General features: G+C 44.7%; 4 protein-coding genes across 6 annotated transcripts; 1 reads left to right on the plus strand and 3 right to left on the minus strand.

Moving 5' to 3' along the window:
- Nucleotides 1-5,560: 5,560 nt before the first annotated feature.
- Nucleotides 5,561-7,251, plus strand: LOC125128906 (small proline-rich protein 2D). Of its 2 annotated transcripts, none has more exons than XM_047783052.1 (2): nucleotides 5,561-5,640; nucleotides 6,609-7,251. In XM_047783052.1, exon 2 carries the CDS (start codon nucleotides 6,628-6,630, stop codon nucleotides 6,871-6,873), a length of 246 nt encoding a protein of 81 aa, XP_047639008.1. In that variant the 5' UTR covers nucleotides 5,561-5,640; nucleotides 6,609-6,627; the 3' UTR covers nucleotides 6,874-7,251. The 2 variants fall into 2 exon arrangements, with proteins under 2 accessions (XP_047639008.1, XP_047639009.1); XM_047783053.1 differs by lacking the exon at nucleotides 5,561-5,640 and adding an exon at nucleotides 5,665-5,715.
- A 7,767-nt stretch (nucleotides 7,252-15,018) lies between these two features.
- On the minus strand, nucleotides 15,019-17,079 carry SPRR1B (small proline rich protein 1B). The gene is made up of 2 exons (XM_047784593.1): nucleotides 17,006-17,079; nucleotides 15,019-15,614 (listed from the first exon to the last, which is right to left on the minus strand). The coding sequence occupies exon 2, from the start codon at nucleotides 15,593-15,595 to the stop codon at nucleotides 15,326-15,328; it is 270 nt and encodes an 89-aa protein (XP_047640549.1). The 5' UTR covers nucleotides 15,596-15,614; nucleotides 17,006-17,079; the 3' UTR covers nucleotides 15,019-15,325.
- Nucleotides 17,080-25,701: 8,622 nt separating this feature from the next.
- On the minus strand, nucleotides 25,702-39,057 carry LOC125129643 (cornifin-A-like). Of its 2 annotated transcripts, XM_047784595.1 has the most exons (3): nucleotides 39,013-39,057; nucleotides 37,957-37,975; nucleotides 25,702-26,279 (listed from the first exon to the last, which is right to left on the minus strand). In XM_047784595.1, the coding sequence occupies exon 3, from the start codon at nucleotides 26,277-26,279 to the stop codon at nucleotides 26,025-26,027; it is 255 nt and encodes an 84-aa protein (XP_047640551.1). In that variant the 5' UTR covers nucleotides 37,957-37,975; nucleotides 39,013-39,057; the 3' UTR covers nucleotides 25,702-26,024. The 2 variants fall into 2 exon arrangements, with proteins under 2 accessions (XP_047640551.1, XP_047640550.1); XM_047784594.1 differs by lacking the exons at nucleotides 37,957-37,975; nucleotides 39,013-39,057 and adding an exon at nucleotides 27,315-27,392 and having other exon boundaries at nucleotides 25,702-26,287.
- On the minus strand, nucleotides 37,359-37,963 carry LOC125129641 (cornifin). The gene has a single exon (XM_047784592.1). The coding sequence runs from the start codon at nucleotides 37,954-37,956 to the stop codon at nucleotides 37,663-37,665; it is 294 nt and encodes a 97-aa protein (XP_047640548.1). The 5' UTR covers nucleotides 37,957-37,963; the 3' UTR covers nucleotides 37,359-37,662.
- Nucleotides 39,058-71,108: the final 32,051 nt, after the last annotated feature.

The following is a 71,108-nucleotide window of genomic DNA, read 5'->3' on the forward strand; positions in this document are numbered from 1 at the left end:
TGGCTCAGATCTGGCGTTTCCATGGCTATGTTTTAAGCTTCAGACACAACTCTGATTTGACCCCTGACCCAGGAACCTCCATATGCCACAGGTGCAGCTATAAAAAGAAAAAAAAATTGACTGGATAGGGAAAGATTTATTTCTGGATTCCCTAGTTTATTCCATTGATCTATATGTCTGTCTTTATGCCAGTACTATACTGTTTTGATTTTTGTAGATTTGTACTAAGTTTTGAGTCAGGAAGCATGAGACCTCCTTATGTGCTCTTCTTTTTCAAGATTGATTTGGCTATTTGGGATTCCTTGAAGTTTTATATGAATTTCAGGATGAGATTTTCTATTTCTGCAAGATACACATTTGGGATTTTAATAAGGATTGCATTGAAAATGTAGATCTTTTGGGTATTACTGTTATCTTAAAAATACTGTCTTCTGGAGTTCCCTTCATGGCTCAGGGGTTAACGAAACCGACCAGGATCCATAAGGATGCCCATTTGATCCCTGGCCTCACTCATTGGGTTAAGGATCTGGCATTGTCATGAGCTGTGGTATAGGCAGCAGATGTGGCTCATATCCTGCATTGTTGTGGCTGTGGTGTAGGCCAGCAGCTGTAGCTCCGATTCAACCCCCAGCATGGGAGCTTGCATATGCTGTGGGTGCAGCCCGAAAAAGCAAAAAAAAAAAAAAAGTATCTTCTTTTTTGGCCATGCCCACAGCATGTGGAAGTTCCTGGGCCAGGGATTGAACCAGAGCCACAGAAGTGACAACATAGAATCCTTAACTAATAGGCAGCAGGGAACACCTGTAATTTGAATCTTTTTGATTGTAGTAAAATAACTTAAAATTCTCTTTAACGGCCTTAAAAATTCAACCACATGAATGTATAGTAACTTAACCAATTCATCAAGATTATGGAAGGATAATGGAGAGTGAGCCTTATACTCAGAAATAAAAACAAAAGTCAGAAATTCAAAGGTTCTCGCGGTTACCATTTCACTAAAAGTGTCAGGGATGTCTTACCATGGTTCTGATTTACTTATTGTTCTTTCCTATTTTATTGTAGAATCTTAATTTTCACGGAATATTTCATTCAATGGTGTACACATATAGTAGTAAAACATGAGATAAAATATTGAAGTGGAAATTGGACAGAATTTTTAAAAATGTTTTCCTGTCATTTGTCTTATAGGAATGATTCACAGTAAAACCCTCAGAAAGTTAGAGAATGGAGACAGTAGGGTTAAACCTGGCATTATTGAGTCTTAAGACCATAAATCCAAGCTCTTTAGATATGTAGATAGAGGATAGATAGAAAGATAACATATGTGAGTGGTGTGTGTGTTTGTGTGTGTGTGTATAAAGTATTTTGTGTTCCATGTCTCATGTCTTAGATGCTCAAATATGGAAGAACTTTAATTATTAGATGCCATTTTTTTTTTTTTTTGGTCTGTGGCATATGGAGGTTCCCAGACTAGAGGTCCAGTCGGAGCTGCAGCTGGCACCTAAGCCACAGCCACAGCAATGTGGGATCTGAGCCACGTCTTCGACATACACAACAGCTCATGGCAATGCAGGATCCTTAACCTACTGAGCAAGGCCAGGGATGGAACCTGTGTCCCCATGGATGCTAGTTGGGTTTGTTAATCACTGAGCCATGACAGGAACTCCTAGATGCCATTTTTTCATCTTGTGGTAGCTCTTCCTGTAGATGATCTTGAGGAACTCTGAGTGTTCAAGTTCACTACTGCAACCTATAAAATGACTGCTGCCTCACAGGTTGGGGCACAAGGACTGCTGGGGCTTTGGCACCTTCACTGTCACAATGAGTACCCTTTCTGGAATGGTGTCCTCAGAGGGAAATTCTTCAAAGCTGGAGTGTCTGACACTGTTAATCCTATTTGAGCAGCTAAGTCTTAAATTCTTTGGATGACAGAAAACAGACATTTCTCTAAGGATTTAATTTTAGATGTGATGTGGAGCTCTGGGTAGTAATAACCTGTTGAGTAAAGTCCCTTCTCTTTGCTCTCCGGTATAGTCTATATAAACCTTTTGGTGACAGCACTGCTGGTAGACACCTATCCTGAAGGTGCAGTAGTGATGGCTCTGTTCCTGGATGGTCACAGTCAGCAGTAATCTGGACAAAGCTCTTCCTTCCTGACAGGAGCAATGACAGTTCTGGGAACCTAACCTGTTTAACTGATGAGATGTGATGCTAGGTTAATTCCGTGATCCTTGATTTCTGGAGCATAGCTGGTGACTGTTTCAGAGGTTTCAAGTGTTCCCTCTTTCTATTCCTTCCCTTCTCTTCATCCTCCTTTCCCATTTACAAAGCCACATTCTCAAAAAGCTTCCTGGTTATTTGGCCAACACAAGGAAGGAGGCTCGAGCAACATCACTGTAAACACTTAATTTGCAATTTAATTTTAAGTTAATTTGTCTGCACTTCTGACTGCAGGAAGAATTTCTTTTTTTTCTTTTTGTCTTTTTAGGGGCACACCCATGGCATATGGAAGTTCCCAGGCTAGGGGTCCAATCCGAGCTGTAGCCTCTTTCGGCCTATGCCAGAGCCAAAGCAACACCAGATCCGATCCATGACTGTGACCTAAACCACAGCTCAGGGCAACCCTGAATCCCTATTACACTGAGCGAGCCAGGCATCGAACCTGCAACCTCATGGTTGCTAGTCAGATTCGTTTCCACTGAGTTATGATGGGAATTCCAGAATATTTAAAAATGTGAAAAGACAAATCACTAAATGCATTGATGTTGTGTCAGTATACCAAATTGGACAGTCAAGAGTTATACATTGGGGGGTCACCTGGCTGTGCAGTAGAAAATTGAGAGAACTGTATAAAACAGCTATGATGGAAAAAAAAATCATTTTAAAAAAAGAGTTACATATTGGAGAGTGAGAGGATAATGTGGAGGGCTGAAGGAGAAGACAGAGAATAAGCATAAACATAAATTTAAACAAATAAAATTACAAAGAAATTAAAATTATGTTTAAAATTTACATTTAAGAATTAAACTTAAAAGTTAAAAAATAAAATTACCATCTTTTAAAGAAGTAAAACACATTTGGAAAGAGAATGGGAGAAAGCAAATTTATAAGCTCAGCCCTAGATCTCAGAGCTTAGTATCTGATCCTCTCCCTCCTCCCCGTACCTACACTCTGTCACTTCTTTGTGATGGTGTGAGTCTTCAACGGTGCCTTACATTTCTTTTAGGCCTCAGGCCATTTAAACCCATTTGCTCATAGGAAAACAGGATTTATTTCCTGATAAAGGAGTGTGAAGCACATGACGGCAGTCTAGGGGAGTGTTGGGGTCAGGGGGAGATGGAACATGCTGGTTCCAATAACAAACATGTTCCTACGTTGCACAGGGACATAAAGCCAGGCGTGTAGCTTGATTCCCAAACCACACAGGACCCCTCACCCCTCATCAGCCACGGCCCGTGAATAAGATTTCAGTGCCCAAGGGCACAGTACAGAAAAGAGGATCGTTCCGGGCCAGCACTGAATGGGCAGCTGTAGAATTCTTGAGAGCTAAATCTCTGAAAAGGCAGAAATGAAATCCTTTGCCAGGATTGGAGAACATACTATGGCATTGTTTCTCAAACTTGGGTTATTCCCCTAAGACCCATTACATTTGTCCCAATCACGTACCGCATGTACCATGTAGTATTCATGCTTTTTACTTTACATTCATTGTATGCTACCTTTCTGAATTTTTAATTTAATTGGCCATAGGCAATCCATTATGTACATGAAATGGCAGAGGAACGATTCCAGTTATATATATATATATATATCTTTAGAGAGAGACACACACAGACAGAGACTGAGACAGAGAAAGAGATACCTTGAAGGCTGGCAGGGCCCACACCGGTGGAGCCCAAACCCTGCTGGAAGCCATTAGGCAGGGCAGTTATCTCTTGCTTGGAGAGGGTCCGCCTTTTGCTCTTCTATTCAAGCTTTCTGGAGATTGCATGAGGCCTACCGACCTTGTAGAGGACACCCTCAGAGCACTGACCCCAGTGTGAATCTCATCGCAAAACACCCTCAGAGAAGCATCCAGGAGAATGTTTGACCAACTATCTGGGTACCCTGTGGCCTGTCACGCTGACCCACAAGTTCGCCATCAACGCTTCCTTCCAGCACTCTGACAAATTGTGTGGCAGACGTGGAGCAGGAAGCGGTGTATGTGACTTCCATTCCACTGGGATCAATATGGAAAGATCTTACTAACAATAAAATTATTGTTCATGATTAAGAAGTTGTATGTACCTGGCAATTAACTTCAATGACGCAATTACTAGTAAAGTGAGTTCAACTTTGTCTCGAATTTACCTTTAGATTCTGTGTGGAACAAATGGGTTTCAATAATCAATACATATTAAATACATAGGAAATTAGTTTTTGAATGGCACTGCTTATTACATTGGGTTTTCCAATCATTTCAAAGGGGTAAGAAGCCAGAAAATTGGAACAAGCTCCTGAGAGTGCTTCCAAAGTTGAAGAAAGAGAAAGAGGTCCGTGGAGAGACATTCGGTCCCGTTGGGGCGTCATGAGCAAAAAGCTTGCTGCCTGTGGTAGGCCTAGGGTCTGAGCTGCCAGAACATCTGAATTACACTAGGTGATGCTATGGTCCTGGTAAATGCCTCGTGTCCCCATCCCCAGGGGAAACCGATTTATAAAGGCCAGAGGAACCTGCTGGATGTCCTTTACTTGAAGGAGCAAAGCAGTGAGTGGAGGACCCTAGAGGTCACCACTGCGCTGAACGGGTGTGAGAGTCACGAAGGGAAGGCTGGCGAGATGATTTGCAAGCTTCCCTCAGTCCGTTTTAGAAGAAGAATGGGAGTTCCCGTCTTGGCGCAGTGGAAATGAATCCGACTAGGAGCTATGAGGTTGCAGGTTCAATCCCTGGCCTTACTCAGTGGGTTAAGGATCTGGCGTTGCCAGGAGCTGTGGTGTAGGTCACAGATGCCACTCGGATCTGGCGTTGCTGTGGCTGTGGCGTAGGCCGGCAGCAACAGCTCCGATGAGACCCCTAGCCTGGGAACCTCCATGCGCCATGACTGAGGCTCTAAAAAGACAAAAGACAAAAATAAATAAATAAATAAATGAAGGAACAGAAGAAGAATGGCTACTTAGGTTAGCAAGGCTCTCGATGGATCAAGGGGAAAGGCATTAGGAACAGGACTTGAGGTATAGAGAAAGGTGTGAGCAGGCTCTTTTCAACCCAATGTGTGGAAGAGGGCAAGCAGCTTTATGATTCAGGAAAGGGGAAAGACAGAAACGGGTCATCTTCCCCAATCAGAAAAGGGAGACCTTGATCACCCACCTCGCTTCTCCCTCAGCCATAAAGCACGGAAACTGAGAGCTAAGGCCGGGACTCTGTGAGTCATGAGAGCTTACGCCAGTGAGCCGATCCTGAGGCAGCACAGTTCCTGTTGTCAGAGTCCCTGTCAAGCCAGGTGTGGATGGATTTGCATTTTGGTTGGGAAATGATTGGACCAGACCAGTTTTAGGCAGCTCCACTTCCCCCTGGGCGGGGCAGCAAGCCCCAATAAAGAGGCCCTCGGCTGCACGGTGGTCATCCTCCTGGTGCTCGCATCCCGATCCACTTCGGAGAACCCGGTGAGTCTGAGTCTTGATTTCGACTGTGTTCTTGGGCTCCCGCAGGTGGAATTTATTCTGGAGACACCACAAGCGGTGGGTGCAAGGTTACGATCATGGGTTTAATACGACTCAGCTTTTGGAAACTTGGAATCTGGGCAAAGGGAATGCCGTGTTTACGAGGTTTCTCACGCATAGTTTGGCAGCCTCATTTAAAAAGAACCTAACTGAAAAAGCTTTGCCATGAAGTGGAGGTAAAGCACAAAGTGCTTTTCCTTGTTCTTTGTTCTTTTTAGGGCTGCACCCGAGGCACATGGAGGTTCCCAGGCTAGGGGCTGAATCGGAGCTCCAGCTGCCGGACTACACCAGAGCCACAGCAGTGCCGGATCCTCAACCCACTCAGCAAAGCCAGGGATCGAACTCACATCCTCATGGATCCTAGTCGGGTTCGTTACCGCCGAGCCACGAAGGGAACTTCCTTTTTGTGTTTGTGTTTTTTGCTTTTGGCTTTCCCCGTTTCGATGTCTTTTTGGTGTCCCTCTGCTGGGACTGCAGAGGCTTCTGTCTTAGAATGTGTGAGGTCCTTGTCTTCTCCCTGATGGCCCTTTGTTCGGGACACAAGTCATTCCGTTGGGACCTCAGGAGAGAGAATGATGATAGGAATTGCCTGTGAGCTGGTCCAGGATTTCAGAACTCATGACGGCTTTTCTTGAAGATGTTTTCCTACCCCCCAAAACGTCGTTTGGGTCTTTCAAACGAAGACACTCCCTTTGAAAAAGCTGCATGAGAAAAGAGACGGTTTTCTCTGGGCTGAGAGCACAATTTGCTCACGAGGGAGCCAGAAGCCAGAAATTTGTTCAAAGGGGTGGCAGAGATGAAAGCACACGCTTGGAGACTGGAGACGTACTGTCTCGTGGCGTGACATCAGCTCTGGCTGTTCTCTCTGTGTAGGAGTTCCTTCTTGTGAGCCCTGTCGTCCTTTCTTTCAGGTTCTCAAACTCCAGAGACATGTCTTATCAACAGCAGCAGTGCAAGCAGCCCTGCCAGCCACCTCCAGTGTGCCCTCCTCCAAAGTGCCCGGAGCCCTGCCCACCTCCAAAGTGCCCGGAGCCCTGCCCACCTCCAAAGTGTCCTGAGCCGTGCCCACCTCCAAAGTGTCCTGAGCCGTGCCCACCTCAGCAGTGCCAGCAGAAATGCCCTCCCGTGCCACCTCCCCAACCCTGCCAGCAGAAGTGCCCACCCAAGAGCAAATAAGAGCGTCTCCATTCATCCGGACCAGGAAGGGATAAGCACAATGGGCTCACCTGCTGCCACACTCCACCTTCGCCTTCTCTCCAAGGCCCGTCACGGAGGCAGAAGAAGCTTCTCCCTCCTTCAGCCTGTCCCATGCTGGGAGCCGCTCCTGATGGCCAAAGCTTTCTTCCCTGAGGCTGCTCTGCCTCTTCCCTCCAGAGGCTGCTAAGGAAGCACCTCAGGGCTTCAGACGGAAGAGCAGAAGCTCCCCTCCTGGGCACCAGCAGGGGATTCTCAGGCCATCTTCAGTGTATGTCACCTGGGCAGGGGTTTCTACCACTGGGCAATTGTTACTTACCCTCCCCTTCCTGAATAAACCACAGTTCTTTTGTGTGATGAGCAATGTGTTTGCTTTCTTTTAAAGCCTGCTGGTTGCAAAGGCGTATCATCATCTGGGTTTGTTTCCGTTCTTCTTGGATCCCGAGGTTCCATCTCTCACTGTCAGTGTTATCTGAATTCTGAGTCCCGTCCACGATTATTTCTATAGAATTTTGAATCCGTGTTATTTCCCTTAATTTCGTTTGATTGGCGGAATCATTTATTTAACTCCTCAGGACTTCAATGCCTTTATTCAAAAGTGGAGCCCATTGTCTTTTCACCGCAAACATGTCTGAGGCGTAAAGATTAAGTGAGTGTGTTCAACTCGGTTGACACCGTGCCGGACGCAGAGGCAGGTAGCACTTGGGAAGTCAGCAGATGCTCACGGTCTCCATCCCCATCACTGTCACCAGCATCATGATCATCAGCACCAGCAGCATCACCACCACCACCACCACCACCACCGCCACCACCCTGTTGGCTCCAGCTGGCAAGTGGCTCAGACATGACGCCCACAGCAAACACGAAGATTCTTACCCTCTATTACCCTTTCGTACTCTCTTGTTCTTTTTCTTTTCTCATCAGCTTATTTTTAATGCGCTACTGCAGACAAAGAGCTTTTGAGACCTCGTCGATCATTCCGTATAAACTTATAACCGTGCTTAAGACAAGACTAGGAGAGAAGAAAGGGACAGAGAGAGGATTCTTACCAAAGTGCCGCCTCCTCTCCATGGGGACCACTCGCTCCACATATCCCACCCGCCAATCACAATTCAGAGTCCTGCTGTAGTTTGCTCACCTCTGGGATTACTTTCTTGCTTGTTTTGAAGAACGAATTGGGGATTCCAATGTTTCTTTAGATTTGCAACGTTACTATCCCTACCCAGTTTGTGTTCGAAGTGCTTAGCCTTCCGGTCAAGTAAGCTCCGAAGAGAGGGGCAATTCTTTCATTCTATCTTTTCTTGTCATCCCAAGGATATCAAAACAGAATAGTTACTTCAGGTCACACACACACACACACACACACACACACACACAGAGTATTGAAATAGTGTTGTTGTTGCTGTTGTTTGTCTACACTCATGGCACATGGAAGTTTCTGGGCCAGGGATCCAATCTGAGCTGCAGCTGCAACCTAGGCCACAGCTGTGGTACTGACGGAGCCTTAACCCACGGTGCCACAGCAGGAACTCCTATAGCATTATGTTAAAAAGCATCAACGTCTTCATGTTAAATCATACGCTACCCCAACATACTTAAGATGAAGAAGATTTCTCTTGCTATATCCTTCCCTCACAAAGCTAGAAGTAAAGGAATCCAGGATGGTAGAACCACAGAGGACAAGAGATTTCCAGATGACTGCTCAGCCCTCATTAGAATGTGACATGAGTAAAACCAAACACTGATACTTGGGAGTTGTGTTCCCTATAGCGCATGTCATTGGACCTGATACAGCAATCAGTTTCTTGAGGCAGGGTGCTATTGTAACAAATCTTCAATATGTAGCTTTGGCGCAGGAGGCTGGAGGTGGCTGGCAAGGAAATTGATATTGGAAACAATAAACGATGACCCACAGAATTCAATGGCAAAGCCATTGCTAGAATGGCAGCTTGGCAGGCAGAGCAAAGGTTGGTTAGTTGTTGGGTTGGCAAGGTGTTTCAATAACACACGTGCAGGAAAGAATTGTTGGCTTTCAGAGCAGAGATGAAAGAATAACCAAACCCCAAGTCTCCCACAATTAAAAAAACCTTGTCAAATTGGAAAACTCACCACTGTTAGCCCAGACGAGTTCAAAATGAGGTTAGAGGTGGTTTTGCACTCAAAGTTCGCTTTCAGTTGACTGTAACAAGAGAGAAAAGAGACAGAACTCGTCGTCTTTCCATCTCTGTGCCTGAGTGCCTCACGGTAGCTCTATTGTGTTTAGAGGGAAAAGCAGCAAAATAAATCAGGCCATAAAACTGCTTCTAGGAAAGGACTGAGTGTGGTTCCCAGGACATAGAAATGGTTAGAGGAGTGCCTAATAAGTTTTGGAGGGAATTGATGCCTAAGTCAGTGATGTGCCCAAACTAAAAGACTTCTGCATTTTCAAGAAGAGAAGCCACTTTCCCGCCCTCCTTCCCCCACTTTTCATGCTACCCCTTTCAGACGTGGTCAGTGCAGGTGACTGAGAAGGAATACATGCTGTGAGGTGGACACAGGACCATAGAGGATAATGGATAAGGGAAACTCTCTCAGAGAACAGTATCAGAGCCTAAGAGAGCTAAGGATAAGGAAAAAAATACAAGAGTTTCAATCTTTTTTTTGTCTTTTTTTCTAGGGCAGCACCTGTGGCATCTGGAGGTTCCCAGGCTAGGGGTCTAATTGGAGCTATAGCCGCTGTCCTACACCACAGCCACAGCAACGCAGGATCCTTAACTCAGTGAGTGAGGCCAGGGATCGAACCCACCACCTCATGGTTCCTAGTCGGATTCGTTAAGCACTGAGCCCCACGGGGAACTCCAACAACTTCAAACTGTGTTACTCTTTTGTGTGATGGTTATTCTCTTTTGTCTTTTTCCCTTCAGATTTATTGAGGTATAATTGATTAATCAAATTGCATGTATTTAATGTGTACACTACAATGACTCGATATGTGTATACTTTGTGCAATGATTACCACAGTTGGAGTACTTACAACTTTATTCACCTCAAAAGCAAACATTTGTGTGTGTGTTTGTGTGTTTGGTGAGAATTCTTAAGTTCTACTCTCTTGGCAATCTTCAAGTACACAAGACACAGTTATTAACTAGACTCATCATGCTTACATTAAACCTCCAGAGCTTATTCGTATTATATCTTTTTTTTTTGTCTTTTTGCCCTTTTCAGGGGCGCTCCTGCAGTATATGGAGGTTCCCAGGCTAGGGGTCTATTTGGAGCTGTAGCCACCGGCCTACGCCAGAGCCACAGCAACTCGGGATCCGAGCTGCATCTGCAAACTCCACCAGAGCTCATGGCAACGCCAGATCGTTAACCCACTGAGCAAGGCCAGGGATTGAACCTGCAACCTCATGGTTCCTAGTCAGACTCGTTAACCACTGCACCACGACAGGAACTCCTCGTATTATATCTTAAGTCTTGTACCCTTTTATCAACTTCTCCCTTTTCCCCAGTCCCTCCTTCTTGGTAACTTTCATTGTACTCTCTGTTTCTGAGCTCTGTGAGTTTGACAACACATTCCTAAATAACCAGTGGCTCGGAGAAGGAATAACAAGTAAAATTAGAAAATACTTTTGCACAGGAGTTCCTGCTGTGGCTTAGCAGGTTAAGAACTTGACTAGTGTCCATACGGATGCAGGTTCCATCCCTAGCCTTGCTCAGTGGGTTATGGATCTGGTGTTGCTGCAAGCTGTGGTGTAGGTTGCAGATGCAGCTTGGATCTGGCATTTCTGTGGCTGTGGTGGGGGCCAGCAGCTGTAGCTCGTATTTGATTCCTAGCTTGAAAACTTCCATACACCAAGGGTGTGGCCCTAAAATATATATATATATTTTACAGGAATGAAATGAAATTGTAACTTACAAAAACTTATGGCTACAGGTACTGCAGTGCATGGAGAGAAATTTATGACTAGAAACATCTATGTAAAAAAGATGAAAGATCTAAAATCAAATACCATATAGGACTCTAAAAGAAAGAAGAACAAAGTGAAAATGGAAATAATATATACTTGAGCAGAAATAAATGAATTAGAAATTAGAAAAACAAAAGAAGGAATAAAATGAAAGAAGACATACAGATGACCAACAAAGAGGCACATGAAAAGATGCTCAATATCACTAATTATTAGAGAAATGCAGACAAAACTACAATAAGGTATCACCTCACACCAGTGAGAATGGCCATCATTAAATAGCCTACAAACAATAAATGCCGGAGCTGGTATGGAGTAAAAGGAACCCTTCTACACTGTTGGTAGGAATGTAAATTGGTGCAGCCACTACAGAGAACAGTACAAGAGTTCCTTAAAAAACTAAAAATAGATTTATCATATGATCCAGCAATCCTACTCCTGGGCATATATCCAGAAAAAAACCTATAATTCAAAGAGGCACATGCACTATTTACAGTAGCCAAGGTGTGGAAATGACTTATATGTTCATTGACAGATGAATGGATAAAGAAGATGCGGTATATTTATACAATGGAATATTGGCCACAAAAAAAGAATGAAATAATGCCTTTTGCAGCAACATGGATAGACCTAGAGATTATCATACTAAGTGAAATATGTCAGACAGAGAAAGACAAATACCATATGGTATCACTTATATGTAGAATCTAGAAAAAGGATATAAATGAACTTACTTACAGAAGAGAAATGGATTACAGATTTAAAAACAAATTTATGGTTACCGAAGGGGACAGGTAGCTGGGAGGGATGGACTGAGGGATTGGCATAGGTACACTCTAGTCTATGGAATGACTGGCCAAAGGGGACCTGCTGTATAGCATGGGGAACTCTACCGACTATTCTATGATAATCTATATGGGGAGGAGTGGATGGTTATGTAATGTATATGGAGAGGGAAAAAAAAAAAAAACCCTTAACATAGAAGTCCCCTGATTGCCTAGTGGTTAAGGACTTGGCATTGTCACTGTTGTGGCTTGGGTTACCGCTGTGGCCCAGGTTTGATCCTCAGCCTGGGAACTTAAGCATGCCATGGGCATGGCCAAAGAAAACAAAACAAAACCTTAACATAGAATTTCTATCACTTCTGGAGGTTGGGTAGGGGATGAACAATGAATATGGCTTCATGATACCTACATAACTGGATTTCAAAATACTAAGGTCTAATAACTGCTATTTTGTCTCCTGTTATTTTCTCTTTCTCTAATTAGAATGGTAGTTTCTATTTAGTTTCCTGAATCTGTGCTGTCATTGGTTGCTGGGTAACAGGAAGAAATGGTCCCTCTCTTAATCTGCTGAACCAAGAAAAGCCATAGAAAGACGACAGAGAGAATTACATGTCACCCGGAAGACTTATATTTTGAGTTAGATGGAACTACAAGGTTTCTTCCTTGGGAACGGTGCTGTTTAGGAGCCAAAAGGAGTAAACAGATATTTGAAGACCAGAACGGTAGACTGTGACAGAAGCTTGATAAGCTCACCTGTGTTTCTTTCCTCTTCTTTCTGGGAACCCCAAGAAACTAAATTTCTTGACTTTGTAAGGTAGATAAAACCATGTGATTAATTTTGAATCAAGCTAATTCCAGATGGATAAGAGCAGGGCTGTCTTGAAAAAGACAAACATCATAGGACCTCACTTAGCATGTGGAATCATAAAAAAGGATATAAATAACTTATTTTCAGAACATAAATGGACTCACAGACTTTGAGAACAAACTTATGGTTACTGAAGGGGACATGTAGAGAGGAGGGATGGACTGGAGGTTTGGGACTGGCATACGCTCACTGTGGTGTATGGAAAGGTTGGCTAACAGGAATCTGCTGTATAGAACAGGAAATTCTACCCAATATTCTTTGATAATTTATATGGGGAAAGAATCTGAAAAAGAATAGACATGTGTACATGGATAACTGAATCACTTTGTTGTACAGCAGAAATTATCACTACATTTTAAATCAACTACACCTCAATAAAACTTAAAAAAAAAGAGAGAAGAGCTGTTTTCTCCATACTCAGTCATTTTTATCTTTGCTTATATTTAGATATTTATTTTCATATATTTTTCTTTTTCTTTTTGTCTTTTTAGGGCCACATCCATGGCATATGGAGGTTCTCAGGCTAGGAGTAGAATCAGAGCTGTAGCCACCAGGCTACATCAGAGTCACAGCAATGCCAGATCTGAGCTGCATCTTCAACCTACACCAGAGCTCACAGCAACGCAGGATCCTTAACCCACTGAGCAAGGCCAGGGATCGAACCTTTGTCCTCATGGATGTTCATCAGATTCATTAACCACTGAGCCATTATGGGAACTCCTATTATATTTTTCTTATATTCAGAGGAGGACAAGGCACTCAACCATGGAAGGAACCTGAATTGCATGGCTGCAAAGACCTTACCAATGAGCACTGGACCCGGACATGAGTAAGAAATAATTTCTAGCTGGACTAAACAACAGCAACTTAGTAATAAACACAGCATGGTTAGGACACATTTTTTTCTGTTTGTTTGGTTAGTTAACTTTGGTTCTAGGAGGCACTGTTTACTTGGTTGACCTTATCTACTAATTAGGCATTTAGGATATAAATATTTTCCAAGTAGCCTTCAAAAATTTGAATAATGCAATCAGATAAAAGTGTTATGATTAAAAAGAATCACAGCAGCTTGAGTTATACCAAATGCACCTTTTTTTTTTTTTTCCTTAAGGCTGCAGGTGTGCCACGGAAGTTCCCAGGCTAGGCGTTGAATCAGAGCTATAGCCGCCAACCTACATCACAGCCAGAGAAAAGCCAGATCCAGGCTGCATCTGCCATCTATGCCACAGCTCATGGCAATGCAGGGTCCTTTAACCCACTGAGCGAGGCCAGGGATTAAACCCACATCCTCATGGATACTAGTTGGGTTCATTTCCGCTGAAACACAATGGGAACCCTTTTAAAAATTATTTAATTTTACAACCTGAGGAGAAATATGTTTCTTTTTATACTGCTGAAGGAAAATTTTCTTTGTCTCTAAGTAATATAAAAAAGAAACATATTTTTTATGTAACTATAAACATATTATATATGAATGCATGATTGATAATTCTATTGTGTTTCATTTTACTGTAAATATTTTTACACTCTAGGAAGATGGGGGTGGGCTTTCTAGTCCTTGCCCCCTGTGGTTCCTGCTATACTACATGTGAAGTAAATAGTTTGCAACCTGGGGGTGCAGTGGATGAGCTTTTGGATGTTACTCCATGTGTGTTTGCACGAGGGGTGGGGTGGAGAGGGAAGTACATCCTCCTCAAAGACTATATGTGCCCAAGGCAAGCATTGTGAATCCTCCTCATCCCCTTTCTGACATAGAGTGGCACTCGGTGATGGCAGAGGATTGATTGAGATACAAAAGTGAAGGCTGTGCATCTTTGGGTATGTTTGAGAATCTGAATTATGGGTATCAGAAGGAAATGACAGAGAAGGAGCAGATTCACACAGGTAGGAACAACATCCCTTGAAATAAACAAGAAATGGTTGGATGGCATTCCCGTCATGGCTCAGCAGTCAACGAACCCGACTAGCATCTATGAGGATGCAGATTCAATCCCTGGCCTCTCTCAGTGGTTAGGGATACGGCATTGCTATGAGCTGTGGTGTAGGTTGCAGACGTGGCTCAGATCCCGCATTGCTGTGGCTCTGGTCTAGGCCGGCGGCTACAGCTCCGATTTGACCCCTAGCCTGGGAACCTCCATATGCCTTGGGTGCAGCCCTAAAAAGACAAAAAAAAAAAAAGAAATGGATGGATAAGTCAGCAGTCTGGAAGCTGGATTGGGGATGGGGGTGGGGGATCAGAGTGTGAATCAGTTCAGACAGGCACTAACAATTAGACTCTAGAATGACTCACCAAGTGGAAAGCCCTGCTCTAGCCTTGGATTCCCAAAGCAACAGCCTCTGGGTGGCACTGTACAACCTCCCATTGCCAGCCCAGGAATACCCAGCGAGGGCAACTCCCCACCCACCTGTTATCAGGACCAGATACTTCTGATGAACCTCTTCCTCACCAACCTGTCTATGTACAGGTCCTCCTTCATGAGGGAAGTGAATCAGGGAGTTGAGTCAGACCACAACACACAGTCAGGAGTAGAATTGAAAATACATTTAATGAGGGAAGAACAAAGCTGAGCCACATGTTTTCACCTCAAGTCCCCCTTCAGATGCATCCTGAGTAGCTGATAGCTAAAGTTCTAAGGTACCCAGACCCTCAGCCTAATTCAGAGGGTTAGAGTCTCAACGTGCCTTCTAGCATGTTTTTAGTGTGTAAATTAAGGTCTGTGACTCAGGGTGACAGCATGCTGATTGCAAGGCAAGTGGGACTCATAATCAGAATGGGAGAAGTGGGGGTTCAGCATCCAGTAGTTGGTTCCTCAAGAGCTTGGCTGTGGACCCCATTACTTCTGCTTGGTCTTCTGCTGAGCTGGTGCCGGGATGACTGGTGAGGGACAAGGCTCTGGAACCTTGGGGTGGCAGGGCTCGGGCACCTTGGGGTGGCAGGGCTCAGGCATCTTGGGCTGGCAGGGCTCGGGCACCTTGGGGTGGCAGGGCTCCTTGGTTTGGGGGACACATGATTCCTTGGGTGGAGGCTGGCAGGGCTGTTTCACCTGCTGCTGCTGAGGCTGGGGGGGTGGGGTGCAGGGCTGCTTCTGCTGGTAGGAACTCATGCTTCAAAGGAGGCTGGACCTAGAGAAAGAACGGATGATTTAAGCAGGGATTAGCTGTGGAAGAAGCCACATTCAATGCCACTTTAAGTCTCTTAAGAAGCAAATGTCCTCCTTTCCTCTCCTCTATGGCAAAGAACACTTTGATGGTTTCTGAGCCTTTGAAAAGAAGGAAAATAAATGTGATTGTTCTGCTCCACTTGAGCAAGAACAGGCTTGTCCCAGGGTGCCCCTTCTTACAGGTATGTCTTAAAACCCAGTTAGCAAGACAATGTAATCGCAGGCTCCTGGCAGGAATGTGAGATGACAGCATTGGAGTATACGGAAATGTGATATTATTGGGGGAAAAAACCCCAATAAATTTATCCCCCCATTTCTGATAAACAGTATGGCTTATCATCATGATAAGTACTGACCTCTTTAGAACCCCACGCAATCCCACTTCCAGTCTCATTCACACCCTCTTCCACCTCACATGTTTTCTTTATTTCTGCTTGTTCCAATAGGATCCAGCCACCATGATCACAGATTGCCTCAAATGGTAATTTTGGGAGGTTTTCTTGAGCAAGCCTACCAGAAATCACCTGTCTCTCCAAACTGCCTTAGTGCCTAACTTGTCCACATTGCCTCATGCCAATGACTTTCGACATGGTATTTCAGCTCTTTGTGTCCTTGTCTTATTTTTGTGAATAAATTGTAGTTTCATGGAATACATTCTCTGCTGTCTCTGTTTTTTAGCAGCTATATGCCAAATATAGTAAACTTTCACAGAACAATTTGTTGAAAGAATAAATTTCTCCGTATTGAATTTGTGAATAAAGAATTACAATGTCACTAAAAGTGCTGTGGCCCCTCAGTTCTAGTCCTTATCCTGCCAACTGTGGGCCCTTACACAAGGCCATCTCCTTCCTACTGACATAGTAAGAATGGACAGGGAAGAACTGATAGAGTCTTAAGTCCCTGCAAGCCTGAACTATGATTGCTTTTATTTTATTTTATTTTTTATCTCTTTTATTTATTTATTTTTTTAGGACCACACTTGTAGCATGTGGAAGTTTCCATCCTGTAGTCAAATCAGAGCAGTAGCTGTTGGCTTATGCCACAGCTACAGCAATGCCCAGAGTCAAGCCACGTCTGTGACCTACACCACAGCTCACGGCAATGCTGGATCCTTAACACACTGAGTGAGGCCAGGGATTGAATCTCATCCTCAGGGGTACTAGTCGGGTTTGTAACTCACTGAGCCACAGTGGGAACTCTTATGATTGCTTTTAAAACATAGACATTCCTAGAGGATCTAACTCCCAAGATGGGACTTCAATAATGGGGGGAAAGATACCAATACCAAGGAGATTCTAACAGAAGTCAAATACATTGGGTGAATGATAAAAAGTTGTAAGGAAAGTGACTCACCTGGTATGCAGAGAAGAGCAGGCTGTGGGGTCACTCTGATCTGGTGTGGTGTCTCCAGCCAACTGGCTTTTATATAGGGGATGAGACCTGTCTCAAGGAATGGGATCTTTTGGGCTGCTGTGTCTTCATTCCTTGCTTGCCAGATGTGATTCATCCTTTACCCCTCATTTACCTGTTGGCTCAGCTTTGGTGATGAAACCACCCACTTGACATTTTTGTTGGCACTTGCTGTCTAACAATGATGTCACCCAAGACTTATCTACATTGAGTGCCCATTGTACCCAAATCTAGTCTTTACCGTCGGGGTGGTGTGGCCTGGAAGGAGAGAGAAGGAAGAAGTTCTAGGGTGGCTGACTGAAAAAAGACCTGGAAGATCCTAATCCTTAGCACAGACCAAGCTTGTTGGACGACTTACCATTTGAGGTGGATGTAAAGATGAGCCATACTAGTTTCCGGGTATTCTGGGAAGCCAAGGGCATGGGGCATGAATTTCCTCAGGTGAAAAAAGGCAATGATTTTATTTATCCATCATTCAGTGTACCAGGCCTGGGGTGGGATGTGAAAGGCTAAAATGATTCTTTGGGTCCTAAAAAGCCTTTACTCCAAGAAAGTCTTCAGAGTTAGTAGCAGCAGGACTTGGGGACGCTGATCAGCGAAAACACTAGGGAAGGCACCCAGGTTCAACAGCCCCAGAGCAACCTGGTCCTTTTGGCCCCTTCACTTGTTCTGTCTAATGTGGCAGCAGGTCCTGAAGATACTGTCTTTATGCGGGCAACACAGAGACAAAAGATGTGGGACACCAGAGTTTATTCTGCTCAGGCCAAAATGAAACTGAAGTCACAAATCCAGGTCTACTTCCAATACAGAGTCTGTAGCAAGTTGTTGTCTCCGAAAAATCTAAATTGTTTTTCAAAGCTTCATGTTTGTGTGGTCCCGTCCTTCTTACTTTGCTTACTTAAATGTTTGTGGAGTACCTGTTGGCTTCACAGCTATGTCACTGCCCCTGAACTTGAGGCTGGGACCTGCCCACCAGAAACCTGTCCCACTGGGTCCCCTTAGCCATTATGCTACACTTTATCCCCCCAAGTGCCTGGTGTGTAATAGCTGCTCAGTGGATTGACAATTATAGAATGGATGGATGAATGAAAGATATTGTTTGTTGAGATCCCCAGAGGCTGCTTGTAGAACGACCAGGACATTTCTTTTAAAGGACACTGCTCCCTTGTGACAAGCTTCATGGTATTTCAGAAGAGGGGTAAGGGTTCAGCAAGACAAAGACATTTCTGCTACTATCCCCAACTTCCTGTTTCCCTCTCTGCTACAATTTATGTAGTAACTTCCGTTTGGGCTGGGGCCACTGCCACCACCTTGCTTGAGTTCCAGGCCTCTTGAACCAATTTTTTTTTAATATTTTATTTCCTTTTGTCTTCTTAGGGCCACACCCGCAGCATATGGATGTTCCCAGGCCAGGGGTCTAATGAGAGCTACAGCTGCCTACCTATGCCACAACCATAGCAACACAGGATCCAAGCTGCATCTGTGACCTACACCATAGCTCACAGCAATGCCGAATCCTCAACCCACTGAGCAAGGCCAGGGATCAAACCCTTGTCATCATGGATACTAGTCAGGTTTGCTACTGCTGAGCCATGACGGGAAATCCCTTGAACAAATTTAACTCTCCTCTAGGCTTGGGTACTAGCCTCTCCTCACCCAGACCCCATTTCTAAGGACCCTATGGAAGGAGTTCCAAGTACACTTTGCTGCTGACCTGGTGGGATTCTCAGACCAAGGGCAAACTTCTTCCTGTTCCTTGGTCTTCCATGATGCTACCCATGGATCTGGCTGATTGGGCCTTAGCTCTGAGGCTGGACTGCTGCCTCTCCCATCTTTCCTGGACCCATATCTCTGATTGCAAAGTAGGGCTGTCTTTCAGTATTCTCTAGGCTTTAACATGATTGTGCCAGCCTGACTTGTGCCTCCTTTCCCCTGGAAACATCTTCCCCTTTGAAGCTGCAGGGGTTTCTCCTTTACCCTTCTACTTTTGTCAAAAGTGCAATGATTAGCTGCGGGTTAAGTCTTTTTCTACTATACAGTGAAACTCATTTTCTTCATTAGCAGTGCTGGATTAGCCAATGAAGTTTCTGGGAAGCCATATGGCTTCTGATTGCAACTAGCATCTCCCCACATGCCTTTGGCTCTTGCACTGATGCCCTTTTCAGGATGATAGGGTGCTGATGATATTCTTATGTCTTGATATTATTGGTTAACTGGACTAGACACTTCTACAAGTTCTCTCTGCTTTACCCCAACCACACACCATCATGTGCCCCTTTTCATGTAGGTTTGGATGGGCTTTGTGTAGGAATCTCCTCTTCTTTCCTGATCCAGGGCTTCTATGATCCTACCATTCAGAGCACCATGGAACACAATGCACTCCTGTGTGCTCAGTCCAGAAGTGTGGGGATTTAACGCACATGGAGCCAAATTGAACAAATGATGGTGGTGAAAGTGAGTGACAGGAGACCATGGAGAAATGCTTCCTACCTTCATCTCCAGGACAAAGAGTTCTGAGATTATTTCCTAAAGATCCTCAAAATGTTCCATGGGCTTGACCACCAGTCATTCCTGGTGATGTACAGAAAGATAATGACTCCTTGAATTCCTTCCTTCTCACTTATCTCCTTATGTATCATTCTGTTTCTTTGGGATCACATTCCAAAATAGACTTCTGCCAATGAGGTTTTGGCATCATGTACAACGTTCTGGAGAAGCCAGGTTAAGACAATTTTGAAACAGGCTTGTAATTCACAAAGCAGGCATGTAAACACAATCATCCAGAGGATGGAAATCAATGCCCAGAGCACATAAAGGCATATGGATCACCGTAAGAAAGTTGAACTTGATCTAAGTAGCCTTCTGAGACTCTGGAAAATTTGATGTGGCTGAAGATGGTACTTTCTCAGCTCAAAATGCTGCATGGTAAGAAGTCCGGGAAAGGAGCCTTTTTCTGTTAAGTTTCATCCTAAGGGTATCCAGGGATGATGATTGGTGAAGATGCCATCTCTCATCATGACAAACTCAAGGAGAATTTTTTGGAGCGCCACAAAAGGGAGGATCCATTTGATTTTGTGGTGTTTTGGCCCTGCCAGTTTCCAAGTCTCTTCTATCTTTGGGAAATACCAAAGAGGCTTCAGATGGGAAGACTTGAGCAGACTATTAGGAAAGCAGACACACTAAGGGGAGATCCTATAGTTGTGGACAGTGGCAAGGTGGGCTTGTTGAAACATGCAAGGTGCTGGACAGTTAAAACCGTGCCTCAAGAAACTAGGGAGGCCATGTCAGGTGAGGCTGCTGGAGGTGGCAGGCAAGGCACCTGCTAATAGAACAGCCTTCTTGTTACTTAGCAACATCTAAAGAAACAGGTAATTGTTAACAGAGAGTCTCTTTTGCAGGAAAAGTGGGCGAAGTTCTCCTGATGAGCTAGGGCAGTACTTGTCCAAACTGTGAAGATATTTTTTCAGCCCCTAAAATCATCATTATTACATTGGCTTACTTCCTCTCCTTTCCTGTTTAGCATTAGTCCAGAAATTTGTATTTTGCTACAAATAGCCTCCCTCTGTATTCCGTGATTCCAAGGAAATTCTCTTTTTCTTACACAGTGGGGAAAAAAATGAATTAAGGGAAACAAATTGAATTTTTGAAATTGTGATCCAAGAATTTTTCCTTTTCCATACCTGCTATGAAATTCATTTTAACTAAATAGCCTCTGGAAGTGAGGCAAGTACTGCTTGAGAAGAATGGCCAAATTTAGTTCACTCTTCCTTGAAATTAACATGGAAGGATTCTTTCTGTAATGGAGACTGTCTTGTTCTCACTCTCCTCCATTGTAATGTCATGTGCCTAACTTTCTTCTCAATAAAGACTTCAAAATAACCCTTTATTTAAAAAAAAGCAAAATCGTATTACACAATATCTGTATCTTCTCCTTCCACCGGAGGGGGGAAAAGCACAAAAGCACCAACCATTCTTTTTTTTTTCTCAGATTCAACACACAATCTGATTGCTGCAAAATAGACATGAATCCCAAGGACTCAGGCTCATATTCACAGGGGAGATTATAGCCTCATAGGGAGGGAGGTGGAACATCCCAAGATTGAGCAGGTTCAGTTATTTCTCAAGCTAAGTACAAATCATCTGAAAGGACAAGTCAGGGAGTGTCAGATGACGTGCTCCAGCACCTGCCTACTGGAATCTGTGCTCAGCGCTGGAGGTCCTGTCTAACCTTGTAGTTACAACTCATTGCTGGTGGCAATGGAAAATTTTGAGAACTCCCTGTCTCTAGATCCAAGGAACTCTTCCAGTTCATTCATTCACCTGATCCTTGAGTGCTACAATATGTCAGGCAGTTAGGAAATGCCAGTGAACAATAACAAAGATCTCTGACCTTGCAGAGTTCACATGGGATATGGGAGGTGGAAATAAACCATAAAAAAACAAGATGACTCTCTAAATTATGTACTGACAACTCTGTAAACAATGTATCAAATGCTGTGAGAAAGTAATTGCGAGCATTGAAGGGGTAAGGATGGGGGTCATGCATCCTTTTTGAGAGAATGGTGTTTGAGCAGACATGAAGGAGGTGACGCTGTTAGTTATTGGGATATCTGTGGCAAGAGTTTCAGGTCAAGAGACCATCCAAGGAGGTGAATGCTCCAAGACAGGAGCTTGCCTGGTGTGTTCCGTAGGCGCTGTGGCTGGATGGGAATAGGTGAAAGGAGGAGAGACAAGGGCCAGAGGAAAGTTAAGTTCATTCCCTGCTTTTAGTCTCTGCCATCAGCCATCATCAGGGTGCGATGAGGCTTTCTTCTTCCTCAGTCAGCAGAAGCAATCAGCTCGGTGTAAAATACACTAAGGAAGGTTTCTCCAGGTTCCCAAATGTCACTTTTATCTGTAGGCTCTCCTATTACGGTAAGTTTCCACTCTACAGAGGTAGGGTACCCACAAAAGTGAATTAAATCCACATGTCGAAGCCCCTCAAGGACAGGAAGTTGACTTGCCAAGGAAATACTCTTGTAGCAGACTTTGGTTTGTTGTGCGTGATAATACCACAGAGTTACTCTAATGCAGAAACTATGTAATTGTGATTTTTGAAAAATATCTTTTGTTATAAAGAAAAGTTAAAGAGATGTTAAGAAAATATTATAGTACAGGGATATCAAGTTGTGGTAAAATAGGGATAGTGGTGAGGCAGAATAATAACTCTGGTAGTCTGTGTAAGAGCATGGGCTTTGATACCTTCTTTGATGTGGCTATTGATTAACATTTGTAGCATAAGGGCTCCAGGGAGTAACATCCCCACAGGCCTTGTTTATTATAGGGAGTGTACCTATGTCCAGATGGACATTAATCTCTAACACCCTGTGACTCTGTTTATGGGAAGAAAAGGGCAAAGAAACCAAGAGACTTACGGGACATTTCCACCCCTAAGACCCCTATTGGACAAGGACTGATATAGGTAACTGGGCAAGGCCAATGGGAGAAAACCACATCTTTCTGGACCCCATGTTGGTACCATCCCCATCTTTAAGGGATAAAAACCCCTATAAGACAATAGAGAGGGGGGGCTCTTCTCCCCCTCCCAGCTGTCCTGGGAGCTATTTGCTTGCCTGTAACAAAGACTTGCTTGCCTGCTGCCTGTGTGTTCACAAAGTTCATTCTTCAGCTATGTCAACAAGAACCTGGATTCTGATAACAACTTTCCAGCATTAGTGGTATGAGAGTAATTGAATATTTGGAAAACTGGGAGTTCCTGTTGTGGCTCACTGGGTCAAGAACCTGACTAGTATCCATTAGGATGTGGGTTCAATCCCTGTCCCTGCTCAATGGGTTAGGATCCAGTGGATGTGGCTCGGTTAGGTTCCCAGAACTGTCATTGCTCCTTTCAGGAAGGAAGAGCTTTGACCAGATTACTGCTGACCGTGACCATCCAGGAACAGAGTCATCACTACAGCACCTTCAGGATAGGTGTCTACCAGCAGTGTTGTCACAAAATGATTCATGTAAATGAATCATGATTCATTACAGTTGCCCCTATGTACTAATTACCTGAATATGGTTAGAGTACATGTTTTGTACACAGTATGTGGGGACCTGTAGAGTACACTTAGTAGTCACAGCTAGATGTAATTTGGTCAAAGTATGCCATGCAGACTTCCATAGCCTCTCTCGTCTCAAGGTGGGGCTAAATCTCGGAGTACTCTGGATCCTCCCTGATATGTCTACTTCCTTTTTTTTTTAATTCCATTTTTTATTCTTTAACATTTTATACATAATAAATACAAAGTTTTTACAGCCACTGTAAAGAAAGCACATTGGCACAGAGATGCTCCCTCTGAGCCCAGCCTGTTGCACTGCGACACTGGATTGCATGTCCTGGAGGGAGGGGTTCTTTTTAAAAAGGAGGCATATTTTTTACAACTTTGTATTTTTTTTAAACAAAATTAGCAGCTCTTCCAAAAAATATTTTAAAATATAACCAAAGATTTCAAATAACCCTTGGAGAATGTGGAAAACCCAGGTTCAAAGACAACTTTGCTAGCTAAAGAGAGACTACAAGACTGAGTAGCAGGAGTGGCCCGACTTGAGCACTTTGAAGATGTTTAAAGTACTCTAAAGACTTTTTAACTTGTCAACAAACTTTAAAATCTTAAAAATAGCCACCCTTTTAGTTTCTTTTTTAAACTTAAGAATAAGTTTGATAAACACAAAAAGACCTCAAATAGATCAACATGTTAAGAAATGCAAAAAACTGAAATAAAACTCCTCAAATCACAGAGAAGATTATCAATGAGTATTGTCACTGATCAAATGAGTAACTGAAAATTTCTTCAGCTATGACCTTACTTTTGGTCAAAAATCCCATGGGGACATTTGGTGATCATTTCAAGTGTTTAAAGATTCTTAGGAAGGATGGAATTTTCAAAACGTTAAGACAACTTTTGGATTAAGTTCTGCAAATCTGATTTCTTTTTTTAAAAAAAGAAAGTAAAAAGAAAAAGCAACTGGCAAACATCCTTTAGTCCCTAAATAGTGCACTCCTACCTTCCCTGGGAGGGGAGGGCCACCACGGGCTTACTCTGGGATGCCTACAGCACAGGTTGCCCGCCTGCCCGCAGGAAAGGCGGCTTCTGGCTCTATTTTCCCTGCCTTGGACGAAAGTCTGCCATGAGGACTTCCATAGCCTTTCTCGTTTCAAGGTGGGGTCAATCCTCAGAGTAATCTGGATCCTCCATGATATGCCTACTTCCTTAATCCCATCTAAACCCATTTTCTTTTTTATTCTGTTTATTAGCTTTCCTTCAGTAACAAAAAATGTGATACTTGCTACATTTTGTTTGTTGTAACTCCAGACCTTCCTTAGCATTCCATCATCAAGTTTTATAGTTACATTGTGATCCATCTGCAGGGAGATATATGCCATGTTGTTAGGTGGCCCTATAGGGAGTAGTTGCTGGAAATTTCATCCCAAACAATATCAATTATAGTAGATGTACCCTGAAAAATAAGAGTCAAAAGACACTGACACATTACTACAGTTTGGCCTCAGTCATTAACAGCTGGTTCATTGTCATATTGTATCATCAAAATGTCTTCCAGGAGTTCAGCTGTAAGGAACCCAATTAGGATCCATGAGGACACAGGTCCGATCCCTGGCCTGGCTCAGAGAGTTAAAGATCCGGTGTTGCCATGAGCTGCGGTGTAGGTTCCAGACATGGCTTGGATTTGACATTGCTGTGGCTCTGGTGTAGGCTGGCAGCTACAGCTCCAATTCAACCCCTAACCTGGGAACTTCCATATGCTGTGAGTATGCCCCCCATCCCCCCCCTCCGAAAAAGTCTTCCAGATGATGTCACTCAGATTTTAAAAATTCTATTTAACCTTATAAATTTCCAAAAGCAAGTGTGGTCTCAGCCAACATACTGGCCTCACTCTGTTGGGTATCTGATATAATTGTGTTAAAAAGACAGTGGTTTGTTTGTTTGTTTTCTCCTCTTTTTTTTTCTCTGAGCCTCTCTCAAGGAACCAGTGTAATGAATGTTGGATTTTCCTTTTTGCATAATTCATTTATTCATTCTTTTGTCTTTGGCTATTTCTCCTTCTCTCTGTTTCTCATTGATTTAAACCTCTGGAAGGGACATTAGGTTCAGCCCCTGTCTAGTGCAGATAGCCAAGAGCAACGCCAGTCTAGCAAGTGCTTTCCCCTCAGTCCATTCCCATTCATACAAGGTAGGGTTACATAGGTACGGAACTAGAGGACTAGTTCAAACACTAGACAATGCAGCTGCAATCACTGTCAAACCTAATTTTCCAGACCAGTAAAGACACAATCCATCTAAGACAATGGATCCACCTGGGGCAAACCAAAGTAATTGGTACTTTAGTACAGCACAGTGCCAGAGAAGAGCTCTTCTCCAGGTATGTCTGCTCAGAATGACAGGCTCTGCCCTCTACTGCACAATAGCTATAGCCATTCAAGGGATGCCCCCTAGACCTAATCACACACACACTTACAGAAGCACAGGGGACCAGGATTAGATGGCATCTACACCACCTCCTCTCTGTCTACAAGTCCTACTCATAATGGGAGAGCATGGAATGTGGCACAGTCACCCAATGACACAAACAGCCAGAAGTGCACTTAGAAGTGTTTTAATAGAGACAGAAAGGAAAACATGTATTTTTTCCCATCCAGATTACCCCTTCAGATGAACCCTGAGCCACTGAGGACCTACAAAGCCACTAAGGCCTTCTGCATAATTCAGAGCTCAGGAGACTCTTTGGAGTGTGTAGAGAAAACTTCATAGCACATATTTTTAGGATGCAAAGATGAGAGGCTGTGACTCAGGGTGAAAAAATACTGACTAGAAAATCTACCCAATGAAGACAAAGAAGAAGAAGGGAAAAAAGTATTCAGCATCTGGAAATTTCTTCCTCAAGGGCATGGCTGTGGACCACATTACTTCTTCTTGGATGAGCCTGGAACGACCGTTGTGGGGCAGGGCTCTGGTGCCTTGGGGTCGCCAGGTTGAGGGATGGTGGGGTAGACCGGCCCAGGAACCTTGGTGCTGTCAGTTTGTGGAACCTTTGTGTGTGGGTCTCTGGGTACAGGAACACGTGGATCCTGGGGTGGAGGCTGGCAGGGCTGTTTCTCCTGCTGCTGCTGAGGCTGGGGGGGTGGGGTGCAGGGCTGCTTCTGCTGGTAGGAACTCATGTCTGAACCTAGAGACAAAAAAACTGACTTAGTGCCTTGGTCAAACAAGGAGAAAGCCAAGTCTAACGACAAATATCTTATTTCATGCCCCTTCAGAATTGAGAGCCTCTCTTTTCTTTATTTTTGTTGCCCCGAATTTGAGATCAAAGGAAACTTTGGTGATTCCTCTACACTTTCAAAATGAGAAGCTTAAAGGTAATTTACTCTGCTCCATAGGAGTGGAGACTTTATGCTTCCTCGTTTCTTGGTGATTCTGAAAACCTTCATTAGCAACATTAACTTCAGGCTCCTGACTGATTAAGGCCTCAGGTTTTCAGTAAGTTGAAACGATGATAAAGTTCAAAGTCGGGAATATACCCTCTTATGTTGACCACATAGAATGTCTCAGATCTCATAGGAAAACCCCCGAGCCCTAACAATTCCACCTATGAGCTTCTGTTCACATTGTCCTCTCTATGCATGCTTTCTGGAAGGCTCTCCATTCTTGCTGCTTGTCCACACACGCTGACCCCTCGTGGCTCTCCACTCAGAAGCCTTCTGCCCAGTCCCAGGTTATCATTCTCATTCTGCAGCAGCACAATACCTGCCTTTCCCTCTCTACTAATCACTTTACATACAGTATGTTTGCAAATTATGCCCATGTATTATATTGTCTCACAGATCATAGGTTCATGGAGTAAGGAAAACATATCTTTTGAACACCCAAATTGCCAGTGCAGTGCTTTCAATATTGCAAATTCTCAGTATTAATTACAGAGAGTATTAAAATGTCACTAAAAGTGCCCTGGATGTGGGCTGTAATCTATATCCTACAAACTGAATAGACGATCAACAAAAACCACTCCCCTTTTCTGACCCCAAGTTCCACTGCTGTAATCTAAGCGAGAAGTTAAGAAAGATTTGTAGTCACCCTAAACACAAATTACTTTGCATTTAAAATAAATCTACTGCAGCATGGCAAAGAGTTCCAAATTTCCAAATTAAAATAAAACACCACTTGGAAAATATTAAGAAAATTCAAGTGGGGAGTCTCACCTGGTGTGCAGGAAAGTTCGAGTTGCTTGGCCTCTTGGATCTGGTGAGAAGTCTCTGGCCAGCTGGTGTTTTATACAGAATATGAGCCTTGCCTTAAGGGAGTGGGACTGAGGGGTGCTAGTCTATCTTCATTCCTGCTTTTGTAACAAAAATCTCTGGCTTAACACTTTTGGGGCACGTATTGTTTGACAACGAGGTCACTTAGGTCTGTCTTTCACTGTCTACTCTTTGTGGTGTGGTTGCTATGGGCAACAGGATTCTTGGGTGGGGATGAGTTAAGTCAGGGAGGCATTCCAGGTATCTGGGACCAGAGATGGCCATGCCTCTTGGACAGGACCCTGATATTTAGCTCAGATTAATTCTGTTGAGCATTTTAGTATTTTAGATGGATGTGGAAATGAACAATAGACACTACTAGTTCTCCTGGGAGGCTGTGGGGATGGAGGCTATATGTGGATCATTTGAAATTCCATCTCTCAGTGGATCCAAGCCTGGGCGAGGAAAAGAAGGGCTAAAATGCTTGCTTTGGAAATGTCTCTCTCTAGAGAGAGCCTTCATTTGCCATGTTGACCACAACTAGTAGATATCTTTGGGATGGACAGTCAAGATTGACTGGATCTGTCCAAGATGATGGCACAGCCCTGAAGGTCTTGCTTCTCATGGGAATCTCCCTTCTCTGTGGGTGACAAAGAACAAAAAAGCTCTGATTCTCTAAGTTTATACACCAGCCACATCCTTGGATCAAGGTAAAATGAAAGAGACATCACTAACCCAAAGTTGACTTCAAGGCACATCTCTTGTGAGGTGTGGCCCTTGGGAAGTTCAGATATCCCCAAAACTCAGATATGTGAATGGGTCCTCCCTTCCCACTGCTCTCCCTCTGTTACCTCCCATGAACCCGAGTCCCAGGCACAGCCACCACCAGGATCACCTTTTATTAGTTCTCCAAAGCCCTAGTTACACTTTATCCTTACACACTGTCTGGTAGATGCTCGGGCAATGCTGGATTATTCTTTTCTCTGGTAGATGCATAGGTTCCTAGAGGGTAGGGAGAAAGCAAGAAATGAAGGAAGAAGGAAGGGAGGGAAAGAAGAAGGGAAGGAAAGAAGGAAGAAAGGGCAGAGAGAGAGAGAGGAGGAGGAGGAGGAAGGGGGTGGGGAGGGAGGGGATGAATAGCATTATTTTAGAAAGATGCTTTGACAACCATAAATCAACTTCTTATAAATGACTCACTATCTTATGACAGGCTTCAAGGTATGAGCCTAGAAGAAGGTAGGGTTCATCATGCTCTTCCCCTGCTTTCTTCCCCCACCCATCTCCTTCCCTCTCTGCTACTGTTTGACCAGCCACATCCCTCTAGGGTGGTGTCAGTGCCACTGTCACACCTAAGTGCTAGTCTATGGTGTCACATTAGCTCTCCTCTCAGGTTGATCCAGTTCCCTCCCTTTCCCAAAACCACTCTCAGAGCCATGGCCTCAGGGATATTCAACCAGGTCCTGAATTCTTATTTTCAGAGATACCTGCTTCTTGCTCCTTTTTATGAATCTGGCTTTCTTGTATCCTAGATGGATTACGGACCTTGATTCTAGAAGACATTCCTTTTCTCATTTCCTGTCCTCTTCACTGGTGGGCTCTCTTCGGCTCTGTCCTGACTCATGCCTATTCACCCTAACAAAACCTCTCTGTCATTAGCCACTAGAACTTCTAATCTACTCCAAGCTTGCTGTTCCTGTTTGGACAGGCACACTCACTGGCTGGGGGTCAAAGATCTTTCTGTCCTTGAGAGAACCTTGGTTTCTTCACCAGCACTGCATGCACTAAAGAAACTGACCTCCATCAGGGCATGGGTCGCATTGCTTCCGACAGTGAGTCCCACCTCCAGAGGTACTTTGATCTTTACCACTGGACCCCTTTCCTGGGGCAGAAGGCTATAACTCTTCCCACATCAATGGCCTGGACCCTGCTTAAGATCCTGTATATGGGTGATGGGAGTACTTTAAACATTATGCAAATCTTCTAGTCTTGCTCTTCTGCCAGCCATGATTGTATGGAAGTCCTACCCATCCCCTTGGACGCTACTTTTCCTTTCTTGATTCTTGGTTCCAGGATGCCACAGCATGAGATGTCTGTGGAAATTTTTAATGCATTTGTAGAAATACTGGCTTGGATAGTTAATGTTTGACAGCCCCATCTTACCACTGGAATACATGAGCTGATAGGTAATGCTTCCCTCTTTTATCTCCAGAGAAAATCCTTCTGAAACACGTTTTTTTTTCATGTTTAACATGTATAATTAGGTGAGTTTTGACACATGAAAACACCCATGGTAGCATCTCCATACACATCAAGAAAATAGACCTTCAACACTTCCCAGTGTCACCAACTTTTTTTGGCTGCTCCAAGGCATATGGAGTTCCTGGGCCAGGGATCAGATCCAAGCTGCAGTTGTGACCTACACCACAGCTGAGGCAATGCCAGATCCTTTAACTCACTGTGCAGGGCTGGGAGTTGAACCAGCGTCTGGCACTGCAGAGATGCTGCTGATCCCATTGTGCCAAAGAGGGAACTCCATTCCTCTTCTCCTTCTTCTTTTCCTCCACCTCCCCTCTCCCCCTCTCCCCCTCCTACTCCTTCCCTCCCCCTCCCCCTTCTTCTTCTTCTCTCTCTTTTTCTTTCTTTTGTGGTGAGAACACTTATATATTCTCTTAAATTTCAAGTACACTATATCATATTGATAACTATAGGCATAATGTTGTAGAACTGATCTCTAGAATTTATCTATCTAGCATAACTGAAAATTTATATATTTAATTGAATAACAACTCTTCTTTTCCTCCAATTCCTCACCCATGAAAACCACTATTGTATGCTCTGTTTCTATGAGTTTCACTATTTTAGATGCCTCCTATAAATGGAATCACTTTTGTCCTCATGTTACTGACTTATTTCACTTAGCATAATGTTCTCTGGTTCATCCATATTGTTGCAAGTGGCAAGATTTCCTTATTTTTAAAGGCCAAATAGTATGCCACTTTGTTTATGTACCATATTTTCTTTTTCCATTAATCTATTGATGGACACTTGTGTTGTTTCCATATCTTGGCTATTGCGAATAGTGCTGCAATGGACATGGGAGTGCAGCTATCTCCTAGAGACACTGATCTAAATTGTTTTGGGATATATACCCACAAATAGGAAAACTGGATCATACAGTAGTTCTGTTTTTATTTTTTTGAAGAATCTATATTTTCCAACTGCTTATTTTACATGCCCAAAAATAGTGTGTAAGAGTTCCAATTTCTCCATAAATTTATCAGCACGTATCCTTTATTCTTTTAACAATAGTTGTATGAAACTACAAAAGAGACAGAATTGGAGTGTCCATCATGGTTCAGCAGTTATTGAACCCGACTAGCATCCATGAGGATATGTGTTAGATCCCTGGCCTAGCTCAGTGGGTTAAGGACCAGGTGTTACCATGAGTTGTGGTGTAGGTCGCAGATGTGTCTCAAATCCCTCATTGCTGTGGCTCTGGTGTAGGCCAGTGGCTACAGCTCCGATTGAACCCCTAGCCTGGGAACCTCCATATGCCATGGGTGCCACCCAAAAAGACAAAAAAAAAAAGAGAGAAAAGAGAGAGAGAGAGCGATACAGAATTGCCAAAATGATCTTAAGAAAAAAGAACAAAGCTGGAGGCAACAAACTTCCTGATTTCAAACTATATTACAAAGCAACAAAAATTAAAACATTGTGAAAGTTCCCTGGGTGACTCAGGGGTTAAGGATCCAGTGCTGTCACTGCTGTGGCTCTGGTTACTGCTGTGGTGTGGGTTTGATCCCTGGTCCAGGAACTTCTGTATGTCTCAGGGGAGGCCAAAAAAGCCCACAACAAACAGTACAGTACTGGCATAAAGAAAGACTTATAGACCAGTGGAACAGACTAGAGAGCTTAGAAATAAATTCACACATATGCAGTAAGCCTGTCTTTGACAAGCCTGCGAAGAACATATAATGTGGAAATAATAGTCTCTTCAACAAATCATCTTGGGAAAACTGGGTATCCACATGTCAAAAAAAAAAAAAAATTGGACCCCTACCTTCCACTAGTTACAAAAATCAACTCAAAATTGATTGAAGACTTAAATGTAAGACCTGAACCCATAGAGCTTCTAGGGGAAAAAAAGGGGGGGGGGAAACACTCGTGACACTGGTGTTGACATTGCTTTCATGGATATGAAACCAAAGTACACCAAACTAAAAAGCTTCTGCACAGCAAAAGAAACAATCAACAGAGTGAAAAGGCAACCTACAGAATGTACAGAATGGAAACCATATATCTGCGAAGGTGTTAATTTCCAAAATATATAAGGAGCTCCCGCAATTTAACAACAACAACAACAAATCAAACAACCTGATTAAAAAATAAGCAAAGGAATTAAATAGACATTTCTCCAAAGAAGACATACAAATGGCCAACAGGTATGTGAAAATGTGCTCAACATCATGAATTATCAAGCCAACACAAATAAAAAAATTATCAGGGAAATGCCCTTGGTGGCTGTCTACTTTGAACATATTCTTTGTGACAGTTTGGTGTTTCCTTTTGCCTAGTTTCACTCTTCCTTGATCCCATCTTTCTCCTACCTAGGATTAAATTCTTGAAGAAGAAATTAGTGGCACATAAGTCTTTGTTGCAGTCTCTGTTCTGGGGAGATCCAGGCTGGGACATGTCATGAAACACATGCTCTATTGGAGACACAGAAAGAGAAACACAATGGCCCAGTGACTGAAATCAGTATCTAGGTCAGAGAAATCCTGTGATGGATCAATGCAGGAAACTTGGAATTGACCTCAGGCCCCTTTTTGGAAGCTCTGAAACTAGCTCTGGAACTAGGCTGTTCAATAGATTAGGCACTCGCCACGTATGGCTATTTACATTTAAATGTAGGCATTTGGGACCACGATGGTGGAGGAGCAGCAGGATGAGACAAGATCAAGCCCATGGCTGAGCGAGTGACTAGAACTCTGGTGCAGACTCTACACTGGCATATTTATGTGTGTTCCTCTGTACAGATCTGTTGCTGACTTACTTTTGTGGGGTTTCAATACCTTGGGTTAGCTCGGTAGAAGCAGTGCAAACTAACATGGCGAGAGGAGAGGGAGAAAGTGCACTGACAGCCTGGGGTTTGGGGGTTGCACAGGGGGTGCCAAGCATGAGGCTGTCTCCGTGAGCCAGGCCTTGGCTCTGGCCCTCCAGGAGTATACTCTGGTGTTCTCAGATCTCTTATCTCCATCACCATCAGCATCCGGCTACTATTCCTAGTTAACCTGGCCACCATCATCCAGCAGGATTCCGCTCACCAGCAAATTGCTGCCCCATGGTGACAGTAACACAGCCTTCATGAGGTGGTTTGTCTACCAGGATTCCCAATTTCTGAGCTTAGAAGAGCATTAAGAGCATGTGACAGCATCATGGATGATACCAATCACTTGCCCGCTTCTCTTACTGCTTACTCTGTAGGATTCGTGAATCGGATATGGATGAGATAACTTCATACATTATTTATTAGTACAGCTTGGTGCCACTGTCATGATTCTTGCTAAAAGTGCCAGGAATTTTTCTCTTTTTTCCTCATTTAGATTGACCCATCTAGGCAATAATATCACAGTAAAAATCCAAACCATCTTATTATTATCAGTCTTGATACCACAGACTCCCTGATAGGATCTCAGGGACCTTCAGAAACCTGCAGGTGAGACTTGTGAACCACTGGTCTGGCATCCTATGAATAGGTTTGTAAAAATGCCTATATTTGTAAAATTAAGGCAACTCCAGGGGCTGCTGTCGTGGCTCAGTGTTAAGAAAAACCACTAGTATCCATGAGGATTCTGGTTTGATCCCTGGTCTCGCTCAGTGGGTGAAGGAGCTGGTGTTGCCGTGAGCTGTGGTGTAGGTCACAGATGCAGCTTGGATCTCGAATTGCTGTGGCTGTGATGCAGGTCCAGCTCTGATTTGACCCTTAGCCTGGGAAATTCCATATGCTGTGGGTATGGCCCTCAAAAGAAAAAAATAAATAAATAAGGCAATTTCTACTTTTGGCCTGGTCACATCAGTTCCTAAGGCAAGGCAACACACAAAGCTTGTGACCGGAAGATGCAAAACCTCACAATTGCTATCACAGTAAATGTAGACTTTCTGGGCTGCCATCCACCTGAGAAGGGTCAGGTTGAAGGAGGGCTAAACAGCTGTGGAGGATTTGAGAAATAAGATCAAACTATTCAAGGAAAAAAGCTCAACTTACTATCCATTTATATGCCCCATTTGCACAGAGATTGGAAGATTGGTTATTTATGTGCAAGGTAGGTTTTTTCTTTATGCAGAAATCTGATATTTTCAGAGGGAGCATGTCTTTAAAAAGGGACAGCAGCTTAAAGAAAGTGTTAGGTCTCAGAACCACAGAGCACCAGAGGGGAGGGACCCCTTATTCTCTGTGCAAACCACTCACTCTGTCCAGTCTTCTAGTTGTCTTCTCTGAAAAGGAGGAAACATTGCATTCTTCAGGGATCCTCCACTCGCAGATAACAAGGCCAGTTCCAGTTAATAAAATCCTTTAAATTCATCTACACTCTCCAGTATGTGCTTTTCACAAAATTCTATGTGACAAAATGGGAAGCATACATAAATTGTTTCTGCTGTCTTTCAAAGCATGATGATTATCTCAAGAAAGATCCTTTGTGCTGCTGAATTTTGACCTCAACTAGCTGTTCTTCATGAAGCATAAACTTACTTTTGACTTTTTAAATTTTATTTTTATTTCTTAAGGCCTTACCTGCAGCCTATGGAAGTTCCCAGGCTAGGGGTTGAATTGGAACTGCAGCTGCTGGCCTACTCCACGGCCACAGCAACGTGGGATCTGACCTGCATCTGCGACCTACACCACAGCTTGTGGCAATGCTGGATCCTTATGCCACTGCGTGAGGCCAGGGATCAAAAACACATCCACGGAGTTACCATTGTGGCTCAGTGGTTAATGAATCCGACTAGGAACCATGAGGTTGCAGGTTCAGTCCCTGGCCTCACTCAGTGGGTTAAGGATCCAGTGTTGCAGTGAGTAGTGGGGTAGGTTGCAGATGCGGCTCAGATCTTGCATTGCTGTAGCTCTGGCATAGCAACAGCTCCGATTAGACCCCTAGCCTGGAAACCTCAATATGCCCTGGGTGTGGATCTAGAAAAGACCAAAAAAAAAAAAAAAATCCCCGTGGATACTAGGTCAGGTTCTTAACCCACTGAGCCACAACGAGAACTCCATAAACTTAAGTTTTACTTGAAAGGATAACTGATGCGCAGACTGTGGTTAGTCAAACTCTGATATTTGAAGACATTTCTTTGGCAGTGAGTTAAGCGAGCCTGTTCACTTCAAGGAGAACAGCTCATAGTGTTTGTGGTAGTCAGACCCTAAGCTGACACCACCCCTCTGCCCCGCCCCGCTCAGCAGTTCCCTTTCTGGCATTTGTGCTTCATGTAATCCTCTCCCCTTGGGTGTGGACCTATGACCTGTACCTGCTTCTGACCAATGGATTATGGAAAAGGAGATGGGACACCACGCCTGTGATTCTCTCATGTATATGACTCTGACTTAGCTGGCTGGACTGGACACTCTCCATGCAGGCATGATGAAGCAAGAGCCCATGTGCCATGTGAAAGAAGTTCACTGGGCAGGGAATTTGCATAGGTGGATTCTAGAATCTGAGAGAGGAGTCCATTGGATAGCCAGCAAAAAGCTGTAGCCACAAGGAAATGAATCCTGCCAACAACCTAAATTAGCTTAGAAGTGGATTCTTCCCCAGGGGAGCTTCCAGATAAACACCATAGCCTGGCTGATATCTTTTTATTTTTTCTTTTTAGGGTCACTCCTGTGGCATATGGAAATTCCCAGTCTCGGGGTCGAATCAGAGTTGCAGCTGCCAGCTTACACCACAGCCAGAGCGATGCAGGACCCAAGCCATGTCTTCAACCTATGCAGCAGCTTGTGGCAACACCAGATCCTTAGCCCACTGAGCAGAGCCAGGGATCAAACCCACATCTTCATGGATACTAGTTGGATTCTTAACCCACTGAGCTACAATGGGAACTCCCATGTTTTTAAACTTTTAATTTTGAAGTAATTATAGATTCACAAGCAGGTGCAAAGAAATGTACACCTTCACCCTGTCTCCTTGGATGTTATCTTACATAATTGTAGCATAATATCAAAGCCAGAAAATTGACATTGGTACAATCCAGTGAATTGATTCAGATTTCACCAGTTATACATATGCTTATTTGTGTGTGTGTCTATGCAGTTTTATCATAGGTGTAGTTTCATGTAGCCACAGACATCATCAAGCGACATAACTTTACCATCACCTACCATTTGGTAGGTATTTGGCTTTGCAGAAGTGTAGGGGTGGCCAGAATTGTGGGGGTGGCCAGGGTGTGTTGAACATACAGCAGAAAAGTGACGGAAGGCAAAGAGAACAGAAGGACCAATGTTGCAGATAATCACATGCATTATGTAGGGAGATGCTGGAAGTCACTGGGAAAGTGGTTGGCACAGACCTCCAGGAAAGCATCTCTTTGAATCAGGAACAGGTGGAAACAGGTTGCAGTCCAGTGGGAACTCCCTTATAGAACAGCACTCAACTAAACCAGATACTCTATTTTCTTCTGCACACATGGAGACTCATGGTGCTACTAGGACAGAGGAATGTGAGGGTGAGGAAACCAAGGTATACACATGAAGAGAACCCAAAGTGCTTTCTTTATCCGCACAGATGAGCTCTGCAACCAAGCTGTTAACCTGCAGTTTCCCAGTGTGTAGCCTGTACTTCAAATTCCTCCCACACAAGCAGTACCCTGCCCTCTAGTGTTGGCTGGGTGAATGGCATCCTGCTTACTCAGAGGAAAGATGCTGTAGAAAGAGGGAGAGCTGAGACCGGGATAACCTCATATTACCCTTGGTGGTCATAGTTTCAAAGTCAGGGAGCAAGACTGGAGTCCTTGGCTATGAGTGGGATGGATGGGTTGGGGGTCATGCTCTGGGGGCTTTCCCCAAAGGATTTAGAATTGCAATGGGCTTTACGTGGGGTCACGTGTACAAAAAAAAAATATGTAACCACATCCCTCTTCCTCTCTTTTTGGGGTGTGGGCTTGGAAACTGCTGCAGGGCTTTAGAAAGATTCTGAAAAAAAGTTTCCTCTAGTTCCTCAATATCTTGGACCGCATTACTTTTTTTTTTAAAGGTGTGAAAGGTTATAAATAAACATAATTTCAATTTATGGTGTAGAAAATGTTTTAAAAACTTCTTAAAAAGTGCATGTGTGCCTTTGTGTCAGTGTATATTTGTGCAAGTGCATCCCTTCCTGCTACAGCATTGGGGTCTTCATAGTGGGGACTCAATGAAAGGAGAAAAAAAAGAGACTAATTTCATAAAATCAGCATGTGTGTGTGTTGTGTGATTTTGGGGATCTGTGTGTGTCTATGTGTGTGTGTGTGTTTGTGAGTGTGAGTGTTTAAGAGCTCAGCTCCATGTGGGAGGCATCAGGAAAGGAGGATGAGTGAATAGATAATCATGTTGGACCATGTTCAAGCATCATTTCTTTGGAATAATAATAATAATATAAATAAGCCAAACAGAATAAAGGTAATTTGGGAGCAAGGACTTAAGAGTCAGAGATGGCGTGAAGGAGACACCATCTAAACTCAGTTATGAATAATTTATGCAAGGGCAAGAAGAAAGCCCTGCTCTAGCTCAGGCTTCCCAAGGTAACAGGTTCTGATGGCTTTGTCTGCTCTCCCGTCACCAACCAGACATTGCCATTGCCTGTGAGTATAACACACACACACACACACACATGCTCACACACAGTCCTGATGCTCAGGTGCTCAGGTGAGGCACTTTCTGACCGCAGCCCTCACAACCAGCCCTCACTCTGTGCAGTTCCTCCTCCATGTAAAAGAACCACAAAAAAAAAACTGAGTTGGCCAACGACACACAGCCAGCTATGGGGTTAAAAGTGATTTAATGGGGACAGAGCAGGGAAAATTCACTTGACTTCCCCAACCCCAATATTCCTCTTCAGATGAGCCCTGAGCAGCCAGAAGACTAGCTCATCCAGTGAGACTTTCAGCCACATTCAGAGGCTCAGGAGCCCTCCAGACTGAGAGTGAGGGAAGCCTTTTAGAGGGTGCAGAGAGGGAGGCTCTCAGGCTGAGAACAAGCTAGTTACAGACAGGACACACAGGCAGAATGGGAGAGGAGATTCAGCCTCTGGTGGTCGCCTCCTCAAGTGCTTGGCTGTGGACCCCATTACTTCTGCTTGGTCTTCTGCTGAGCTGGTGCTGGGATGACTGGTGAGGGACAAGGCTCTGGAACTTTGGGCTGGCAGGGCTCGGGCACCTTAGGCTGGCAGGGCTCGGGCACCTTAGGCTGGCAGGGCTCCGGCACCTTGGGCAGGCAGGGCTCTGGCACCTTGGGGTGGCAGGGCTCCTTGGTTTGGGGGACACATGGTTCCTGGGGTGGAGGCTGGCAGGGCTGTTTCACCTGCTGCTGCTGAGGCTGGGGGGGTGGGGTGCAGGGCTGCTTCTGCTGGTAGGAACTCATGCTTCAAAGGAGGCTGGACCTGGGGACAGAAAACCTGACTCAATGATTTGCTTAAACAGAGAAGAAACCAAGTTAAACGCCAAAAAGATTTCATTTCAGCTGCCTTTAGATGAGAGAGCTTCTCCTCTCCCTTAGCTAGACATGAGAGTTAAAATACACTCTGATAATTGCTGGGTCCTTTCAAGAGGAGGGGCTTAAGAGCACTTCGTTCTGCTCCATCTCAGAGGAGCAGAAATGTCACATCTGTCCTTGACAAGTACCCAAAGCCTCTTTGGAAGGTGATATTGTAGGAAGAGCTGCAGCGTACACACCCCTAGTGCTACACGGTACATCGGTGACTTGCACGGTGACTCACTGAGTCTAAGCCCCTTTCGATTCACTCTGGCCTTGTGTACGAAGCCCTTTCTCAAGCACTTTCCTTCCTGTCTCTGTTGGTCCAAATACTCCTCCATCATAGCTCACATGACGCGCCATCACTGGGAGCTCTTCTTGAGCACCACGCCGCCCAACTGCCACCTCCCTTCCCTGCCCCTCTGTGCTCACACCAGGCATGGTCTACTTTGCATTTTGTCCTTGTGTGTACAGGCATTCTCCTCCCTGCTCCCTTGGAAGTTTGTTAGGTCCCATAATCATCTGATTCATTCACAGTGCCTAGGATAGTGTCTGAAATATACTAGATGTTCAGTAATAAACAGGTGCATCTTAGGAGTTAAAATCGTTATAATGCATATCACAAACAGAAAGAATCGTGGTGTTGCTGAGTGTGCCTCAGGCCTGAGTTCCAGCTGTAACCCTGATACTAATTTACTGTGGGACCTTGCACAGATCTGCCCCCTTGCCTGACCTCCACACCTGTCTACTCCTGTCCACAGAGGTGGTAGAATTCGCCAGCTCTAAAGTAAAACACAAACCATATTCCATTTAAAATAAATATATCCCAATATTCTCTCTCTCCCGTTAATACCCTGCTTCAGTCCTCTTACACGTGTTGGCCTTTGTCCATTTTCCAATAACGAAAAAATAAAAATTTCAAATGGATTCTGATGAGAGACTCACCTGGTACACAGAGAAGAACGGGTTGGCTGGTTGCTTCGGTCTGCTGTGAAGTCAAGGGCCAGCTGGCTTTTTATATCATGAATGAGCCCTGCCCCAAAGAAATACAATCACCCCGGGCCCCCTCTGTTTTCATTCCAAACCTGTCAAACATGATTCACCCCACTCCCCTCAATTACCAGTTGGCTCAGCTTTTGTGATGAAAACCACCCACTTGTTACCTTTTGGCACTGGCTGTCTGACAATGATGTCACCTGGGCCTAATTCCCACTGCCACCTCCCCTCACCTTGGACACAGGTGTAGGGCTTGTGCTGGGGGAGGGGTGGGCCACAGGCTTCTTGGAGGGTTTAGTGAGTCCTCCTTTTGTGGTCTTGCCACCTTCCTGCTCGCTTTTTTCTTGAGATGGTTGTTCCTTGGTTTCTCTGGGATAGAATACATTTGGGCACACGAGCAGGTGGAAGGGAAGGGGAGCAGAGGAGCTGAGGTGGGTGCGAGTCCGCCTTATAAAGGTGGATGTGAGAGACCATGGACTGGACTGAGTATAGACCCCTTGTCTGCAATCCCCCAGACCCTGTATCCACTTCCTGCCTCTTTCTCCCACCTCCATTGAACTACACGCATTTGGAACTGCTTCATTATCACCCTGCGACCCCACCCTCCCTGACGAGTTGCTAATCCAGGTAAACCTGCTTTGCTTTCTCCAACCACACCTTCACCCCTCTCCTACTTGAGAGATTTTCAAGAGCTAATTCCTCTTCTGGGATAACCTTTTTCCTCCCCTCCACCCGGCCCTCAGGCCACGGCCCTTCCCTCTTTCCTAACCCTGCTCTCAACCACCCCTACGTGAAAACCAGGACGTCTGTCTGTTCTAACCACCGGCCCCTACCAGGCCCATCCATGGAGCCCTGGGGCGTGAATCCTTCCCCATCTCTCAGCCACTTCCAACTCTGGACCCAACACCTGAGGGTCCTTCTGGCTGCAATGTTTTCCTCCTCTCTCTCGGGCGTGTGGCCGGGTGTATTCTGAGCATCAGAACTGTGTCTGCTCTAAACGATGGTGTTCCCATGATAGTATTTGTTTCCTCAATCATTCAAGTGTTAAGGGAGTCCTTTATATACGCCAGTCATGTCTCATTTTAAAAACTATTCCAGGAGTTCCTGTTGTGGCTCAGTGGTTAACGAACTTGACTAGCATCCATGAGGATGCGGGTTTGATCCCTGGCCTCTCTCAGTGGGTTAAGAATCCGGCGTTGCTGTGAGCTGTGGTGTAGGTCCCAGATGCAGCTCGGATCCTGCCTTGCTGTGGCTCTGGCCTAGGCCCGCAGCTACAGCTCCGATTCAACCCCTAGCCTGGGAACCTCCATGTGCATCAGGTGTGGCCCTAAACAGACAAAAGAGAAAAAAAAAAAAAAGCTATCCCAGCACAAAGACCCCTTCCCTTCAAGACTGGGCTGAGAACTCCTGAGGGCAAGGGGCTTAGCCAAATTCAGAGCCACTGGTCTAATGGATCTCAGAGACCCTCACTCATTCCAACGCTCCTCAAGTGATAATTGAGTTTGAGGCCATGAGATGTGAAGTAACTCAGCCAAGATCAAATAACAGATGCCATGAGCAACAGAGCTCTATATAGGAACCCTATGTTCATCTCTTTCCTCTCCCATCTTTGCTCCTCAAGCTTGCAGAGGCAAGAAATTAAGCCTAGCCAGGAAAATGATTAAAAGGGGGAGCTCAGACTTTCCAGTCCTAGTCCTGGGAAAGCTCTGTGTGAGTGGCATTGGGGGATCAGAAAGAGCCTTGCCTTTTGCGTAAGCCCTTAATATGTGCTATGATGAATCCTCTTAAGTAGGAATAAAGCTGCTGAATGTTTGGATTGGCTCTGGGGATAAACAGAAGGTTTTTTTCAGTGCTGCCAAAAATAGGAGGGGGCATGAGCTAGAGCAGGTGGCAGTAATGGACTCCCTCAGTTTATCATCACTCAGTGAACCAAGGTCTGAGAGCGGGGAGAGGCTGAAATGCTTAAGTGCCAGTTTTTATTTTTGTTTTTGTTTTGTCTTTTTAGGGCCGCACCCTCGGCATATGGAGGTTCCCAGGCTAGGAGTCACATCGGAGCTACAGCTGCTGGCCTACACCACAGCTACAGCAATGCCACATCTGAGCCGTGTCTGTAATCTACACCATAGCTCATGGCAATACCGTATCCACTGAGTGACGCCAGGGATCAAACCCACAACCTCATGGTTCCTAGTCAGATTTGTTTCCGCTGCGCCACGATGGGAACTCCTGTCTGGTTTTGAACCAGAGTTGCTTTCACTCTGGAGGGGGTTCCAGGGTGGCATAGTGACAGAGCCTGGGCACCCAGAATGACACCGAGGATGGTAGAAGATGAGCAGGTCCCGAGCACTTGCCCGGGTACTCCTTCCGTCCAAGATGGTCATTTCCTGAAGAGGCTCCTTGCCATGGGCTTGTCTTTTCTAGGGACATAAGAACTGAGATTCCCTGAGCCCTTACAGTGGCAATTTCCTCTGATCAACATAAAATGACATTGAAATCACTCCTGCAAAGCTGCCCTCGAAACACGTGTTACTATGTGTGGCCTTTGGAAAATCTTAATCATGCTTAAAACCCAGGTTTGTGGATAGTTCCTCCTTCCCCGGCCCCCAGACACAAACCTAAATGTTTATAAAGCACCTGCTGGATCCACAGGCGATCACCTCTAATAACCCTGAGTCCTGCGTGAGCCTCCCACTGTGCCCCCATAGCCACTGGTCGGCCTCCATCCTTACATGGTCCCTGGAGTGCCGTTGGTACTCAGTGAGTTGGTGATTGTAGAATGACTGACTGATTGACTGGATGAGTGAATGGGTGAATGAATGGCATTATTTGGTTTCTGGGAAGTCTCTTCTCCTTGAGGGTAATTTAAGATGAAGAGTAAAGGCTTAACAAAGGACAGACAGCTTCCTCTGCCTTCTCCACCCAAAGTTCATTGTCAGCCAGTACAATGACCTGCCTCCCAATGGGCTACAACCAGCATCGTGACCACAGTCGAGTTCCAAGCCTCTCCTCTGACTTGAGCTCCCCTACAGGCTTGGGCCAGGTCCCTCTCTCCACCCAAACTCCCTCTCAAGAGCCCCTGAGAGAGGGAGCTCCAGGCAGAACCTACTGCTGCATCTGGTAGGCTTCTTAGCCCCGAGGGAACTGCTTCCTCTCCTCTGGCCTGTGGTGTCGCCCAGCTTGCCTCAGGCCCTGGAGGATCTTAACCCAGCTCCCATGCCCTCCTGGGGCCTTGGCCCCAGATGCAAAGGAATTTCCCTGTCACCCAGTACCCCACCCTGGCCGGACTCCCCTGCTTGCCTGGACCTCTGCTTCCTGCATTCCTCCCCACAACACTGCGGATCTGAGCTGGAACTTTCCCTTGACCCCCAACATCATTCTCCCTGTTTGTTCATCTGAAGCTCACTCACTGGTTGGTGTTAAGTCTATTTTCCCCTTCAGAGACGCTTGGTTTCTTCACCATCCGGGTTGGGTTAGCTGGTGAATCTGGGCTCGCAAACTCCCCACATAAAGAAAGGGGAAGCCAGGGGGCTTCTGCGGGTAAGTACATCTCCCAGAATGTCTCAGCCTTTAAAACACAGGAGGCTGCTGCTCTTCCCAAGTCAAAGCCTGGCTCCCCTCTGGACCAGCTCCGGGATCCTCTCTCCACTATCTTGGAGTGTGTCTCTGTTCCACGCTCCACCACTCATGTACAGAGCAGGGAACTGGGTAGCCCTGGGCCTATGTACCCAGCAATCAGGCCCTTAACTTAGGCCATCTCCTCCCTTACTTCTTCACAGCCCTGAGCATGCAGACTGGGTCATGCTGAATTTGAATGCCTGCCATTTTACCATAGAAACCCATATGTAAAATATGGTAACATCTGTGAATTCCCTTCGTGGCTCAGCGGTTAATGAACATGACTAGGATCCTTGAGGATGCAGGTTTGATCCCTGGATCCCTGGCCTCGCTCAGTGGGTTAAGGATCCAGCATTGCGGTGAGCTTTGGTATATGTCGCAGATGGGACTCAGATCCCACGTTACTATGACTGTGGCTTAGGCCAGAGGCTACAGCTCCAATTGGACCCCTAGTCTGGGAACCTCCATATGCAGTGGGTGCAGCCCTAAAATAGCTATATATATAGTATATATATATATATATATATATATATATATATATATATATACTATATATATAGTACCATCTGGAAACAAGCAGTAGGAAGAGAGTTTTATGGTCACTCTTCCCCCATTGCTGTGAGGAGCTCAGGACACCAGATTGCTGGCTGCCCATTTCAGGCTGGGATGGATAAAGGAAAACAAAGTCTCTATAGCACACAGTGTCCCCCATCTGAAAAAGAGGGGGAGAAGAAGAATCCCCCGATCCCAGGTGTTTAGAAGCCTCCCGAACACTTCGGCCTGGCAGGGAGGAGAAGCAATGGTTGCCAGCATGGATGCTCAGTGGTGAGGGCAGGGCAGTTCCGGTGCTGGGGAGCCTGGACCCAACCCTATCTGCAGGCGGCAAGAGGCAAATGGGGCAGGGGAGGGACTCTGGGCAGGCTTCACTGCTTCCTTAGCAGCAGAGTCAGACAGAAACCTATCTCCCCATCCTGCCCCTTTTCCCTTCCCGGTCCCTGAGGGGCAGAGAAAATTTTAAATCTGGCTTCTCTTGCTGGAGGCAGGTAGAAAAGAGAAGACCTAGGCTTAGCGTCTGGCCCAGTTGTTTCAAAGCCTCGTTATGCTCTTATGAGTTGGATGATCTTGAGCAAGTTACCTGACCTTTCTGTGCTTTAACATCTTGTTGTTTAAAATGGGAACTAGAGGGAGTTCTTGCCGTGGCTTAGTGGTAATGAGCCCGACTCATATCCATGATGATGTGGGTTCAATCCCTGGCCTCACTCAGTGGGTTGGGGATCTGGCATTGCCATGAGCTGTGGTGTAGGTCGCAGATGCGGCTCGGATCCTGTGTTGCTGTGGGCCAGCAGCTACAGCTCAGATTGGACCCCTACCCTGGGAATCTCCATATGCCATGAGTGTGGCCCTAAAAAACAAAATAAATAAATAAATAAGAAATAAAATGAGAACTTTATTTTATTTTTCAAATTACTCAATGAATTTTATTACATTTATAGGTGTACAAATATCATCACAACCAAATTTTATAGCATTTCCATCCCAAATCCTCAGTGCATCCCCCCAAAATGAGAACTTTAAATCATCCTTCGCAAGGTTGTTGTAAAGATTAAATGAAATGATGCTTTAAACCCTTTTAGGATGAATGGGCTAAAAATGTTGCACATAATCATTCTGGCTAATTTGTCTAATTCTTTCCTTCTAATTCGAATCTGATGGATCCTCTTCTTGCTGTCTGTGTGTTCCCCCTTTATGTTCTTATTGTGTGTGTGTGTGTGTGTGTATGTGAGTGTGTGTGAGGACCCAAGGGCACCCTTCTCGCGTGGCGCTACGTGCTTGTGCTTTGTGATTGCTTCATCTCCCCTCATTTTTTTTTTTCCACTACACTTTCAGAGGTACATGTTTGTTAGATTGGATTATTGGATACTGACAATGACTGCACAGGCCATGCTTTATATAAGTTGGTGGCTAAAGTTTTTGGTGACCATGAAATGACCAGGGCATGCCCTAGATAAAGAAACTTAGGCAGAAAAATGTTGTCACTCTCCCAAGAGGTCAAAAAGGTAGCATGTGCCAGGATATAGTCCCTTAACAACTTTGCTTTTCTCAGTACTAGCAGGGCATTCTATATGCTGGAGGGCTGCTCTTAAAAGGAGGAGAGGGAGGACGAGGAGGACAAGGAAGAGGAGGAATGGGACGGGGAGGAGTCCTGGCTGGGTCCTGACATCTCACAGCTGAACTAATGGATTTCCTCTCTATTGTCTTTTCAAGATAACCTTCCTCTGGGTACGGATGGTCAAGGACACATATAGATATATTTTTTTCAATCAAGGGTATTGAGTTTTGAAATGAAATCTGGTGTGGTTCAGATTATTATCCTAGATAAAATGCTCCCCCATTGATGTCTCATTGCCCCTGGGGCTGTTGAAGGTCAGGGTGATAACCCCATGACTAAACATCTTGGAACAGAGTCCGAAACCCCATTGTAAGTGACTGCTGTTTCTAGCTGTTGGTCCACTCTTGTTTGCTCAGCTGTACCTGCTATATCACTGATTCATCTCTCAGAGCAAGCACCTCCAGAATGCCCAGTGGTCTCTATAGATAACAGGTTTGGAAACATAAATTCCTGGGTTCAAGTTCTAGCTGCTCCTTACTAGCTCCATACTAATAAAACTGTATGTTTACTTAATCAGTTTTTTTTTTCTTCTGGTCTGTTTAGGGCTGCACCCGGGGAACATGGAAATTCCCAGGCTAGGGGTCAAATTGGAGCTGCAGCTGCCAGCCTATACCACAGCTATAGCAATGCCAGATCCAAGCCATGTACATGGGAGGATGTTGGGAAAGTTTCTTAATAATAATAACTCCTATCTGATTGGCACCTACAAAGCATTAGACTTTCTTCTAGGCATTTGACACTAAACCCCACAATATCACTGCTAGGTCATTAAATACCACTGTTAGTCATTAAATCCATTCTCTAAATATGGAAGCTGAATCAAAAAGAATATCACCTGCTCAAGTTTACATGGCAAATAGGTGGCAGGGCCAAGAGGCAAATCCAGTATTGTGGCTCTGAGGCCTTAAGGCTCTCAGTTTTTCTTACCTATAAGTTAGGAATGATAAGATTGCTTCCAGAACTGTTATTAAATTAGATTATGTATGCAAAGCAACTACTGTCGTGACTAGAGCATAGTAGTTGAATGCTAGATGTCAAGTGCATTGCTTTTCTTGAGGGTCTGAAGTACATCTATTATTAGAAACTCATCTCCAGTGACTCAGAACATTCCATAATTTTCTTGGCTTGTGAGGTATTCAGCCACTTATCTAACACATATTTGCTGAATAACAACCACTTGTCAAGCATGAAGTCCCAGCTGATATGAAGGCTGGAGGAGAAATAGGCAGACTTCTGTGAGCTTCTGGGATTCAGTATCTATGAGTGAGGCGTGTTCCCCTGACTGACCTAAGCACAAGAATGACTTGGGATGCTTGTTGAAAATACAGTGACAACCTCTTCATTGTAATGTAATAAAAATAGCTAGGGAAGGCCTGGGTGTCTGTATTTCTAAAGTGTTTGTCGGGTGGGTTTTTTTATATTAATGTATGGTTGATTTACAATGTCTCTTCAAGTTCTGTTGTATAGCAAAGTGACCCAATCGCACACATTTCCCTGTACTGTACAGTAGGATCCCATTGCCCATCTATTCCAAATATAACTGTTTGCTTCCCCCAAACCCCCCACATGCCCATTCCTCCCATTACCTCCCCTTCCACCCTGGGAACTCCAAGTCTCCTCTCCTTGGCCATGATATGTTTCTGTTTTTTTTAGATAGGTTCATCTGTTCCATATTTTAGATTCCACAAATAAATGATATCATATGGTATTTGTCTTTTTCTTTCTGGCTTACTTCACTTAGTATGAGAATCTCTATTTCCATCGATGTTGCAACAAATGGTATTAATTTGTATTTTTAATGGCTGAGTAGTATTCCATCATATATATGTACCACTTCTTCTTAATCCATTCATCTGTCAGTGGACATTTATGTAGTTTCCATGTCTTAGCTATTGTGAATAGTGCTGCAATGAACATGGGGTGCATGTATTTTTTAAATGAAAGTTTTGTCTGGATACCCAGCAGTGGGAGTGCTGGATCATATGGTGGCTCTATATTTAGTTTCCTGAGGTATCTCCATTCTGTTTTCACACTAGTTGTACCAATTGATCAGATAAGTTGGGAAACACTAGATTTTAAACCCAATGTCTCTTTTACCTCAACAGCAACTGACATTATCTGGTATCTCTTAAAAAAATATCCCTGACTCAGCACCAATCAAGATTTATTTAATCAGTTGATTTTTAAATTTTTCTATTAAGGTATAGTTTATTTTACAATGTTCCTTAAATTTCCACTGTAGAGCAAAGTGACCCATTCACACACACACACACACACACATATATATATGTACATTCCTTTTTTCCCTATACTATCTTCCATCATGTTCTAACCCAAGAGATTGGACAGATTGGACATATTTCCTTGTGCTGTACAGTAGGACCCTACTGCTTATCCATTCCAAATGCAATAGTTTGTATCTACCAACCCCAAATACCCGCTCCATCCCACTCACTCCACCCTTCCTGGCAACCTCAAGTCTGCTCTCCATGTCTGTGATCTGTTTCTGTTTTGTAGATAGGATCATTTTGTGCCATATTTTAGATTCTACATATAAGTGATATCATATATTACTTGTCTTTATCCTTCTGACTTACTTCAATTAGTATGAGAATTTCTATTCCATCCATGTTTCTGTAAATGGCATTAATTTGTCTTTTTATGGCTGAATAGTATTCCAGGTGTATATATACCACATCTTCTTAATTCATTCATCTGTCAGTGGACATTTTCTTTGTGTTCACATAAGCACCTATGGCCAACTAATCTATGACAAAAGAGGCAGGGACAGTGAAAGGAAGATATTCTCTCCAATAACTGATGCTGGGAAAACTGGAAAGCTACATGTAAAAAAATGAAATCAGAACACTCTCTAACACCATAACAAAAATAAACTCAAAATGGAGTAAAGAACTAAAATATAAGGCCAGATACTATAAAACCCGTACAGGAAAACATAGGCAGAATACTCTTTGACATAGATCACAGCAACATCTTGTTTGATACACCTCCTAGAATAAGGAAAATAAAAACAAAAGTAAACCAATGGGACCTATTTATCAGTTGTTTTTTTAAAAGTCCTGAGACTACCAGGTTTGAAAATCACTTCTCCAACAGAATATCTCAACCCCTAGAACCTGAATCCAGACACGGATCCCCAGTCCCATAAGTCCTCCAGGTGGAAGGAGGTACAGGTGGGTGCTAATTTACCTGGGTGTGTGTTGATGTTGATGCAACTAGATGCCCATAGATGTGAGTGTTTGGCCCGAGGATACTGGGAGCCTTGGGAAGCAATTAAGTCCCATCCTAGGAAGTCTAAGTATTCCACGCACCCTGAACTCCCACCCTCCCTCCAGGGAATCATCAAAAGACAGGCTCAGGCTGGCTTGGCTGGCTGGTCCTGGAGCCAGGGCCTGGAGCCCAGCCATGGTCCAGTGTCACCTGCCTGGACACCATCATGCACATGGTATGGAGACTTTGTAGTGATGTAGGGGAAGCAAACTTTTACCTCTCCCCATTTGAACTTTTTAGCTAGGACTCTTTTTTGTTTTTTAATAAATTTTACTAGAGTACAGTTGACTTGGAAAGTTGTATTCGTTTCAGGTGTACAGCAAAGTAAGTCAGTTATATATATACACATATCTATTCATTTTCAGATTCTTTTCCCATATAGGTTTTTCAAAAAAAAAAAAAAAAAACAGGAGAAAAGCCAACAGTTTGTTAATGTGCACAGCACACATCCTTCTAAATCAAAGAGTCACTCTAAGCCGTGGCCCAAGACTGTGGTTTATAAAGCATCTCCCACAAAGAATAATACATTTGTAGAGAAAGATCAGGTCAAAGGGAAGTGGTTTCAGGCTTCCAAGGGCAGCCAACTGTGGAAGGGGAATAAAGGAAGAAGTAATGGAAGAAGCTTGGCTTGCAGATTCCCTCGTGCCCTCACTGATCTGATGAGAGTCTGTCTCTAGTAAAAGAATTTGTATACTGCTTTTAGGCCAAAAAGGGGAAACTTTTTCTGTGTCTGCTATTTCTTTTTTTTCTTTTTTTTTCTTTTTGTCTTTTCGCTATTTCTTGGGCCGCTCCCGCGGCATATGGAAGTTCCCAGGCTAGGGGTTGAATTGGAGCTGTAGCCACCGGCCTACGCCAGAGCCACAGCAACATGGGATCCGAGCTGTGTCTGCAACCTACACCACAGCTCACAGCAACACCGGATCGTTAACCCACTGAGCAAGGGCAGGGACCGAACCCGCAACCTCATGGTTCCTAGTCAGATTCGTTAACCACTGCGCCACGACGGGAACTCCTCTGCTATTTCTTAATTGCCTTCAGCCTGAAATAATTTCCAGGTCAAAGGGGCATATATGGGCTGACACATTCTGATTTCCTTCAGCAGATTAGAGGTCCTTGCTTCCTCCCTCCACAGAGCTTCTGGCAGGGCCAGATTATCACATTTGGGGGCCCAAAGTACCAAAAATTACATTTTCTGCCCTCCTCCCTCACCTGCTGCTTCAGCAAAACTTTATTTTTCAAAATCACCTAAAATGCAGAGTTGTGGCTTCTTTTTAGATTTTCTCATTACTACAGTCTGATATTGCTCATAAAGTCTGATCTTCTTTCATTTCTTTATTCTTTCATTTGTTCATTCTCTCATTTTCTGGGCTTTGCCCTTGTCTGGAACACATGGACTCTGCTTACTTAGATCAGCAGATTTACCATCGTGGGGCTGGAGAGGGTGGGGTAGGGAAAAGGAATACAAACAGCCCCCCTCCTCTAAATGCATGATCCACTTAATACTAAGCAGGAAGAAAGTATCCAACTCAATTTCTCATTTTATGGGCAAAAGGCTGAAGTGAAGGGACTTAAGTTCACACGTCTGTTTAGTAGCAGAGCCGGAACTAGAACACACGTGTCTTCTTTCCTGGTCCAGCTTGGGAAATAGACAATTTACAATTAGTGTAGATTCCTGAGGGAGCAGAAAGATTCCACATGGCCACGCTCTAGGCAGAGGAATGTCCTTAGGCTAATGTTTTGGCAGTTAACTTCCTCAGTTGTAAATGATGATATAAGACCAATCATTTATCGAGCATATACTGTATCCAGCCAATTTATAGATGTCCTCACAAAAATTCTGCAAATAATTGTTATTAAACCATTATTGCTTCTCATGGATGAGAAAACTAAAGCTTTGTGTCTTGGACAGCTACGAAACAGAGATGCTGAGAGTCAATGCTTTTTGATCTGACTGCAGACTCCCTGCCCCTGGAGTTCCTGTTATGGCTCAGTGGGTTAAGAACACAGCACAGTGTCTGTGAGGATTCGGGTTTGATCCCTGACTTCACTCAATGGGTTAAGGGTCCAGTGTTGTCATGAGCTGTGTTGTAAGTCACAGATGCAGTGCAGATCCAGTGTTCTTTGTGTGTTGCTATGGCTGTGGCTGGCAGTTGCAGCTCTGATTTGACCCCTATCCCTGAAACTTCCATATGCAGCAGGTGTAGCCATAAAAATGAGAGAGAGAGAGACAGAGAGACAGAGAGAGAGAGGAGAATCCCTGCCCCCTTTTTCCAAAGGAATATTATCAAAACAGCTCCCATGCAGATAATGTCCAGGCCTGGGGCTCCCGTCCAGAAGATGAGGTTGCAGGGAAGGGGAAACAGCCAGGTTTGTATCTACCCAGTGGGGTGGCTGGATCAGGTGGGACATAGTTTTGTCTCTGAGGTGGAGAGAATTTTCTGGGCAAGTGGGGTGATAAGAAGGAGGGATAGAGAGAGATGGTGGTTAGGCTTCCCTCCCCTTGCCTGCATTATTTTGAGTCCTTCTATGTATACTTTCCTTTCCTCAGAAGAACAGAAGTATGTTAATCTCATTAATTTGTGTGGATGGGGTTTGAAGTCATGGCGGGAGAGGAAATCAGTGGAGTGTGCAAAGGAACAGTGAGAAAAAAAAATCATCAATTGTCAAGTCAATTAGGGTGGGAAGATAACCTTGTTAAAAATTTGGAAGTATGATATTATACAGGAAAATACAGGAGGCTCAATGAATTTTCACAAGGTGCCTGCACCCATTTACCTAGGACCTAGATAAAGACAGGGAACTAGATCAGCTCCCCGTTACAGCCTTCATTTCATCTGCCAAATATTCTGGCTCTATATAAATGGGGTAGTTCAATACATACTTTTTAAAAATTTAATTTAATTTAATTTAATTTAACTTAATTTTTTTCCTGCTGTACGGCTTGGGAATCAAGTTACTCTTACATGTATAAATTTTCTTTTTCCCACCCTTTGTTCTGTTGAATATGAGTATCTAGACAGTTCTCAACGCTACTCAGCAGGATCTCCTTGTAAATCTATTCTAAGTTGTATCTGATAATCCCAAGCTCCCAATCCCTCCCACTCCTTCCGTCTCCCGTCAGGCAGCCACAAGTCTCTTCTCCAAGTCCATGCTTTTCTTTTCTGTGGAGATGTTCATTTGTGCTGGATATTAGATTCCAGTTATAAGTGATATCATATGGTATTTGTCTTTGTCTTTCTGACTCATTTCACTCAGGATGAGATTCTCTAGTTCCATCCATGTTGCTGCAAGTGGCATTATGTCATTCTTTTTTATGGCTGAGTAGTATTCCATTGTGTATATATACCACATCTTCCGAATCCAATCATCTGTTGATGGACATTTGGGTTGTTTTCATGTCCTGGCTATTGTGAATAGTACTGCAATGAACATGCTGGTGCATGTGTCTCTTTTAAGTAGAGTTTTGTCGATATATGCCCAAAAGTGGGATTGCGGGGTCATGTGGAAGTTCTGTATATAGATTTCTAGGGTCTCTCCAAACTGTTCTCCATAGTGGCTGTTCCAGTTTACATTCCCACCAACAGTGCAGGAGGGTTGCTTTTTCTCCACACCCCCTCCAGCACTTGTTATTTGTGGACTTATTAATGATGGCCATTCTGACTGGTGTGAGGTGGTATCTCATGGTAGTTTTGATTTGCATTTCTCTTATAATCAGTGATGTTGAGCATTTTTTCATGTGTTTGCTGGCCATCTGTGCAATACATACTTTTTTTTTTGTCTTTTGTCTTTTGTCTTTTTAGGGCAGCACCTACAGCATATGGAAGTTCCCAGGCTAGGTGTCGAATAGGAGCCATAGCTGCCGGCCTATGCCAGAGCCACAGCAATGCGGGATCCGAGCTGCGTCTGTGACCTACATCACAGCTGTCAGCAACACCAGATCCTTAATCCACTGAGCGAGGCCAGGAATCGAACCCGCAACCTCATGGTTCCTAGTCGGATTCGTTTCTGCTGCACCACGACAGAAACTCCCAATAACATACTTTTAATGTATGCTTTCTTTTCCTCATGAGATTTACCCATGTAATGTATCTAATCTCACTGCTGTGTAATATCTCATTGTATGAAGATACCATAGTTAATATATTTAGGATATCATCAGCTTGGACTTAATGCAAATCCTGGTGCCATGAACATCTTCATATATGTGTTTTAGCATCATAAATACACATTTCTGTTGTGTATACACTAAAGAGTGAACTTGCTGGGATAGGGAGTGTATGCTCAACTTTAGAAAATACCATTCAGGAGTTCCTGCTATGGCTCATCTGTTTAAGAACCTGACTGGTATCCATGAGGATGCAGGTTTGATCCCTGGCCTCACTTGGTGGGTTAAGGATCCGGTGTTGCCACAAGCTGTGGTATAGGTCAGAGATGTGGCTCAAATCTAGGTTTGCTGTGGCTGTGGTGTAGTACGGAAGCTGCAGCTCCGATTTTACCCCGAGCCTGGGCACTTCCATATGCCACAGCTGAGGCCCTAAAAAGAAAAAGAGGAAAAAAAAAAAAAAGGAAAGAAAGAAAAGAAAGAGAAAAGACCATCCATTAGTTTTCCAAAGTGTTTGGCCAATTTCTGCTGCTATCAGCAGTCTATGGGGGCTCTGATTCGACTTACGTCTTTATCAGATCCTGGTGGTATTGCATGTGTTTTTAATTTTAGCCAATTTGTTGGATTGTGGGTCATACTTTCATTCTGATTTGCATATCCCTGATAATGAGTCTTCAGCATCATTTCATATAGTTATTGGTCATTCTCTTTTATAAAGTACCTGTTCAAGTCTTTGCCCATTTTTCTAGTAGGTTGTCTATAGCTTTTATTGATTTAGTCCTTTATGTATCCTGAATATACTGCCTTATCTATTTTATATTTACATAAATAAACATATTTCTATTTTATGTTTATGCCATATGTAAACACACATATAAATATACACACATACATATGTATATATGTCTATGTGTATGTATATGTATATACAATTTTCCCAGTCTGTGTATTTGTGTATATTTTGGTGAATGAAGTTCTTGGTTTTAATGTAACCAAATTTATTAATTTTTTAATAGATGACACTTTTGTGCTATTTAGGAAGTCTTTGTTACCCTAAAGTCTTCTATGTTTTTTTCTGAAATCATATTTTTTAACATTCAAATTCAGATCTACAATTTATCAGGAATTATTTTTGTGAATGCATAAGGTGGGGTTAACATGTATCTGTTCCATATGCATTTCATTTGACCCATCACTATTTATTGAAACATCTTGTTTTCTCCTTTTTGTAATGCCATTTATTTTTTGTAATGAGTCAGATGACTGTGTGTGTGAATCTATTAGACTGTAATAGAGTCTTCTAGGGCCTGACTAGCACACATATCTTCATTTGTTAGTTCTTCTTTAATTTCTCTCAACAATGTTTTATGTCTTTAGTATAAAGGTCTCACATATCTTTCATTAAATTTATGTGAAGTAATTGAGGCTTTTTTTGTTTCTTTCCCATCCCCCAGCTTTATTGAAACATAAATGTTATATAACATTGCATAAGTTTAAGGTGTACAATGTGATTTGATAAACATATGTATTGTGAAATATTTGTCTCTATTTTCATTCAGGTTAAATTAACAAAATGAAAAATACACAAATCTTAGGTATAGCTCAGTGAATTTTGTACATACATATGCACTAACCCATAAGATAGAGAACATCTCTGGAAGCAGGAAATCTCCACCACGTCCCCTCCAGTCCGTCCTCTCTCCAAAGATGACCACTATTCTGCCCTCTCTTGTGAGAGACCAGGTTCACCCCTGACCTTACAGTTTTAAACTCCTAATCTGGTGTGTTCCTGAAGGCCCCTCTCCCTGGTGGTTCACAAACTCCAATCATTATCTTGTAAACCTACTAAACACTCCACTCTGCTTTTCAGAAACTTTGTGCTTTTATTTTTAGTCTATTGACTTAAACATTCCCCCCTTTTGCTAAATTTTCTGAGTGGAAATCAGTCACTTGCTTGAAGCCCTTCAAAGCTTCCACCACCTTTATCAGTTTCTCTGTCTCCCAGCGAGTCCTCACAATGGGAAGCCTGGTTTTCATTCTTCTGCTCAAGTCCAGAATCCACACATAACCCCCTGGGTAAAAAAGTTCAGCTCACCTCTGGAGTTTTGTGGTCCCCAGCCACGTTCAGATATTTATAAATTTATCCTAGATTCATATTAGCCTGCCAGAGGGCCTCAAGTTATCCCATTCCACTCGGAATCAGAAGTTCAGGAGTTCCCATTGTGGTGCAGTGGAAATGAATCCGACTGGTATCCATGGAGTTGCGGGTTTGATCCCTGACCTCGCTCAATGGGTTAAGGATCAAGGTGTCATAGCCAGCGTTGCTGTGGCTGTGGCATAGGCCAGCAGCTGTAGCTCTGATTTGACCCCTAGCCTGGGAACTTCCATATGCTGCCAGTGCAGCCCTAAAATGCAAATAAAACAAAATAAAATAAAAGGAAAAAAAAAGAAACAGAAGTTCAATCTTCAGTACTTTGGAAAAGCCAGTCATTGTGCAGTTGGGGAATAATAAGAACAGTAAGACTCTAGGCTTCAAGAGTTCATAATATAATACGGAAAATAAACACATAATGGTGAACTTTAATGCAAAAAGTAAAATAAAATAAAATATCATAAAATAATCGTAGTACATGTATTACAAATAAAAGAAATTTATACAATGTGTCATGAGAGCTTATGGAAGGTTTCAGTTCTTTCGAAAATGTTAAGTGAGGTTCCATGGAAGTATCTGAAGCGGATCTTTAGAACCAAAAGGATCTGTTACAGGGCAAAGTAGAGAACTGATATTCTAGGCAGAAGGAGTAATATGAAAAAAAACCAGAGGCGTCAAAACTGAGTGATGTATTTGGGAAAAAGTGATTATCTTGTACTGCAGGATTGTGGCATGTTTTGGGTCTTGGGGGGTTTTGGAAGAGTTCAGTAGTTTTTACACTTTGGAGAATATAGGAATTTTAGGAGAGTTTTACATTTTCTCCTAGGCCCATGAAGTTGAACCAAATGGTGCATCATGTCTCTTTGTGGTCTGACATTATATTACTTTATGTGAAGGGGAGCCAGGAACGAACAAATCACCCTTCTTCCACGATATATATGGATGAGATTTGCATGTATAAGACACTGTTACTTTGTGAACCTCTGCTGGGTGGAGTTGGATAAAAAAAATGTGTTTCCTTAAGAAGGGAATGGGAATTTGATATTCACAGAGGGATGGGACTTTGTTCTTGGCCAGTGGTGTTGCAGGGATGCATGTCTCCCTTCCTCGCTGAGCCAGTAACTTGGGATCTGACTACAACGCAAGAAGTCACTGTTTTAGTCACTCCAGTGAACTGAAGCCTAGGCAAGTCTGTCAGCCCTGGAACCCAAAATTCTGGCAGGAGGACTTGCCAGGGTCTTCCTGGTAGACAAGGAAAGCCATGTCCATGTGACCGAGAATTTGGCTGGGTCTTCGATGGAGGGAACCAGAGAAGAGGGTCTGCTGAGATACCAGCCTTTCTACCTGACAGAGGAGCTCTTTCAGGATGCAAGGCCTGGGGCTCAGAAAGACTGTCAAGTAATTCTTTGGGTTAGAAGCATTTGCAGTTGACCCTCTCTGGTCAAGTTGGCTGGGGGTTTCAAATGGTAGGAGCCAAATTTCCCACCCTTTGTCCTTCCTTAGATACAATTAGCTGGCAAGAGTCTTAGACTCTTGTCAAATTGTCCCTGGGCCTTCTCTCCCCTTTACCTGAGATGTGTCAGGATTTGACATCGCCTGTCATCAGTTACCGGAGAGCGAGGAAGGATGCACCGCCTGGGCACGTGTGTACTCACACTCATTTCCCCCAATAGCCTCTCAGAACCAATGAATGCATCACAGACTAGGGCTGGGACACAGACAATGACAGGAAGCAGAGTTTTATTTGGGGAAGAAATAGGAGAGAAGCTCAGGGATGGGAAGATGGGGAGGGGATGAGGCAAAAGCTGTGCAACAGCCTCTGGTGTCCCCATGCATCAGGGTGGAACCCCAGAAGAAGCTCAGATATATCCATGCTTTGGGACATGGATGGGGCCAGAGTTGTGGCCAAGCTGGAGGCTAGAGATGATGAGCCCTCTCTCGTGTCAGAGTGGGGTACAGAAGGAGACTGGGGGCAAGCAGGCAGGTGTGTGGCAAGGGGCTTAGTGGGAAGAAATCCTGATAGTGTTTCATTGGGCCCTGGATGGGAGGAGGTGGAAAAGAAGGGCAAAGCCTGGAGCTGGAGGGAGGAGGGGCGGGAGGACGAGAAGGTTGCATCAGGGGTCCTGGATGACAGGCTGGTGTGTCTCAATCCATCCTTACTTCTGCTTACTCTTGGGGGCTTGCTGGAGTGAGGGACACTTCTGCTGGGTTGGGATGGCTGTTCCCTTGGGTGGACATTGCTTCTTGGCCTGGGGAGCACATGGATCCTTGGTTTTGGGTGCACATGTCTCTTGACATTTGGCAGAGGGTGGCTGACAGGGCTGCTTCACCTGCTGCTGCTGCTACTGCTGTGAAGACATTGCTATAGAAACAGGAGAGCCTGGAAGAAACCCTGGGCAGGGAGATCGTGAGACGGGCTCCCTCCATCTCTTCTCCCTCTGGCTCTTGGAAGAGTGTTTCCTCTACCAGCCAAGGGTGTGATACATGATTAAGAGCCTCCAGTCGATTAATGGATTGATTCACACACACCCATCGCCATCTTCCTCTCTCTCTTTCTTCCTTTGTCTATGTTGCTCTGACTTCCCATCTTCCTTCATTGACCCAAGGACTCTTTGCTTTTTTATTTTTGGCCAAAACCATGGCATGTGGAAGTTCCTGGGCTAGGGACTGAACCCAAACAACAACAGCAACCCGAGCCGCTGCAGTGAAAATGCTGGATTCTTAACCCACTGTGCCACAGGAGAATTCCATTCTCCCATGGACTCTTGATCCAGCTGAATATATAATTTATTTCTTAGTCTTAACAGGAAATAAAATGAGGATTAAAATCTGGCTCAGACATTTTGCCAGATCAAGGCAAGAGATTTTGGCTGATGGGTTGGCAATACCAACCGTCTCCCACAGGAAGTGCAGGTAGTGAGTGTGGACAAGGTAGGAAGGCATGAGGATTCTGTCTCAGAGGGAGGCATCATGGTGTGTGAGTGATGGGGCTGGAGTCAACCTGCTCTGGGAACTCAGAAGCCCACATTCTGATCCTGGCTCCAACCCTGAATCATCAGGGGATGCTAAGGCAAGTCATTTAATGTGGCCATGGGATAAGAGTTCTAGCCTTCCATGATGAACTGGGGAATTGAAGGCCGATTAGATCACTGGAGAGAAGGGACTATAGGAGGATGTTTTGCCAAGAGGCAGCCTGGTCCAGAGGAAAGTGCATTGGTCAAGAAGCCATGGTGTGTGTTCTAGATCCAAACCTGTCACACATGCCAGGTGCATCTCTGGCAAATCTGCCTTCTCTGGACCTCCATGCTTTTAGTGGAAGGATGCTGATCTGGAAACTCTCTGAGGCCTTCCCAGCTTTGACATGTGTCTCTGGTTTTCTTTGTAGGCACATTCCTAATCTTCTAAACTCTTGATTATCAATGGGAAATATAGGTCCCACGTGGCAATCAGGATAGCAAGTCACGGGAGCTGTATCGTGTAAAAGACAATATTCAGTATATCTATTTCTGTAAACCTAAACGCAGTTTGAGAAATTTGCTTATACTGCTCCAAAGGGCAGACAGGGCGTGAGAAGGCTTTGGGGGAGTCTCAGAATTGCTACAAAATGCTCCAGCTCTAAACATCTCTCCTGGCTGAGAAAAACCCTCTTGCCAGGGAATCAAACCCAGAATCAGGAAATTAGTCAGCCCCAGCATTGGTGCTGAATGGAGATTGAATTTCCTGCGTGACAATTAGTGTGATATTTCCTTAATAGTCATGAGGCTTATGTCACTTCTCTGGTTACCCAAGAATAGGAGAGGAGCTTGGCCTAGCGGTTCAAGACAGTTCAAGGAGGAAGAAAGGGCCAAGCAGATCCCAGGAGAATGAATGCATTACCACTCACCAGGTGCAAACCAGACCCTAGGAGAGGTGGCTGAACACAGGTCCTCATCAGCGACTCCTGGGAACCTTTTAATGGCCCCCAACCTTCCCCAGGCACCTGGTGTGGCCCTCATTACCACCTCTCAGGGAATTCCTCACATACTTCTCCCACCTGCATTTCCTCCAGGACTTGATTTACTGGCCTGTTTTGGTGAAAACCACCCACCAGATGTTCCAGCATTCTAGGTCCCTGGCTCCCTGAGCTGACTCCAGCAACCTAAGTTGTCTATTTGTAGACTGGGAGTTATAAGAAACATGGAAGAAGGAAGAGGAAGAGCAAGGAAGGAATATGGGCTGGGGGCACTTCCAACAGAAATAGGAACCTAATCTTTTCTGCTACTGCTGCCACTTATTGAGTAGCAGTATTCACTGGGGCTTGGTGCTGAGATCCCCTTCATGCCCATTGTCCTATTTTATCTTTATAGCTCCTGTAAGGTGATGTCATTGCTACTCTTTTGCAGATGAGAAAAGTGAGGCTGGGGAAGATCACATAGGAAGGAAACAGCAGAGGTTGGATTTGAACTTAGATCTGGTATATTTTAAGAACACAGTCTTTTTTTTTTTGGCCACACCTGCAGCATGTGGAAATTTCCAGGCCATGGATTGAACCCACACTATAGCAGTGACAATATTGGATCCTTAACCTACTGAGCCACCAGGGAAATCCAGAACTCATATGCTTAAACGCTATAAAGGAAGAAGTCAAAAGTCTAGCCACAGGTGCCCCACCGCCCCACCCATGACACAGTGCATATGATTTTTCCAATGCAGCAGAGACTGTTTGCATAGTATTCTATGAGGCTTCCTTTTGATCACAAGTAGAAGATGAATGATCAATATGAATGATCAGGAGTTCCTGTTGTGGCTTAGTGGTAATGAGCCCACTAGTATCCATGAGGTTGCAGGTTCAATCTCTGGCCTTGCTCAGTGGGTTAAGGATCTAGCATCGCTGTGAGCTGTGGTGTAGGTTGCAGACGCAGCTTGGATCCCAGGATGCTGTGGCTGTGGCAATAGGTCAGCAGCTGCAGCTCTGATTCTACCCCTAGCCCAGGAACTTCCATATACTGCAGGTGCAGGAGCCCTAAAAAGAAAAAAAAATATGAATGATCAATTAGAATGATCCCCCCAAATTGACCAACATGGTGGTGCCGTCCTTCATCTGCTCACTGGGAGTCAGGCTGCTGTGAGTGTTAGTGGTAGGATAGCATTTGTTCCCAGATAAAATATAGGACAACCAGCTAAAAATGAATTTCAGATAAAGAGAACATTTTGAGTTTAAGCAGGCCCCAAATATAGCATGAGACCTACTACAAAATCTCTTGTTGTTTGTCTGAAAGTCACATGTAACTGGGGAAGCTGTGTTTGTATCTGAAAAATCTGAGAACCTAACTCAAGGGCTTATTCAGGTGGAGGAAGGGGCACTGGTCCTCCCCTTGGCCCTGTAGCCCCTGGGATGGGGGAACCCAGGATTCTGGGAGGCTGGTGCGTTTTGGGACCTTTGCGCCAACCCTCAGGGTCCCACCCTCTATGGGCCATCAATGCCCTTCTTCCTGTCATGACCAGAGCAAAGTGTAGGGCTGCCTAAGATGTGATAGAAACACCTGAAAGAATCTTCCAAACCCTTTGCCTTATTTAAGCACCATGGGAATTCTGTCAGCTAGTGCAAATCTGATTTTATAGTTGAAACGTGTAGCTCCAAAGAAGTTAACTGACTTGCTGAACAACATGCAGCTAGAAGGGGTGGAGCTGGGTGGGGGCCCAGGCCCAGGGCTCCTTTCCACTGCATCACAGTGGCTGGCGTCCCTACCGTGGACAAGTGACTGTCGCTGGGTGGGGACTGTGACTAATGATCTTTTCTGAGCTTCCTGTCATCTGTAGACCGAACACTGATCATTTTTAGGGACCAGCTTCGCTTGAAAATTAATCCTCCCTTTAGATGCCCATCCAGGCCAGGCCTCAAGCTCATTCACATCAAACATGTTAAACTTTTCCAAACCCCCCTCCACCTCCTCCCAAGCCTACCACTCTGCCGATGTAACATGCTGGGTCCCAGATTCCAAGTTCTGCATTCCATCTTCTAGAAGAACCCCTTCTCCACCTCCACCTCTCTCTTCCCTGCTCCCACTGTGTTCACTCTGATGCAAATTCTCTATAAAGAAAGTGTGAAGCAGGACGGGCTTGGTGTGGACACGGATCAAAGCATCCTCCCATGCCTGGCACCAAGAAGCATCCCTGTGTGTGCTGCTCAGGAAGGGGTGGATTATGTCACCCGTCATGTCTCGGTCACCGCCTTGGCTTCTCTGGAATAAACATTACTTCTATTTTGCCCAGTCTGCTCATTAGACTCTTACTTGATCCATCGACAACTCCTGCTGGGTTTTGAGAGTTCTATTTAGCGATAAAACTTGGCTTATAACACAATGATCATCTCAGAGGATACTCCAGGGGTGGCCTTTATAGAGACCTAAACATGGTTGTCCTTGAGGTGGCCATGTCCTCTGGGTCATAAACATTCAAGAGTGACTCAAGCTCCTTCACATCGAACGTGGTAAACATTTCTGAACCCTGGCCTTCAACTTCCCCGTTGGCCTCATCATTCCCATGTTATAGAGGGAAAAACTGAGACTTGGAGGGAGGGTGTGCATGGCTCAAGGTCACAGAGGGTTAATGTCAAAGCCAGGGTTGGATCACAGGTCTCCTGACTTCATAGCAATTTGCAGTCAGCTGAAGTGCCTGTGGCACTGGGCCACTTCCTAGCAGAGGCTACGTCAAGGACAAAATGAGAAAGCTGGTTCTGGTGGTCTCCACATCTTGCACAGTCCCCTGTCTTCTTTCCTCTCTGGCACACAGATGCTTCTTTCCCACCAAGCCTGTCCCTCTCTTCCTCTGAGAGATCCAACCGGATGCCTTTTTTATTAATCCTTAAACCTTACAAAGCTCCTCTAATAAGTTTTCACAATATGCTATGGAGAAAGTTAATTGCATCATGAATTTTATAGATGAGAAAATTGTGGCTCTGATGGTGGCTGGATCTGGAATCCAGAAAGGAGAGCCCGCTCAAGTCTCTTAAATCTGTAACCGCTCATTGCCAGACACCCCGACTGGCTGGGGGAGTGGATTGTTCTTCCCCAGGAGGGGAGACTTCCTGGTACCCCTCAGATCACCCCATGAGAGCAACTCCTCCAGGTGAGGCGGGCCCTGAGAAGCTGTGTGGAATGGAGCTCTGCAGTGCCCACTGCCACCCACACTGTCCTGGCCTGGCCAGGGACAGTCGCCTGATGGACCCTGAGTCCTGCATCTGCTCTCTCATCCTCAGAGGACCACGTTGTATGGAAAGCAGGGAGCCAGGCTCTGCATCTGGCCTCTCTGGGGAACAGACACCTGAGAGCAGGCGTGTGCCAGTGACTCCATCAGGGAGGGGAGGGCACAGGCAAGATTCATTTCTGAAAGTGAGTCAAAGCTTGAGAAACCCCAGCCCCACCCTGCAGACAAACAATGGGGTGACCGAGTAGCAGACACCTGACACTGGGAGGGGACCCTGCCAGGGATAAAGCTAATTCTCTAGTGCTTCATCAAGACACATCTTCACTGGGGCACTTTTTTGTCTGAACTTTGAGGGGGAGACAAGAGGGTTGTTGATGAATGACTCCATCAGGAAACACACAGAAGAGATGTATTCTGTTATTTCCAAGACTGAAACAAAGGAAAACAAAAAGGAGAACTCTGGGTTGCTCGCAGGAAGCTCTTCTGAGGGGAGGTCTGTGCTTGGCAGAGAGGACGGTGGACATGGAGGCTGCCAGCATTCCTGTATTTTAGCTGCTTTTCCAGGAACATAAAAACTTAAAATGGAGCAAGTTGCACCTTATTTTTAAAAATTGCAATCATGTGATATTGGCTTTATCTTAATTTCTGGTTGATACTTAACCAGCAGTCATGGCTCCTACCATTTCAGTTTCATGTCTACCTCCACTATTGACTTAACCATCTATCAACAAACACTATAGAAGATGCTACTTAAAGAAAACTTGTGACTTCTTTAAATTAGGGAAATCCACTTGCAGCGTGAAACATCTCACCCTCTAATTTATCTGTACACAAATAAGATGCTTGGACCGTAAGATTACATATTCTGTGTCACAGTATTAAAAGCAGTCTCAGCCAAGGCTGAGAGAATGGGTTCCAGGAAATATATGATTAATTTATCTCCTCCCTCCACCTCTTGTTCCCCTGTTACATTTCCAGAAGACCCTCCATAGGAAGACTAATCCTAGTGATAATAAATTAATAAAGTCCTAGACCTGGTGAGAGGCTAGTTTTAATAGAACACCTGTAGACTCACCTGTGGAAGTTGAAGACTGGCTGTCGAAGGGGAGGGGTGAGTGGGCAAAGCATCCATCTCTGGGAAGAGTGCCTAGCTTGGCCTCTTGGAGGTCGAGAGGTGCTGGAGCACTAGTCACCATCTTTTTGAATGGGACATGGTGTCATTAAAGACATAGGGAAGGACCCAAGGGAGTAAGGAAATAGCTCTACTGACTTCCCCTTCACTGCCTGTGAGGTCTTGGGCACATCCCTAAACTTTTCTGGGCCTCGGTTTTTTTTTGTTCTTCAATATGAGGAGATTGGCTTAAATTTCCTCTAAGGTCCCATCGAGGGCTAGCATTCTGTAAACACATGATTAGGTCCGGGATGGCAGCCATGTTTCATGCCAATGAGATCAATAGGGAATTAAGAGGGCTGAGGATGAGTTCCGGCAGAATGGGAAAGAGTGCTGGTATTGATGAGAGATGTCTACTGTGAGAGGCAGGTGCAGTCTTTGCATCCCTGGCTTTGCCTAAAGCAGAGAGGGATACACCAGGATTTATGAGTGCGAATAATTGAAGCACTTGACGAAGGAGAGAAGATAGGAACTATTTAAAAGTTCTGCACAAGCTGGCACCACCTAGAAGTCCCACCTGAGCTCTCACCTTTTCTTAACACAGCTGTTAAGGGGATTGCAGTTTCCAAATGCTCAAACCATTTGATCTGTGATGGCACTCTACTCCCAAATTTCCTGGTGAAAGTCAAGATATTCTCTAAGAACCATTTTAAATATTACTGAAACTAGGCAGGACCCTGTGGAGCCCTCCCAGATACAAGAATTGTTCTGTTTCCCCTGTTCCTTGTGTGCAGGAAAAGGCTTTAGCCTCCTAGGGGCCTCTCCTGAGTCACACAAGCCTTGTTTAATAATTAATGATTGAAAGATGTAAACATGTAGTGAAAAAAATAGCAGTTGGTCCAGGAGGACAGGTAACAATATATACAGTAAATCAGCCATATGGCCGTCACAGAATCTTTAGTTTCTCCCTGAAGGACATAGATAACTATGTCTGAGAGACATTCCTATGTTGTTTTGCAGATGCTATCACCGCCACCAGAGGGAGAAATCTAACTGCCTGATGACCAGACTGGAGCCGTGACCTAAGCTGTTTCTTCCTGAGCAGTACTAAATATATGGTTTGCACAGTTCCAAGGATTGGTCTCAAGAAAATGGGAATAAACTGACCCTAGAGATGAAGATTAACTGTGCTTAAAACAATCAAGATGACACTGACAAGACCAATTTCAAGATGATTGTTGAAATTGCTGTTCCAAACATAGCCTCTGCCTGCACATCCTTGAAGCTCCTTTATTTGTATTTATTTAATTGTGTATTTATAAGCCCAAAGAATTTATTGGTATATTGACTCTTGAAAGAGAAGCCAGGTTTTCTTTCAAGTAATCCTGTCATTTCTCTTATGTTTTCTATAGATGGTTTCAAGCTCTTGTATATTCCTAATAAAGATAGCTGACTGTGGATCATCAACCAAAATTTCAAAATCTTTCAAAAGGGTCCAGTAGGGTTGATTTCATTAAAAATGTACTCCATCTGTTGACCATGCTGGTGTCACAGTATCAAAACAAGAAAAAATTAAAATACACGTGTTTCACGTAGAAGCTGTACTGTAGACAGAGCCTGCTGTTCTTCCCATGGATAACAAAAGCCACTGATGGAGACTCTGAGAGTCTGGGCACTGCAACTTCTATTGCTCCTAAAGCTAATATTGGGCTAATTCCATTCAACACAAACTATTTAAATGATACTTCCTAGACCCTGCTCACTAATTTCCTTTGTAATCACAGGAAATTTGGCTTCTATTACTACCAATATACCAAGCTACAGAGAAAAGACAAGCTTTCCTTCGAAAGCTCCTGCCCTCTGACCACCAACGGGGAAGTGGTTTTACAGATGCCAGTCCACCATCTTCCCAGGTTGCTGGCTTCTTGAATGAAGCATCTTTTTTTTTTTTTTCCCACCAACCCTTGGCTCTCAAACATTGACTTTTGAGTGATGAGCAGCTCAACCTGGTTTGGTTCCAGCTCTGACTGGTAACGTTGCTTTCTCTAAGACTTCTTTCCTTATTCTCTCCCCAAAGAAGTGTTTTCCTCTTCTCCACCTCCACAGCTTTTATTTATACCTATTTGGAACACTTTTTATCTCATGTTTTGACTTGATATACATATAAATGATAAAATATGCTATTTACTTGTTTATGTATTTATTTATTTATCTTAGCATCAAATATAAGTTCCTTGATGGTAGAAGCTGTTTCATCCTCATCATATATTCATGCGTTTACCCTCTACCTCACATACCAGCCAGACACACATTATATCTACTCTATAAATATGAACAAACAAGTGAATGCATAAATGAAAGGGTGAAAGAATTATAAATGAATGAATTGAATTGAATGGTAAACACAGGGCTAGATATTTTGGCTTTACAGCCAGAATCATTAAGGGGCAAGCTGCTTTTTGGACTAAGCCATCTTTTCAAGTTCAGGTTGATGGTTTCCATCTCTAAGTAGCTCTCCCTGTTCATCCCAATGATGCATATAGTCTTTATACTCCCCCAAACTTGAAGATTGAAGCTGAAATCATCCATTACCTGTAAGAGGCCCAGGTGCTTAGGGGTGTGTGTGTGTGTGTGCTTCTTCATGCACAAACTGCAAGCTTCCTAAAAGAAGGGAAGATTTTTTTTTGTCTTGTCTTTTTTGTCGTTTCTAGGGCCTCACTCATGGCATATGGAAGTTCCGGGCTAGGGGTCTAATGAGAGCTGTAGCCGCCAGCCTATACCACAGCTACAGCAATGCAGGATCTAAACCACATCTGCAACCTACACCAGAGCTCACAGCAAGGCCGGATCCTTAACCCACTGAGCGAGGCCAGGAATCGAACCCAAAACTCATGGTTCCTAGTCAGATCCATTAACTACTGAGCCATGATGGGAACTCCAGATTTTTTTTTTTGAAATCATTTTTTTTTGTCTTTGGGATATTTTTTACTTTTTTTAAATTTCTCAATGAATTTTATTACATTTATAGTTGTATGATGATCATCACAACCCAGTTTTATAGCATTTCCATCCCAAACCCTCAGTGCATCCCCTCAGCCCCCAACCTGTCTCATTTGGAAACCATAAGTTTTTCAAAGTCTGTGAGTCAGTATCTGTTCTGCAAAGAAGTTCATTCTGTCCTTTTTTTAGATTCCGCATGTAAGTGATATCATATGATGTCAGTGTCTCACTGTCTGGCTAACCTCACTTAGCATGATAATTTCTAGGTCCATCCATGTTGCTTCAACTGCCCTATTTCTTTCCTTTTAATGGCTGAGTAATGTTCCATTGCATATATGTACCACATCTTCTTTATCCACTCCTCTGTTGATGGACATTGTTTAGGTTGTTTCCATGTCTTGGCTATTGTATAAGTGCTGCAATGAACACTGGAGTACATGTATTTTTTTGAGTCATGGTTTTCTCAGAATAGATGCTCAGAAGTGGGACTGCTGGATCAAGTGGTAATTCTGTTTTTACTTTTCTGAGGAATGTCCATACTGTTTTCCGCAGTGGTTGCAGGAAGAGAAGATGTTCAGCATAGAATTTACACCTGATAAAAACTGGTACTTGGACAGACTATCTAGTTGGTGAGTAGGTGGTCCGGTTACTAAGGGATGCTGTTGAGGGAGTGAGTTAGTGAATAAATGAAAGATGGAGGGAGTGATTAAGCAAATGAATAAATGAGAAATGAGCTGACACACTAGCTGACTGACTGGATAGTTCACTGAATAACTGACTGGCTGCCTGGTTGAGTAGCTGATTTACTGACTGGCTGAATGGTTGGCCAGCTAGTCGATGGAGAATTTTGAAAAGTGGATCCTGATACAGTATAGCAAAGGAAGCTCGCTGGGGGACATGGAACTAATGGCACAAAACAAAAGAGGATGCTGGGTATAGAAGGCCCTAAGGAGTGTGTCCTATGAGTTGCACGACCGTATCTTATCTCTCTTCCTTTCTCTTAGGGGTTCTTTGTGATTTCCATTCCCAGTGAACTGAGCTCAGTGGAAGTAATATCAAGCAAAGACCTGCCAGAGGCAGCCAGTCTAGGACAGTGTTTCTCTTCCTGTAAGAAGATGGTTGGGGCAAGAGGACATTTGCCCAGTGGGGAGCCTGAATGCTCCCTGGGCCTTGGGACTTGGGGTGGGGACGAGATTGTCCTTCAGGTCAGAGACAGGGGCCTCTGTGATGGTGGCTGAGATAGGGAACCAAATCAAACAGACAAATTAGCAGCTACCACAAGCCGGGTCTGTTTGTCTGGTCGATGCCCTGCTCCCTGACCCCAGGGCCCTTCCTTGGGAAAGTGACTGCGGTGGCAGCAAGCATGGGCTTCCAGACCCAGCCTCAGACCATGCCCAGTGATGACCAAATCCCCCAGAATGGACCAGTGCGCACAGTGCTGTGCAGTGCTTGGTCCTGCATTCACTCACCTGACTGACACACGGAGACACCACCCTGCCACAGCCATCCCACCTGACCTGGATGAGAAGGGAGGGGGCAGGGCAATTCCTTGTATCCATAGTAACCAAGCCACTCCATGCTCAAATTCTTCAGTGATTCCCACAGGTCTCAGGATAAAGTCCATGGTTACGACACAGGTTAAAAGGCCCTTCCCACTCTGGTTCCTCTCTGAGAAACCTTCTCTCCTCTCTCCCCAGTCATCCCATCTTCCTCTTTCTCTTTGCACAAATACTCTACCATTCCAGCCGTAAGCCATGATAAACTATTCACAGGCTTTCAAAAAAAATATTCTGGGAGTTCCCATCGTGGCTCAGTGGTTAATGAGTCCAACTAGGAACCATGAGGTGGTGGGTTCAATCCCTGGCCTTGCTCAGCAGGTTAAGGATCCGGCGTTGCTGTGAGCTGTGGTGTAGTTCGCACACGCGGCTCAGACCCAGCATTGCTATGGCTCTGGCGTAGGCTGGCCGCTACAGCTCCGATTAGACCCCTAGCCTGGGAACCTCCATAGGCCACAGAAGCGGCCCTAGAAATGGCAAAAAAGACAAAAAAAAAAATCTGTCTTTTTCTCTCTCCCTGTGCCAGCAAACTGCTGCCTCTGCTCGGCGTTCCTGCTTCTCCTCTGTGCCTAATTTTAGAACTTCAGAGATTAGGTCATTCCTTCCCTGAACACCCCCAATTCTGTGTTCCCAGGCAGTGATTCCCAGGCATGTGGAATAGAATATTCCCTGGTGGGTCCCTTTGTCAACTCTGAGCTCCTGGAAGGCAGAAATATCCCCTCCTCTCTTTTGACTCCTATAGAGCCCATAATAGACACACAATGAATCTGTGTTCAAACAAGCCAAATATGCAGTCAGTCTGGGACAGATGTAAACATGGCCTCTCCCAGCGTGTGGCTCTGAGAGGGCTCTTACTTCCTCTGTCAGACACAGCGGAGCCCGTTCTCCTCCCCATCACGGGGGTTTTCCCTTCCAGGTGCTTTCGGTCCTTCCATGCTGGCCTGGGTCAAACACATCTTCTATGTGTTTTGTGTTCAGCCTGTGCTTTCCTTCCTCACTGGACCGTGAACCTATGAAGAGCAGGGCCCTATCTTTCTCAATCTTGGTCCCTCCTCCTATGCAGGGTCTGGGCAGACTTTTGCACACAAGAGAACTTAATAAAGCTTGGTTGGGTTTTCCAGGGCGATACTCACAATTCAAAAGATGACAACGCTGGATGGATCATTCCAAAGGGCAGATGGGCAAGAACCTCTTTACATGGGGGAGGTGAACTGTCCTAGTTCATAAGTTTTGCTGCTTGTGTCCCTCTCCCCCAGGAGGTATCCTTCCCTGCCCCATTGATGATGGCAGCCCTGGCCACATGACTCGCACTGCCCACCAACGTTAAACATTAAGACCATGGTGCAGTACCCCTCTTCCTCTCTGCCATGAAGACTGACCATGTTCCGGCCCAAGGCTGCTCTGTGAGCCTGCATCCTGAAGTCAAATGCACATGTAGCTGAGCTACAGCTGATGTGTAGAGTGAACAAGAAATCAGTCTTTGTTCTTTTAAGGTGCTGAATGTGGGCTCACTGGTTACTGCAGCATGATTTAGCCTATCCTGATTGATACACTGGGACGTGCAAGGGTTAACTTCTTTCTTCCTAGTTCTGCTTGGTTCTGCCCAAAGGGAAAGTGCATGCTCAAGTCCAGTGTGTACTGAGGCATAGCCAAGACTGTGACTCAGGAGTGTGTGTGTGTGTGTGTGTGTGCATGTACGTGTGTGTGTGTGCATGTACGTGTGTGTGTGTGCATGTGCGTATGTGGTGTATGTGGATATACATGTACATGCTTGTCAATATGTGACTGCATGCAGAGGTGGGATGCAGAAGGAAGGGAAGGGGCTGGAGAAAGGAGAATCCCCCACCGAGGACCATCTGCTTGAGGGCAACTGATACCTTCCTACAAAGGATTTTCTGTCTGTGGTTGGGAATACAAACAAACTTGTTTCCTCACTCCTGCCACAGCACCTTGTGCCAAACCACATCACACATGGTCCCCAGGCAGTTGGGACACAGCGCCACCTGCTGGTCCAGTGCAACTATTTCCAATCTCAGCCCTGTTCCTCCCTTTGAAGGCTGGTTCAGTCAGACCTATAGGATGGAAGCTTCAGGTGCAGAAGTGATGCTGGTGATCCACCCCTTCCTTCACTTTCTAGGCAGAGCGACTAGCAGATACTCTTCTCTTGGACGGCCTCTCAAGCTGGACTTCCCTACCTTCACAGGGTGGGGGTGGGGGGGACAAGCTACTTCCCCACAGGAGCCAATGCTCTTCCAGGGTTCCTTTGTCGATTAAAGATGGAGGTGGGGTTCGAAGTAGACAGACTGGTTTGGGTCAGTTCATGGGGTGGGGAAGGGGCAAGGACTCGGTGTAGTTCAGGGTAGCCAACCTGGATGGAGGGTGAGAGAAGCTTCCTTGTCATGGCTTTGGTTCATGGAACAGGGACTATGTAAAATGCAAGGCTCTCTGCATTGTTGCCTCCAATCCCTGTGGGAGAGGCACTACCTCCTTTCAGTGAATGACTGAGCAAACTGAAACCCAGAGAGCTTAAGGAGCTTGTCCAGAGTCATGGAGCTGGTAAATGGTTGGGTCAGATTTCAAGCCCATGTCAGTTTGGTTCTAAGACTGAACTCTGCCCTGTAAGGCATTGCCTTGCCCCCAGATTATGTGCCCTCGCTTTCTCTTGACTGCATCCCTCCTGTACAGGGCATGTGGCCAGGCGGGGCTCAGGACTCACTGGCCACGTGGCATGGTTCTTTCAGGGAGTCCACAGATTGCAGAATGAGGGCCCCGTGAGCCGACAACTGGTGTTGTCTGCAGGTGGCCCCAGCCTCAGAACTGGCTGTGAAACCTCTGCCTGCGAACCCCGTGCAGGTCCTTCGGGATGCTGTAGCCTACGTTTATGGAGGACCTCTCAGTGCCAAGTCCTGAGTTTGGTGAACAAGTGGGCAGTGAAGGAGCAGGGAGACAAGTGACTGGGTGGTTACAACTGAGCCTGCTAATCCCCAGGCCAGCTAAGGGCAGTACTGGAGGGCAGCTGTAGGGGGCAAGCTGTAGCACATTTAAATTTCCCCAGAGAGGAAGGGGGCTCCAAAGGCTTTTGGACAAGGTGATACATGAGCATAGACATCTGCCACCTCCTCCCTTTAAGAATCACTACTCCAACCAACCACTGTTTTCGACAGAGCAGGGAAGACGTTATGAAGCACAGGTCTAGCTGTGCAAAGCCCAAGTGCTGGAGTGGGCCCCTGCACGGTGAGGATGGGGACCTCTGGCCCAACCTGGAGGGAGAAGGGGCTTGTCATCAGCCACAATCGGAGCTGCATGAGCTCCTTTGTTGGCACTGCAGGCATCCTGAGTATGTGCCTGACCTTTCTCACCTCCTTCCACGGTTGCTGGTGCCTACTGTTTGATCCTATTTCTTCTGCTTTCCCCTTTTCCATGGCACCCACTCTGTAACCAGAGGTCACCAGCCCCCTGGGAGAGCAAAGCCAACATCATTCCATTAACTACCCCCAGTCTGTTCTAAGGAGTATCAGAGTGAGTATCTTAAGAACCAAGAATCTGATTTTATAACTCTGTCGGCAGGGGCCCAGTTCCTATAGAAGGTGAAATAGAGGAGCAGCAGGAAACTTTATTAAGATTATAGTAGCCGGTGGCACTTTACTGGCTGTCCACAGAGAGAACAGCATTCATGCACATGCACACACACAACACAACACACAGACACACACACACACATTGTCTTCAGGGAGCCATCCTGACCTAATCTCAGGCAGAGAATGGAATAAGGGCATTCAATGAAAACTTGACTGGAATGTGGCTGACAGCTATCAACCAGCCTTAAGAAAAATCAGTAGCTAGTTTCTCACTCTCTCCCTGCA

Source organism: Phacochoerus africanus, chromosome 6 (genome assembly GCF_016906955.1).
Source record: "Phacochoerus africanus isolate WHEZ1 chromosome 6, ROS_Pafr_v1, whole genome shotgun sequence".
In the NCBI taxonomy this organism is placed as follows: Eukaryota; Metazoa; Chordata; class Mammalia; order Artiodactyla; family Suidae; genus Phacochoerus; species Phacochoerus africanus.

Bases quoted from the DNA above. Each gene is read 5' to 3' on its own strand.
- LOC125129643 (XM_047784595.1), bottom strand. From the start codon at position 26,279: ATGAGTTCCTACCAGCAGAAGCAGCCCTGCACCCCACCCCCCCAGCCT.
- LOC125128906 (XM_047783052.1), top strand. From the start codon at position 6,628: ATGTCTTATCAACAGCAGCAGTGCAAGCAGCCCTGCCAGCCACCTCCA.
- SPRR1B (XM_047784593.1), bottom strand. From the start codon at position 15,595: ATGAGTTCCTACCAGCAGAAGCAGCCCTGCACCCCACCCCCCCAGCCT.
- LOC125129641 (XM_047784592.1), bottom strand. From the start codon at position 37,956: ATGAGTTCCTACCAGCAGAAGCAGCCCTGCACCCCACCCCCCCAGCCT.